The sequence below is a fragment of the Sardina pilchardus genome, chromosome 19, assembly GCF_963854185.1.
Source record: "Sardina pilchardus chromosome 19, fSarPil1.1, whole genome shotgun sequence".
In the NCBI taxonomy this organism is placed as follows: Eukaryota; Metazoa; Chordata; class Actinopteri; order Clupeiformes; family Clupeidae; genus Sardina; species Sardina pilchardus.
Window position 1 is genome coordinate 10,472,425 of NC_085012.1, and position 72,089 is coordinate 10,544,513.

General features: G+C 46.0%; 1 protein-coding gene across 2 annotated transcripts; it reads left to right on the forward strand.

The window, feature by feature from the left end:
- Positions 1 to 11,445: 11,445 nt before the first annotated feature.
- On the forward strand, positions 11,446 to 39,144 carry dipk2ab (divergent protein kinase domain 2Ab). Of its 2 annotated transcripts, none has more exons than XM_062521353.1 (4): positions 11,446 to 11,876; positions 18,071 to 18,982; positions 31,165 to 31,468; positions 36,614 to 39,144. In XM_062521353.1, exons 2-4 carry the CDS (start codon positions 18,329 to 18,331, stop codon positions 36,937 to 36,939), a joined length of 1,284 nt encoding a protein of 427 aa, XP_062377337.1. In that variant the 5' UTR covers positions 11,446 to 11,876; positions 18,071 to 18,328; the 3' UTR covers positions 36,940 to 39,144. The 2 variants fall into 2 exon arrangements, with proteins under 2 accessions (XP_062377337.1, XP_062377338.1); XM_062521354.1 differs by lacking the exon at positions 11,446 to 11,876 and adding an exon at positions 17,635 to 17,746.
- Positions 39,145 to 72,089: the final 32,945 nt, after the last annotated feature.

The following is a 72,089-nucleotide window of genomic DNA, read 5'->3' on the forward strand; positions in this document are numbered from 1 at the left end:
CTTAGGGTATAGCTTTTGTTCCTGAGAGCCATTTACAGTGTGTAATGTATATGGGATTGAATAACGGTTAAAGAGCGTTAAAGAGCGAAAATGCCAATGTCAGAAAATGTGGGCCTGTGTCAGCTTGGCTTTGTAAGACAACAAATGGTTTATGTTGATATTTACATTTATTAGGTCACATTATTAGACATGGAAGTAAATCATCAGACCACAGAATCACAAAATGTATTGCTGTTATTCTCTCTGTATGAGAGTTTATCTGTGCAAAGCTGGCGCCCCCCAGTGGGTGTTAATGGGAATGGCTTTCTTTTACTATATGCCTGTCACCTGAAGGCTTTTTTTCAGTCGCTCTGGTGCAATTCTCAGATCAGAATTGAAATTCTCCACACTGTTTGCTCAGTCTCCATATATGGGTTCCATACTGAATAGTCCTACCCCCTCCAAAAATGGCCCTTAATTCATTGCTTGAGTCATCACATGCAAATGTGTTGAACTGGCTGTCAGAAGTAGTTGCCATAGTCTGTCTAACATATACATATATGTGACCTGACAGACAGGGATGTCAGGATGAATATAAAGTTGTACAGTGGTGCACAACTCTGGCTAAGGGGAGTTTTACTGTACTGTATGTTGGTCATATTTCATTTGCACAGTGCTGTACTGTAATTTCCCAACCTTAAGCCGCGGCTTATTCTGTACATTGATTTTGTAAAATTTCTTCAGCTATAGGTTGATAAGAGGGGCAGTTAATATGGTATTACATGTAATATGGTTTTGTTTCTTTCAACTTGCATAAAACACTGTCCTGTGGCTTATACACAATGTGGCTAATGCACAGGATTTTTCTGTAAAAGACTAAAAGTCACAATGTCTGTCAACAGTAAAAACGTTTAAACATCCATTCACTTGCAACCGACCCCCTTCACACCCAATATTGTGCAACTTTGTAGTTTTGAGATATATACCACATATACAATCGTGATGCCTTGTGCCTTCACTCATTCAATAGAACATAGAACAAACAAGACAAAACTGTTTGACTGTCTTGACATGAACAATGGCATTAGGACTTTTGATTATTTTGATTGCACTGACAGTTTCATTGGTATCAGGGTTGTAGAGGTGAAATAGGAGGCGGATAAACGATGCATTCTGCGATCACAGTAAAGTGGACTGCCACGCGGTATTGTGTTTTTAAAATAGCATTCAGAACATGTTTGATGATAAACGGGTAATCCACTATGCGGTGCAGTTTGCACTAATTGTTTTTGAGAAATTCACTAACTTTATTAATGATGATTTGACAAAAGCACCAAAGCAATCAAGAAAAACTGTAAAATGCCCTTTGTTCTTACAGTAGATTGTACATAGCAGAGAGGGTTATGAGTTTCAGCAAAAAAACACAATTGAGGATTATGTTCAACATTGTTATCAAGACGGCATTGAAATGTTTTGAATATCACACATAACCTAAATATACAATCACCACAACCCAGGAATCAATTACAAACAGTTATCCTCCATGGGATGGGCTTTATATGATGACAGATAACGGTTAGCAGTGCATCAAACACTACCAATGGTTGGGCTGATGGCAACAGTGTTAAATGATCCGGATGTGTTATCTTTTTAATTGAGTAAACGAGTCCATTTAAAACCTTCATTTACATGAAAGATGTGTTTGCTGTACTTCTTTCACCTTAATGTAGCCTTCCAGTGTAAAAGTTTAATTTCACTTCTGGCTACACCCCTCGGAAATAAGCAGCGAATGAAGGGGCCCCACCAGGCCCATTCTCCATCTCAATTGCTCAAAGGCTTGCACCAAGGACCTATTGCGGCAAACAATAGGATAATGGATCAAAGACAAAAGGCTGTTTGTTTCCAATGTGAGCATGTCTGAAGTGCCTACTCAGTCACTTTTTTTTTTTTTCATTTTTATGAACATTCTCATACACATGCGCAAAATAAGAACTGCAATTATGTGTATGTTTATAGTAATGGTTCTTAGCAAAGTGACTTTCAATGCCATCAATAAACATTAAACTGTATAATAAGATTCAAACTGACACTTTATTGTGAAGTCATATGGCCTAAATAAAAATGCTTATTATTATTATTAGACTACATATAATTAACAGAATAACAACAATAACCATAAACAAATTCTTACTCTGTAAGGAAAATGTATTTGTTAGAAACAAGGTAAACAAATGAGTCTTTAAATGCCCTTTGAGGATCTGAAAACTATCACTAGAATGAAGAGCATTACATTTTGGTAATTCCGTTCGTCAACAATGAATCCCAGAGGAAAAGACTCCTGACTGTGACCTGCTTAGTGCTGATGGAAGGCAGGCATGGCAGACACAAACTGCAAACAATACCAGCATATCAAATTAACCTCAGCCTCACAATTTCCTTTATCAAATATGCGATATGCAAAAGGTCACATCATAACAAAAATAACAATTCAAATGCAGAAGTATAATCAAAAACAAATTTCCACAGAGTTAGGCTCTCATGGGAGAAGTGTGGCCACACACCAGCCAATGGAGAATGGACTGGACAGCTGTAATCTGGATAGTTATTACAGTGTGCAATTGGCCATTTGTGTAATTTCAATTTACTGACCTTTACCTCGTCGTTCAGGATACTGTGCCGCTCCAGCTGACTGGGAAATTAACCTCTCTCTCTCTCTCTCTCTCTCTCACACACACACACACACACACGCACACACACACACACACACACACAAAATCTCTCTGACTGGGGCCCAGGTCTGGTGTGGAAATAGACAACATCAACTATAATGGCTTGTACCATTTGGTTCTGATAGAGGCTTAACTGCATATACTGCGATATAAGCTTGTGTCTGGGTCACAGGACATTTTGTGTTATTTTCCCTTCTCTCGACAGCACCAGTCTACCCCCCCCCCCCCCACACACACACACCCCCCCCTCCCCAACCACACACACACACACACACACACACACACACACACACACATATCCAAATAGCTGTTTGGACAGCGGCAGTCATCATCGTTGCTCTTTGGTGACTCCGACAGCAAGAAGCGGCACAACACATGACGGGCGTTAGGGAGCTGATAGGAGAGGACACCTGGATCAGGGGGTCATTTGTAACAGAGACAGGCGCCTCTTTCAGGAATGACAGGTCCATGACAGGTTTGCAACAGCTTTGACACTGACCGAAGCGTTTTATGAAATCTGACAGACTGTGCGTGAACGGCGGTCCAAAGGCATGAAGCGGCTGACAGATGCCTGGCAACCTCATCTTTTGCAGTCTATCTGTCCCGAGTATTCTTTACTTTCATCTAACATGGCCTTTGGATGACATTGACTGTCTGTTTTACATTTGCCGTGAGTAGGTTTTGTTTTGTTGTCTTAACAATAAAAGTGCTTCTTGAACTGAAGTGTTTCACATGACTTCTTTCAGCTTTGTACTGTATTCATTTGCACAGTGGTGTGCATTTGTACCTGTGTGAAATCCTAAACAAATATTTTTACATGTTAAACAAACTATTGTACTTGGATGAAATAATTGCTACAGAAAATGTTAAAACTTGCAGTCATAGCTTGCCACTACATACAGTTAAGCACTTTTAGGCGTCTTGGTATTATTGCTGACAAAAATCCTGAAATAAGAAAACAGTGAGTTATACAATTACCACAAAGTGAAGGACAAAATAACTTGATCAGAGTCAGCTGTAAAACCTTCCAGTTAACCAGACTGCTCTTATCAGATGGGGTGCCCAAGTACATCAGTGGCAATGGTCAGAGCTCCAGATTTAACTGCACAGGCTCCACCAACAGATGTTCCTCCATACAAACACACATTCAAAACTCTGGCTCAGGCACTGTGGGATTCCTGCCGCAGTCCAGTCAAAACTGTACTGCTGAAATACCTGCCCATTTGTGAACCAAAGCAAAAAGTTTGAGAGGCCAGACAGGGAGGAATTTTATTTTCTTTACATTTATTCTTAAAACAATGCCGTTAGAATTGCTTCACATATTTTCAGTGGTTGACTGAAGATAATCCAAACGCGAGGACTGAATCTTGGAAGATGCAATCCATTTATTTCAATGTACCATGTAGCCTGCCTTGGGAGTTCAGAGAGAAAAATTGCTGTTTGGGCAAAATGGATAACATCACTGTGCTACTGTTCTGTTCCAAGCTAATTACTTTAGCCTGCTGCAATTATCCACATGGTATTTTTTTAACTGTATTCCAATTGCCTGACCAGCAGATCTTTATCTAATAGGAACAAATAGTGCAGGAGGTGAAGTATACACATTGCAGCGGGGTTTTATTTCCAAAAGCCACTTCAGTGCACAAAGTTCAGTGTGCTGCAAGACACTAATTGCCTCCTCAACTGAGCGGCACTAAATATAATCAGACCGCAAGTTTTAGTGCCATGCTCCCTAACGGCCGGCATCTAATGGACTTGGTAATGCAATGAAACCCTTATCTTTCTCCCGCTAGGGCCCCATATGCATCAGGCTTAATGACTCGAAGGCGGTCCCGAACACCCTCGCCTCACCTAATGGCCTCGGTAGTGGTCTCCATTGGATTGTTAATCAGACCTCGCCATTTATGGGCCAGAGAGGGCCAGGCTATTATGGACGGGGACTTGCGCTTACACCCATGAGAGCTTGCCAGGTTCACTGTGCCTCTCAACCCTTGATCCCCTAACCCCCCCCCTCCCTCCCCCTTCCCCTTCCCCACCCCTACACAAACACACACACACACACACACACACAAACACACACATACATTCTACACTCTCATGCCATCCATGTAGCCCCCCCCCACACACCTCTTCTCTCCCCAAAAAGGGTTGCTTTAGTGAGGCCAACTAACAGCGCAGAGTAATTGGATCTGTCTGCTGGTGTGGGTGAAAAGGGGCTGACCTGCACGCCTGCCCTTTGTAAAGGAGATGTAGAGAGAGGCCCGTGGTGGAGGGAGTGCAGGACACAAGACGAGCCAGAGATAACCCAGACAATGCCCCTCTTCTTTGTACAACACAAGCTCGGGGTGATCTAGCTGTCAAAGTCAAGCACGATGTCAAGGGATGTGTGAGGGATCATTAGCAGCTTCAGTACATTACAGCCCAAATTAAATCAAAGATGCACTCTTAAAACACATGTGTTGTCCCTATCTGGACACAGAGATGTTTGTTAAAACAACAACACAGATTGTGTTATTTTTCAACACATATTGTGTAACTAATAATAAAAAAAAGGAAACAACACAAAACTGTCTAGTCCCTATCTGGACGCAGAGATGTGTTAAAAACAATGCAATTTGTGTTTGACTTCAACACTCATTCAACACTCATTCATTTTACTTAAGAGTGTACAAGAAAAGGAAAGAACAGAACAGAACAGAACAGGACAGGGAAAGGCTAGTTGAGCTGCGTTTGGAGAATAGAAAGATGCTGAGATAACACCCTGGTCCAGAATATATGGTTTAGATAGCCTAAAGAAATCCGATGGCCAGATTATTTATAATGACAAGTGTGTACATTTGAAAATAATAGGTTAATGGCTTCAATAAAATATGTTTATATTTTTTAAAAAGTGCCTGCTAAATGTATAATGTAAAGTGATTTTAGGAAAAAGTAAGGAATTTCGAAACAGACAAGCAGACTGTCTAGTAATTGGTGAGTACAAGTACACCATTACTGTGTAATGATAATGATGGGGGTTAAATGTTGAAGTAAATGGGCAGTTGTCTGCTTTATTTTGACAACTGGGAGGTGCATCTGTTCCACAACAAAGTGTTACATCTCCCAGCAGACGGAGATGATTTTAAAGGTGAGGTATAAGCAAATGTGCATTACGCATGCATGCATGTTTATTCATCTTCTTAGCAGATACTTTTGTCCAAAACAACACACATATGATTTCAAACCAAGGACCAAACAAAACCCACCAGAGAGGTAGCTCATCCCTCTCTTCAGTATTCCCAGAGAAATTCCACACAGTGTGTTGTTTTTGTTTGGGGGACTGGGGGGTATTCCAAGTACGTGGTTTAGTAAAAAACCTGAGTAAGTTAACTCAGAGTAAGTGGCAAATCTCCTACAACAAGAGCCCTATGGCATCATTTTGTTATAAGGCAAGTGAAGCCATACAGCTCTTCCATTACCACTTACTCTGAGTTAACTTACTTGTCACTAAACCATGTACTTGAATACCACCCTGGCTGCCCCCACTTTGTTTGTTTCCAGTTTTCAGAGTCAGGTGGCCCATAGAGACACTGTTTTGTTTTAACAGTGATATCACAGCAAGGGATTATGGGGAGATGTTCGCTTACACAAATTGTAATGGGCTGGTTGCTGACAACACCATTATTAATATGTAGCTGATGTGAAACTTGATTTGATGACATCTCACTTACTCTGAAATCTCTTGCAAACTGTACACATGTAGACCCAGCTTTCAAGAGTAAATATCAATTGCCATGTAATTTGCCACGTGTCAAGTCATGTCATCCATAAGACAAAAGATGTGTCACATAGGCTACAGCTTGTTTTACGGTTATCCTGAAATTAACATTTTCTGTTGATATACAGAGCAGCCAATGTTTATTAGCAATGTCGAACACAGTGAAAGAGATAGATAATGCTGTAGCTATTTTCATAATTTTCTGTGTTAGGGGCTCCCATAAATAATAATATCTGTAGGAACAAATTGACATGTCAACACATACTGAGTAAAACCTGGCGCACAGCCATTACAAATTTTCTCAGTCACTTTGGTGCTTTTCTCAGATCAGAATGAAAATTCTCATAACTATTAGTTCAACCTCTACAACATTTAATAATTTGTGCACATCATAGTAGCAATCTCTCCTTCCTCTGAACAAATTGCAAATGCTTTTGGACAGTTATCAGTTGCTTTCATACAAGTCTCGGCTGTTTTATAACATTATCATTTGCAGCCAAAATGAACTATATGGATGCTGAATAGTCATTCCCAATAAAATGAATAGTCCTCATTTCATAATTTGAGTCATTACATACAAAGTTGTTGAACTAGTTATCAAATTCTGTCACAATGCTGTATGCAAAGAGCATATACCGTACAGTAAAGATGTGAAACGTATTCAATGTCTTAACTAACTACAGCAGCGTATACTGTTACTTTTCTGTAGTAGTGTATTGTGCTGTCTTGAGCATTTTCAGGTAGTGTCACTGAGATCTGACCTTTTTTGAATTGGAAAACACTTCGAGAACCGTCATAATGAAAACATGGCAAAGCCATTTGACTATCTTGTTCATAACGATGGTGTCAAGACTTCTCATTTTCATGGCACTGGCAGTTTCACTGACATAAAATACTTGCTCTTGAGGAATGGACTATCCATTTTCAGCAAGTGACACACTTTTGCAGGTTATCCACTAGGTTTTGCAGTTCGTACTGCTATGCAAATGTTAAATAGTGATGTGGGAAAAGCACCAAAGTAATATTTAGTTCCAGGCAGTGGTTCTTGGGTTTTGTATTTTGGCAGATAAATTACATTTCTCTCCTTAATTATTTGCTTATCAAAAGCTTTGCAATATCTCTACATTTGTTCAGTTGATTTAAAGTTTTTCTAGAAGTTTAAATATATTCTTTTTTTCCTTCATGTTTCTTCAATTCATTGCTTAACAGTCTTACCAAATACCTTTGCTACAACAACTGTTGAAATATCTCCTTCACTTCTTTCTACGGTCAAAAGGGACAGTGTCACAGTGAAGTACTCTTGATTGCCATCTGTGTATTGAGGTTGCCAACTATGCTGCCAGCTGTGTAGAGGTTCTCTCATGCCTTACTGCTAGTCAGTAATGCACCAACAGGTGGCACTGTTGGTCCCCTGTCTGCTTTTTAAATCTCCATGTCCAACACTGTTCTAAAGCAAACACATGTCTGTGCCATTAGGCAGTAACATCCTTTATGTGACTGTGTATCTAACAGATGGGCATTCACAAATCAGCATTCACTAATTAATTGTCAAACATTATATAGGAATGGGTCATACACTATTAGATGTCCAAGATCATGCACACCGTATGCCTTGTTACACCCATCTGGACAAATATTATGATCACCATTAGCCATTCTGCCGTAACTGAAGGGAACAGACTCCACTAGTTTCTCTGTCACAGGTTCCACCACATGTTTTTATAAACACCACTATGTATGTGTATGTACGTATGTATGTATGTATGCATGTATGTATGTATGTATGTATGTATGTATGTATGTATGTATGTATGTATTCTAAAAGGTTTTTCAAGTTGGCTCTGTCTCTGATTTGCCCATTGAATGTTTGAAAATGTGCATGAAAAATACAGGCTATCCTTTGTCTCCAATCTCTTGAAGACACCACCAGATTCCTAATAAGCATATGTAAACAAATTGATTAGTGACTACAGCACATAAATAGGCACTTCAGGCACCAAATAGTTAGGAACTTGAGCATGGTTAGGAACAGTAGCATGGACAATGCTGTAAGAATAATATGTCTTAGAATAGTTCTTTAACATTATGTAATAGAATGGCACTAACTCTGAAACGCTGACACTCTGGGAATCAGCCCAGGTAGCAACAATGTATGCAATGGCCCCTATAGGCCAGTAACTGATAACAGCAAAGGATAGAAACCTAAGTTGAAACTGTGAGCTGGAGGAACGCCTTCCACAGCAACCCATTGTGATTGCAAGAGGAACGCCTTCCCCAGCAACCCATTCATTCGCTTTTTCTGAGAGATTAAGATCTCTTCACGTTCAGGTCCTATCAATGTGTTGGTAATGCATTATAAAGAGAATATTCAAAAATGTTACTGAAAAATGCATTAGAAGACATAAAATGCAAGGTCAATGTTGGATACTTGCCAGATTGATGGACATCACTGGCTAAACTTTGTTTAGAAAACATAATATCCTCTTTGGCTGGATGACAAATGAGATTCTACAGAGAAGCAGTTAATATTTTATGCTCTTACCTTGCAGCAAAGTCACTTTCTACAGAATGACATACCACGTAAAGAATTATATTGTAATTAGGCTATTATAGTCCACTATTCTGCTCGTTCGTCGTAAATACAGTCTATGGCATTATATGTCACTGAGGACATAACATAATTAAAATTTAAAATGGAAATTAAAAACGTTGAAAAGGATTAGAAGTGCTAACCGGGAGTGTTACATTTGAGATCGTACAGTATGCTCTTGTGTGACATATCACCACTGAAGTATGAATTACTATGAAGACCTAACTATAAAGGGCAGTCTGTAGTTATTCACCTCCACGCTCCTCACAGGAATACGCACACACCTCACTCAGTAGCAGAACTCACAAAAGAGTCCCTCATTCACTGCCAGTAAATCATATCAGTAAAAGGGGAAAAAAGGGTAGGCTGTCTCTTTTTCAACATTGCTTTGTTCAGGCAAACAAACAGCCAGTCAACAATATCACTTGCTGTAATAATTGAGACATAGTATAGGACACGAGGGGGACGGTGTAAACACCAGGAACTTGTGAGAGGATCAATTAGAGATGAGAGAGCGACAAGAGCCCCGAAACTGGATGGTCCTTGGAGTGACCCTGATGGAGAGGACCCTGAGGAGGAGGCAATTTACTGCAGACCAATTTATCGCCGACCTCAAGCAGCGATCATCCGACCATCATCTTCCGACGCGACGAGAGACACGATGACCTTGTGTTCCTGGATCAAAACAACAATCCTAATATTTCATCTCAGATTTCTGTTAAAGACACAGTAAGAGACACTAACGTTTGCCATTAACTGCCTGAGAGTGAATGTGTAATGTGTACACACCATGCCGAAATCAATCAATATCTGATTATGACCTTTTCTTGGGGACTTCACAACACCAAGCTCTAGGGGCCTGGAAACATCATTCATGGTGATCCATGTGGAGATGTTGCTGAACACTGAGGTTATTATTTGTGTGCCAACCCATCAACTTCAATCATCAATGCACAAAACACGTCAGTCTCAATTTCAGTGGGTATGCACAAATGAAAAGAAACACATGGTTTTGATAGAATGCATCCTGTATCCACTGAATCCACTAAAAAGTATTATTTATAGTAAACAATATATCTTTTACTCTGACAACAGATGTTTAGCTCAAAGTTCAAAGTTCAAGTTCATTGTCATGTACTCATAAAAAGCATTTATAAGTAATGAAATTCTTGTTTGCTCATTTTACAGACAGATAAATGGCATGGTTAGTCTGTACATCGTTTCTTTGCCAGTAATACCACTAGGTGGCAGTAAATGAACACTTTGAGAAGAGAAGTGGATATTGAACAGTAATCACAGACATTCATTACACTGGCATATGGAGACACTGTCTGAAAATAAATCTAAGTGATGAACTAACTATAGCATTCTTTGGTTCTAAAACGAGCTGTTCTCCTCGTTTGCATTCAGAAAAACTTTTGTTTGAAAAGAAACATTTGAGCCCCAAAAACATGGACACACCGACCAACATTGAGCATGCAAGCTTCAAAGAGAGAGAAAGGGGAAAATGTTGGACACAGAAAATAGATGGAACAGAAGAAGCCACTGAGATTAAAGGATGAAGCAGGCTACTTTCCCCATTTCCACCATATGTCGAGTAAAATCAAATAAATTGAGTTGGGCTTGGAGAGGGACTGAATCAAATGTGCCTATCTTTCCAAGCAAACAGACCTATATAGCCTTAGGCATGCTACCTAATTAAACATTCAATGATGGTTCTCCTCTTCATTCCCTAGTTCCACAGATGTTACTATTTTTTTGCAAGCTGGTCTCCCCATTATTTGGGAGTGGGGCCAATTCTACCACTGCCACTCCTCATTCTGGCCCAGTTTCTTCCTGTAGGGACCTGGCTGCTTCCTCACAGTTGACAGTCTGTCAAGGAATGTTTTTTTTTTTTTTTAAGATGGTAGCTCAAAGTGACACCAACTTATCTAGTGGTTCCAGGAAGCCTACATTTAGTCTCTTCTTATAATGCCTTTTTTTGGCAGACATTCCATTACATATGGGAGAAATAAGATTATCTAGTCTATCAGGCTATTAGAAATATATTAGGCCCATTAGCCTACTATAGACTAATTGCACAGTCCTCTATATGATTCAGATTGTGTGGAGTGTAACTATTGTCGAAAAATAAAGGAAATCGAATAGATATGAAGCAGCACATATGGAAGAAATGACAACATAGTCCATTAAAATATCAACAGAGATATAGGCAACGTTCTCAGTCTGGGCAACTTCAGCGCGTAAAGAGTTATCAACAGTGGGCGGGTATGTCAGTAGACAACGCTGAAATTATTGCCTAGAAACCAATAACGTAAAGCGATGGGGGCGGTCGTAAATAGTAATCGTGTGGTGTTGAAAAAGTCGGAGTACAATCCGTTGTGGTGGCAAAGAGCAGTAAGCCTTTTCTGTCGGGATCAGAAAACCTTGATGTTCCCAAAGGTGCTACGCGAATCGGGACAAATTGAGCCATAGACTACTGATGCTGGGGATCGCGCATGTTATTACGAAAAAGGGACTATTGCATGCAGTCGGAAAGATCCGGACGACGAAGAGTTAAGATCCAACACCAGACTGTTTATTACTATGGCTAGGTGGCTAGCTAGTTTCTAGACGATATCGTAATGGAAAGACCACGCGAGTGTTCTTAATAAGGATGCATCATGTGCGTGGAATTTACATCTCATCGCATTGATCTCCCATTGGCAGCAACAAAGTAACTATTCCTCGCCTGGTTGACAGCTGCAACTTCGAAGAATGATACAAACTAAACGCTAAGAGGAACACTTCTTAAAGACACAGGGGGGAGAAAGTCTTACAGGTTCGTGTGCCGTTTTCTGATGTTGATTGCTATTCCCATATGCTGAACTTGACTAACTCAATAGTGCAATATAATGCAATGCAATATGTCACCAACAAAAGATCTTAGTGTACTGCTTTGAAGACGTGCGACTCGAGTATTAACCTAGATAACTCACCTATCCAGGATAACGCCGAGGAAGGAAGTAGGATGTCGTAACATGCCAAGTGCCAACAACTAGGCTTTATCCACCGGCTCTATGTTGTCAGTGTTTCGCGGAAACTGGGCGACATGCACCCATCAAAAGGTCCAAGCACAGCTCAGTAAATCGCCCACTTTTCTTGAGTTTGGATTTCTTATAGATCTTATAATTTCCCAGAACCTAATAGACTGTAAGCTACATCTTTAACCCTACTTGAGCTCACTCTCTGTAGCCTTGGCTACTATATGTCTGTGCAATGATGGCTCTCCTGAATGTTGTGACATTCTGATTGATTGATTGATCGATTGATTGATGCGTTTGACAGTCGAGAACAAACCAGGTCCTAGGATAACGTTACATAGCGATAGCCTGCATTGTCTATGATGCAGAACAGGTCGTGCGCAGAACTTGCAAAGCATTGGGTTTCATATTTCTTGGCACAATTTCCAGACGCTTGAAACAACGTAACAAGATTCTTCTGAACTGACCTCGAATTCAATTATGAATCTACCCAGTGTCAGTGTTTTTTTTTTTTTTGCGCATGAGACAAGAACAGTTGGTTATTGATTTTATATTGTGTTTGTGCGGTGAAACTTTTTACAGTTTATTTTCCTCTTTGACAGAACAACGCTTTTGTAGGGTTGCAATATCACTCGCTTTGATTCTGAGAATTGTACTGCGGGATATGATCTTTTATGATTTACAAAAGCAAGCTGCAAGCATATTGGTCACTGTATACAATGTGTTTTGAACTCTCCACTTTGACAATATGCCTTTATTACCAAGTATATATACTTTTCAGTAGTAGGCTGTCTAAATGGCACTAGAAGGTAAAGACATCCTATGGTGAAATCAGTATTGTACAGCACTTAATAGATTAGTGGAATATTGAGTCTGGTCCTGAATTGGACCTTTTTTTGGTTCAGGTCGGAGTAATGGGCAATGTTACTGTAATGACATCATGACAATGCAGTTTGCTCTAGTGTGGCTCGGGATGAGAGAAAACATTGCTTTATGTGTTCGCAGTCTTGGTTTGTAATGGCCTAGGGGCAGTCTTACTGTCTGTCAGTGCAACAGTTCCAAACAAGGCGCACATTGTGGTCAGTTCATTTGATGCCATTATTCTTGTCCTCAGTGTGCTGCTCAGAGCAGCTCTGTTTATTCATTAGCAGAGCATGCTACTGCTACTGCTACTGGAGTGAAAGATGCAGATTTGGAAGGACAGACAACCCTGGAGAACAAGAATTGTAGAGTACCCGGAAGATAAATTTAGCCTTTGGTTTTGCATGTACAAAATGTATGGGTCCCACAAAACAGAACCGCTTCCAGCCGTTTAAGGATGAATGGTGGAATGTAATTGAAGAGCTGCTTAATACGCATTATGGGTTCCTGCATATGTTAAGTAAAAATTCATGAGCGTATCACTTTCAAGGACTTTTATGTGTTTAATTTTTTATAACGATAGTTGAGATATCCAGTTTTCATTGGTTACTTAGCGCATAAGCCTGTCATATCTCATCCCCTCCTGTTATTTCACTGCCCGGACAGAGGTAATGGCATGTGGACTGTGGATTAATGTTTCTGTGATCAAACATTATTGACTCCTCACAATCAATAACCTTGGCAACTGCAGTCATTCATTCTCACCATTGCCTCACAATAAGTGAGGTTGTGGCTAGAGCAGAAACTGCTGTGTGAATTATTTGTGAATTGACCAGGCATTGTGTTCTGCCCCGTGCTTTCTCTGGATCCTTCACACAGACTCGAATATACACTCATACGATCCATTTTTTAAAAAGTCGCCGTCTGTCTCCAGTCTTCCCTTTCAGACTAGACTCCTTCTTGGCAGCGTGGTGGCGTCGGCACCTATTTCTCCTCCTGGTCGTGCCCTCATTCTGAGGAGACGAGAACTGTAGCCCGGCTGGCACTGTGGGCTTTGGCAGCGGTTCAGTTTTCACCGTGCTTCTGCACCAGATTACCTTAAGCAGAAGCACAAACACAGACCTATAGTCCGAATCCTTCCTCCATTCACAGGGATTGCGCAAGCTGTCAGCAATAGGACTTCTCTTGAGACGATTGAAGAATACAAAAAAAGAATAAAACATTGAACTCAATGGGTAAACACACACTAACCAGGGGAGTGAGCTACTGAACATTTGCTTTGGGATTTCTCGACTTGTGAGTATCTCCATAGCCTTACCGGCTTCATGTCTTTTCAACTCAAACGTTGCCTCAGTGTTTTTCTTCCTCCCCTTTGTATCTGTCTAATCCCCAGCCAAACCCGTAGCTCTCTTCACTGATTTCATCATTCATCTGTGCGTGATTGTGCATCCCTTTGATACTTCAGCCTGCTCCCTCAAACTCGGGTCTTAAACAGCCCATTGAAGGTTTGTGTGGTTTCAAGGAAGAGGGGAAATAGACATAAAAAGGCTAAAGAAGTGCCAAAAAAAGGCTCTGTGGCCGGCACCGCACCGCGGCGTGTGTCTCAGCGTCCGTGATAGTTGGGCGGTCTGCCGGTAAAAACCAGTGCCTGTTCTTGGACGAGCGTGGCGAACGCTCCCAAGCCCTGGGCATGGTTGGGGCTGCCCGCCCGCCTGCCCTGCCAGGCCTGCCCTGCCCGCCATGCTGCTTGAACTTTTGGGAGGAGTCGCCGCCACAGGGGTGAAACACTCCCGTAATTCAAAACACACGCGCCAAAGGCGGGGACGTAGCGGTTTTTGAAATAGAAAAACGACCACTTTTTCTTTTTCGCCTTTTTTCGAAATCTTTTATCTGTTTGCGGAGTGAGGAGTGAGGAGAGGCAGAGGGAGAAGAGTTGAATTTGAATACACCAGGCAAAAGAACATGTGCATCTGGATAAGGGTTTCTCAGGGAGCCCATTAGATCCAGCCTGCAGTGCTGATGCCTTGAGTTTGGCAGCCCAAGCAGTTGCTTTTGTTTGTCGCAAACAAATTCCTCTGGATCCACAGCCCAGTGTGAAAAGCTCACTCGTGCATTTAGGAGTGTTTGCCTCCGGCTGTTACAGGCGTGTATTATCCCTCTAACTCTAAAGGTCAAGAAAAGGGGGGATCAAGTGGATTCCTGCACGACTTAAAACACATTTTGGGTGTTTTAGCATGTTGAACTCACCCACAGCCACGGTACTTAAATGCGGCGTTGTTCTGCTCCACTGTTGTTTTTATTCGTATGTTGGTAATATTGCCAGCATTTTGCCTGAGAGGGTGTTTCATTGCCCCCTTTTCTCTCTGTGTTTATTGGATATTTCCAAAGCCAATTTGTAGTATTCTGCTGTGTGTGCGCGCCTAGTGAGTGTCTAGTGTGTTTGTGTTTGTGTGTGTGTGTGTGTGTGTGTGTGTGCGCGCGCCAGACAGTGCTAGTGATTAGTTTTGTCTGTTTATATGCTGTAGGTTGTTTCACAGCTAAAGGTGAATCGAGCGTCTCATCAGACACCTCTGTGTTCACCTTTTTGCCACCTTTGAACCAGATACCTCTCTTCCTGTTTTGCAAATGCCTTTGCCAGGTGAATATGTCACACTGCTTAACATTGATGACACTTGTGCAGATCTCATATCGTCTCGTCTTTCGGGATCTGCTATTGTTCACTAAACAATGCAGTTCTGGGTCTGACTAATAAAACTGTATTTGCTCCGAGTCTTATCAGGTTCAGTTTCTGGCCCAGTGATTGTACCTGTGTGCTTGTTATGAATAGACCTTGAGTCAGTCTTTTCAGAAATGTAATCAGCTTCCACGTGCTTGGACTACCACCTTGCTGCCTTGTTGATTGCTTTTTTTTTTCCGGGGTCCATTTTATTTGCGGGAGGAAGGCCTTGAAAGAAGTTCAGCCCATTGTTCATGTACCGTGCCTCGCACAATTGGGAATTCTTCCAGACGAAGTAACATTAACTCATCGGCTGCAGGAATTTAGACAATTAATTTGTCCCTGTTCAATTCACCGAGGTTTTGCAAATGAGGAACACCACCACGGGTTGACGTCCTTATACAGCAAGTCGGCTGAAATGAATTCCCTCTCGCTAAGTCCAGCCAGACAGGGGGCCATGTGAAATATGCTTCACTATAATTTCGAAAAGCTACTAATATTTAATGAGAAGTGCTGAACTAATGAGTGGAGAAATGTCTAGAGGGTGAAACTTCTCAATATCCTTTCAGTGGAGGTAATACGACTGCACACTGGCTATGGCTATGTAGTTTGCTCACTTCCTTTTCTCTGACTCTGTCGTTCGTTCCTCTCTTCCTGTTCCCTTAGGTGTCACTTGGGTGTTGAATGGGGTTGAACAAGCTTGTTTGGCTCTAACCAGAGACTGTTTTGAGAGCGGCGGTGTTGTAACGCACATGTTGTAATGAGCTTTAAATGAAAATGGGCTTTCTGCCCACTGAGGGATGCTGAGCTCCGAGCTCTGAGCTCTGAGAGCTGAGGTAGCGACACAGGCAAAGTGGACAAAGGGATCTGTACAAACACACAGAGGAGCTTTTGTCTTGAAAAGTTGCTCGTGGGCTTTGAATTTGATTCCAACTTCTTTTCTTTTCATCCACCGTTCCTCGTCATCTCTCTTCTTTTCCTGCTTCCCAAGGTCAGTCTCTATCTGTCTATCATCTTTGTCTTTTCTCTCTATTCTCTACTGTACTCTCTTTCTTTCTCTCCCTCTGCTCTCTTCCTCCTCCCGCACTCTGTCATGCTCTATCTCTTTTCTGTCAGCTATCTCACTATCATTGTACCATTTCTCTCTCTCTCCCTCCATCTCTACTGCTCTCTCTCTCTCTCTCTCTCTCTCTCTCTCTCTCTCTCTCTCTGCAAGTCCCACATCACTTCTTTGAGCGTGCATCTCTGATTCCCTACATGAACTACAGACACTTTGACGTGCGTCGCTTTATCAGGAGTGCATTCTCCCCAGACAGACACACACGCACACACGCACACGCACGCACACACACACACGCACACTGTTACCTCTACATCAGTGACAAGTAGTTCTCTCGCTCTCTCTCTCTTTTTTTCAAAGACTCGACTTCAAAGCTAGATTAGAACTTACCAGGGCAATTCTGATCAAAGGTTAAACAGCTGCTCAGTAGGGCCCCACTCACGCAAGCACAGTATGTATGTCTGAGCGTGTGTGTGTGTGCGCGCGTATGTGTGTGTGTGTGTGTGTGTCTGCGTGTGTGTGTGTCTGTGTGTGTGTGTGTGTGTGTGTGTGTGTGTGTGTGTGTGTGTCTTTGTGTGTGTGTGTGTGAAAATAGAATGAAGATGACTGGGTTTCCAGAGGAGCGCTCCTCCAGCACATGGACGCACTTCTGCTTTTCCTCCTCGTGATCGAGCTGATCTGATGGCTGTTCCGCATTGCCGCACATTGTTTGATTGATGACAGCACATTGATGACATTGTACATCGCCCTCAGTGACACTCCCCCCCCCCCCCCCCCTTTTGTCCCTCATTCACACTTTTGTTAAATTTATTAGCCCGTCACTTTTCTTATCAGGGGATCGTAAGAAGTTATTTTTCAGAGGGTGAAGGAAAAAGAAAAAGTGGACGACAGCGAGAGAGTCTAAGTGAGAAAGAGAGAAAGACAGAAAGAAAAGTGAGGAAAAAGAGGGAGAGGGAAAGAGTGCAAGCAACAAATGAGCCTTTGGTTGTTTTACTGTTTTGGCAGGGATCCATCTCGTTTCGGCTGAAAAGGTAATGAATTCTCTTAAATGACCGGAGCAATTCCAATTTGTGAGACGATTTGAAATGCCACAAAAAGTCTTTGTTTTATAGATGTGTGTACTTTGGCACGTAAGGTTCTGAGCTCAGGCAGGGAAATGGAAAGTGATCTTTTTTGCTGGTGAATTGCAACGGTCATATTCTCTGTTTCTGTTGAATACTGATCACTCTTTTCTCTGTTTTTCTCTCTGTCTCTCTCTCTGTCTCTCTCTTTCTCTGTCTCTCTCTCTCTCTCTCTCTCTCTCTCTCTCTCTCTCTCTCTCTCTCTCTCTCTCTCTCTCTCTCTCTCTCTCTCAGGCTGACAGCATGCCCAGCAGGGCCGCCCAGTCCCTATCGCGGGGGGACCTCGCCGCACCTCTCCTCCGGCTGCACCTCTAAGACGACCATGAATGGGCGGCGGGAAGCGACGACGACAACGGTGCGCCTCTAAGGCACCCCCTCACGCCGTCCCCGCGCTCTCTCTCTCTCCCCTCTCTGCCCCCTCCATCCCATCGGCACCCCCTCCTCCACCCACCACCGCTCCCTGACCCCTCCGTGACCTCCTCCGCCCCGACCATGCTGCGCTTCCTCCCCCTCAAGCTGGGCCGCGTGTACCGCTGTGCGAAGCTGCTGCTGGTGGTGGGCCTGTGCGTGGTGGTGCTGATGAACACCCAGAGCCTGTTCGCCTCCTTCCAGAAGAACGAGCTGACGGACCGGCGCTTCGTCAACCTCAACAAGTGCCCGGCCTGCTTCGGCACCAGCTGGTGCCGCAAGTTCATGAACGGGCAGGTGTCCTTCGAGGCGTGGGGCCGCCTCCGCTTCCTGGACGTCTTCAACGTCAAGAACGTGTTCTTCGCGCAGTACGGCGAGCCGCGCGAGGGCACGCGCCGCGTGGTGCTCAAGCGCCTGGGCTCCAGCCAGGAGCTGGCCGACATCGACCAGAAGATCTGCAAGCGGGCCACGGGCCGCCCGCGCTGCGACCTCGTCCAGGCCATGTACAAGACGGAGTTCGCGCGGCTCAACGGCGACGTGCGCCTCCTCACGCCGGACGTGGTCGAGGGCTGGTCCGACCTGGTCCACTGCCCGTCGCAGCGGCTGCTGGACCGCGTGGTCCGGCGCTACGCCGAGACCAAGGACTCCGGGAGCTTCCTGCTGAAGAACCTGAAGGACACGGAGAGGATGCAGCTGCTGATGACGCTGGCGTTCAACCCCGAGCCTCTGGTGCTGCAGGTACGTCGTTTGCCCTGTCACTCATCTCCTCCGTCTCCCGCCCTCCACAGAAATAAAAGCGCACTGTCTGTGATCTCTCGCCTGTGGTAATACAAGCTGATCATACTGTTTGCGCCTCGGCTGCCCTTGATGTTTCTTGCCGGCGGAGTAAAAAAAAATGTGTCAGTTTTAGGTGGGCTGCGGAGTGGTATTGAGAAAAGCAAGACTGCTCTAAAATTGCAGACATTAGACGTGTGCATATTGCACAGAGCATTTTTTTTTTTCTCTCTCTCCTCTTGGCTCAATGCATTTTGGTAGCTGCCACGAGGCTTGAGCTTAAAGCGGTCTTTTGTTCCTTTGTTTGCTCGTTTTGCCTGGGAAGGCTTTTCTTGGGGGTTGTCTCGTTCAAGTGAAAGCATTTGCCCCATAGATTTGTGTTTTCCTGCGTTTTGAATTATTCAGGCCTTGGTTAAGGCCGGGAAGGTCTCAGTGCTCAGACGGAGACTCCTGGCACTTGAGACTACATTGGGATGACCTACCAGAAGACCATATACTAACCAATTTTACATTGTTCGTTTTTTATTTTAATTGTTAAAAAATATTTATTTGGCCTTTTTAGGCCTTTAATCGGACAGGTCAGTAGAGAGCGTGACAAGATGGAGAGATGGTCCATTTTCACATTAAATGGGTCAATTGGTGTCAGGCAAAGCTGTCATCAGCGCGTTTCTTTTCATCTAAATATGAAGACAATCCTCACACGCTCCTCATTGTTGGTCATGTGGGCGTGATCATTTGTTGGGAGAAACATGATTGACAGTGTAAAAAAAACCTCACCAACGTGTATTTACTCATACTTCACATCAACAGCATTGCTCAACATCAGGTTCAGTGTAGTGACTGAAGACATAGTGTGCAATCATCTGTCGTTCAAGGCAATCCATCGCGCTGAAATGGATGTAATGGCTTTCAAAGGCCACTATCTACCTTGCCTTTTCTAGAATGATTTACAATTGGCCAATCAATTCCAATTTCATTGGGCATTGACTGGACGTACGTGCAGGACCAGGACAACAAAGGGGCAGGCGTGCGAGGGCACTCGATATCTGCGCTGACCTCCCGGCGTACAAAGGGGGACCTGACACCCCCTAGACATTTGGGCAGACAAAAGCGGGTTCATCCCTTCAGCGATGCCAATCTATAAAAGTTGATTAGCCGTTGTGTGTGTGGAGTGGGTCTTCCTCCATTTTTTGCTCTTTTGCTCTCTCTTTCTCTCTTTTCTCTCGGTCTCTCTCTTCTCTCTCTTCTCTCTCTCTCTCTCTCTTTTTCCTCACTTCATCTGACTGCTTCAGTCTAAAAATGGATATAGATGAAGCCATGAATCCATGTACTTGTGTTTGATCGCAGTCAGGAGGTCCTTATGAAATGCCTCCCATCTTCAGTGCTGCCCCATGCTGTGATACAGTACACACACACACACACACACACACACACACACACACACACACACACTGGGCCACAACACAGGAGTGGCATTTATCTTCATTTGCGTGTTAACCTGCTCTCATGAATACTTGATTGGACGTTGAACTCCTGAACCCTTACTGAACCCTCACTGGGGTCTGGGGAACTCCGTCACTCGCCTGGCCCCTCCTCCCAAAATAAAAGGGTGACCAAGGGGTTTGTGAGTAACTCTGCACTCTGGGAATAGCACCTGGAGCGGTGTGAGAGTGCCTTTGGCTGTTACAAGCCTGGAGTCTAGGAATGAAAGAAGAAGAGGAAAGAGAGAGAGAGAGAGAGAGAGAGAGAGAAGGGGAAAAAACTCATTTGGAACAGAGTGCAATAGAGGAGTGTGGGAAGGGAGGAAGAGGGGCGAAGTGGTAGCGGAGGGAAAGAAGGAGGAGGGGGAGAGTTTCCAGCGAGGCCATAAAGAATTAATGGTGACTGCGCAGACAGAGCATACAAAGATGGTGATGTTCCACAGAGCCCAGTTTCATAACTTGCCTGTCAGACACATTCTTCTTACAGGTCCTTCTCTGGGAGTCTGCTTTCCCAGGGCGCTGCGGCCTCTTTCCCACTGCCAAAGCCAAACGCTCTGCCAGTAGGTCTGCGCAGAGGGGAAAAAAATAAATGCTCTAAGTTTACCCACATCTATGCTCTCATTTTGACAATACAGATGTGAGCGTGCTTACTTGTCAGGGTTTTGGCCAAATGGAAATGGTTTGATTTAACACGGTGGCCTTGGTTGGTCATTGCTGTTTACTGTGCTTCTCTCGGCTCAGGAGCAGGGCAGGACTTGTATCTCATTCATGCATCTAATTCTCTCAGATGAGCTCGAGCCGTCCCTATTTTCAGCTTTTGATGCCTTCGGCAGTGCTCATCTCACAAGCTCATTTTTCCTTGTGCGAGAGGGGGGTGGGGGTGGGGGTGGAAACGGGCCCTCTTTGTTGTGAGAACACAATACGCTGGGTTGTTTTGCCGTGGTCCAAGTCCAACAACATGGCTTCTGTTACTCTCCAGTAGGGGAGAGGGTTGGGGTTGGTGGGTGGGGTTGGAGGGTGGGGTTGGTGGGGGTTGCACGGCGTCTCGCTTTCCCCACACTCGCTGTCACAAGGAACTTTATTCCTCTCAGGAGAGTGAATATTTTTAGTCCGGAGAAGCAATAAGGAAGTGCTGTGGAAATGTCCGTTTGCTCCTACAGAGCAGTGCGTCGAGAGCGCACAGCTTTGCTCATTCGCCAACTGCTGACCAGAGCAAAGCATGCTTGTTATTATTTTCACGCTGCGCTGTGCTGTGCTGTCGTTTACCACCCCCACCCTCTCCTCACACACACACACACACACACACACACTCACACTCACACTCACACTCTCACCACATCCCCTCGCCCTACTACTACATGTAATAATCTTTTATTGACTGGTTCCTATTGATTTCCTTCAAAAACAAGAAGAGAGAAACTATAGTGGAGGAAAAAACACAACCCTTCCCTTCTTCTCAACAGTTTCTCGGGCCTCATCGCCTCGTCGCTTTCTTAGTTCTCAAACTTGCAGGGGAGGAAGGAACACTGAGCTCCCTCTTTGCCTAATCCTCGTTGGCATGTCAGGTTCCTGTTCGACGGGGAGTGTGTGTGTGTGTGTGTGTGTGTGTGTGTGTGTGTGTGTGTGTGAGCCATGGGGATATTCAGGTCAGCCCTGTTGAGACGTGGCCTCTTCCACCCTTCCTTAGCGGTTAGCATGTGCCTAGGCAGGCGGCTGGTAGCTGTAGCGGTTAGAGTTAGCGTTAGCGGCGTCTGCGGAGGGAGAGTGTGGGCTCATCTGCTCGTTGAGCCTGACAAACAGGACCCGACAGGCGTGCAGGGCAAAGCCAGTCAAGGGTGCGCTTATCTGCCCCAGACTCCAAACTGCGTCTGTTAAGACAGCCCCCCCCCCAAAAACAGACACACACAGACACACAGACACACAGACACACACACACACACACACACACACACACACACACACACACACACACAACCTCTCGCTAGACACCCTGCCTAACCTGAAGTTCATGGCTTCTTGCTTCGAAAGCCTTCCTTGTGATCAGTCAGCTTAGTCAGCTGAAGAGGCAGGTGCTTGAAAGTTTTTCTTTCTTTCTTCCCTTTTCTTCTCTTCTCTTTTCTTTTCTTTTCTTTTCCTCCTCACCCAGATTTTTTTTTTAAAGAAAGGCTCCTGTTCATCACGGCCTTGAAAGTCAACTTGCAGTAAAGTCCGCTGCAAACAGCAGAGGCCTTCGAGTAAACATGGCGCTGATAAACGGCCCCGAATCCGTGTTTGCATTTTTAAACGGCTTGCCGCCTGGGCTGTTGACTTGGCATGCGTCGCGGTGTAATCAAATATCATGTTTATAATAATCTCATTTAGGGAACGCGCCGCGTAAAACCGCGTAAATCCTGCGCGTCTCGACTCACGGGGAATGTTGCGCCGAAGCTAAGCTCTGCTTTCAGGCTGACTGTTGTCGCACTCGGCGGTGTGATCGGTGTCCTTGGCTGTATTTGATGCGCACTTTTGGAGGGCTGGGTGGTGTGTGAGTGTGTGTGTGTGGGTGTGGATGGGTGGGTGGCTGGGGTTGTAGAATTAAACTTGCTCTTCTGTACTTAGCTGCTTTGTGTGGAGCCTGTGGTGATGAGGCTCTCACACATGATGGGAGGTTTGTGTTGAATGCTTAACCTAGCTTTGGTGCTCAGCCCTCAGTGTCCGTCATTATTGAGACCGGGCCTTTGTTTGTGGACTGAATCCTGTTAAGCACAAGACAGACAAAATGATCGGGGACCGCTCCTCTTTGGCCACCCTCTCCCATATGGTATAGCTGGTGGAGAGAGAGAGTGTGTGTGTGTGTGTGTGTGTGTGTGTGTGTGTGTGTGTGTGTGTCCACGTCTGGTGGATGATTCTCCCATTTGCGTTAACTGTGAATGGGCTTGGCCGCTTGGAAAGCCTAATCTGCTCCGTACACATGGACACATTCAGACCCACACACACACACACACACACACACACACACACACACACACACACACACACACACACACACACAGAGACAGCAGCAGCTGTGTTTGGTTAAGTAAATGCCCGTGGCTGTTCCCCAACCCCTCTGCTCACCACTGCTTCCCCCCTGTGCTCCCACCAGGCCACACACACACACACACACACACACACACACACACACACACACACACAGTGGGAGAGGGAGTCACACTCCCCACCTCACGCACTGAGAATGTATTTTTAAACCCCCTGTCCAACACAGTTACAGTCATTTTCAATCTCATCCACAGTCATAATAACAACCCAGTGTATTTCCTGTCAATTGCTCTGTTCTTGTTTTGCTGTAATGATTCCTCTCCCTTGTTTAGCCTTGAGAAACATGTGCAACTTCCAGTTCAATTTAAGCATTTACGCCAGAGCTTTTCAGCTTTCATGACGAGAACCAAACTCGAAGGTAGGGCCCCACAATGCTCTCGAAAGGTTGTCGATGCCAGGATTATGTACGAACTTCTGAGCTTCATTTCAGCACATACATTAAATTGACAGCTAGCGAACTGTGACTAGCGGTTAGCAAAGTGTGTTACGGAATAGAAACGTCGACTCCTATCAACCTCTCTGCATCCCTGCTCTCGTTGTCGTCGTCGACGCCACATATGCTGTTGATGTAACATTGGCATTAGATCATCGATAGCCGACCCGTTTAAAAGGGTACAGACACTGAAGTGTGCGGGCATTCTGTTGCACCCCGGGCACCCTGGCGGCACTTGGGGCGCAGCTCACGCTGTACGTGCCCCATGCCCGTGCCCATGCCCGCTTCTCAGCGACTCTGTGTAGCGTTGAAGAGGAGCGCCCCCCTAACCCATCTTCATCCTCGCTTCCGACTCTCACCCCGGGGTGCCCGCGGATGCGTCATTCCGCCGCTTACTGTGCTCAGCCTTTACATCCTTCCTTTCCTTCCCTCCCTCGTTTCTTCTCCCCCCCCCCCCCATCGTTTCTTCTCCTGTGTCCGCCCTGGGCTCCCCAGTTAAGACTACGTCTAGCGTGGATAAAACGCTGTGTGTGTGTGTGTGTCAGAGGAGGAGATGTCTTTAGAAGAGGTGAAGCCTTCCAGGGTGCCAAATTAGCGAGCCTCCCTATTGTGATGGAGGGCTCTCTGTGGACTGGCTGGGCTTTTAAACTTTAATGACCAGCAAAATGCCAGACGCGGATCTAGGTACTACCGCCCCCCCCCCCCACACACACACACACACACACACACACACACGTATCCAAGGTCATTGGCAGATGACAGAGGAAAGACCCATCAGGTCTGGTCTTATAAAAACTGGATTGATCTAGACCAGACCTCTCAAACGTTTCCAAATGCTCTGGTTTGCTTTGGCCCGTACGGTGTGTGGATTCAAGCGATCTGTAGCCTCCATTATTTTTAGAGGAGCCTCTAATTGGCTTGCTGGACTGTGTAATGTGTGTTTCACAGTCACTGCGTTGATTTTTTTCCTTCTTTTCCCTGCATCTCTTTCCTCATCCCTCTATCATTTTTTTTCATGCTTCACGTCACTCCCCACAATGCTGCATGTTGCCGTTTCCTCTCTCTTTCTCTCTCTCTCTCTCTCTCTCTCTCTCTCTCTCTCTCTCTCTCCCTCTATCTCTCCCTTTCTCCCTCTCTCACCCTGTGGAGTGGCAACCTTGTCTCAGGTTTTTTTTTTTCTTTTTTCCTTTTTTTCGTTAGCGCGTCTCTTCTCAGATCCTCTGACGCTAAGTGCTTGTCCAGACGCGTTCTGTTGTCGACCGGAGGGCCGGGCTGGGGGGAGAAAATGTGGAGAATTTCACCACGCCCTGCCAAGACGCTTTAAAGCGGGCTGGGGTTTGCGGGCACTGGGCGGGGCGGAGAGCGGAGAGCTGGGTGAAGTGCTGGCAGCGCTCGTGAAACAGACCCCCGGCTAGCTGCTAATTGCCATTGTCCAGAGCGATTCCGACTGTGATGTTTATTTATTTTAAGTGTTTTGTGGCTTGCTCTACTTTGTGCTGTTTTTAATCTTGTGGGTGAGCTCACGCGCACATGCACACACACGCACACATACACGCACACACACACACATTCACACAGTTTCATACACACACAAACACAAAAATGCACACACTCTCTCTCTCTCTCGCACGCACGCACGCACGCATGCACGCACTACACTGAATATAGAATCTCTCACACACTACTATAGTGCATGGAGACATCAGAGGACCCACTTGCCCTACTGCAGATGGACCACACAGAACACAGATGCCCATTTTAAACTGAGCTAACTATGCCTAGGGATCAAATCAGGTTCATTTGGCACCTGTATTGATCTCGGCTGCCTGGTCTCACTGCAGTTACTATGTGCACACACACACACACACACACACACACACACACACACACACACACACACACACGCTCACTCTCTCCCATGGGTGCATCTTTTGGAAGGGCAGACCTTGGTGAGCAGATGTCAGGGCGCAGGTGCACACTCCTGTGGATTTTGCCGCACTTGTTTCATCCTTGCCTCTGGAGGCCAGCCATTTGTCTGTGTGTGTGTGTGTGTGTGTGTGTTTGTGTGTGTGCGTCTGTTTGTGTGCGTCAGGGGGGGGGGGGGGGGGGGGGTGAAGGGTGTGTGTGTGTGTGTGTGTGTGGGTGGGTGTGTGTGTGTGTTCATTTCCAGCAGGCCCCTCTGGAGATGCAGCTCAGCATTTTTCCCTGTCAGACTGCACGAGGCCGCCGGATGGTTCTTATTCAATTAGAGCGGAGAAATGCTCGCGTTTTGTCTGCAGGAGCTCTGGCTCATTTGTCTTTGTCCAGTGGCTGTCAATCAGTCCTCCGCATTTGTTAGTGTGTGTTTGTGTATGTGTGTTTATCTGTGTGTGTGTGTCTGTGTGTATGTATGTGTCTGTTAGTCAGAGACAATTCTAACCCCTTGTTCAGTACATGAATATCCATTCGAGCACGATATCCTGGCAGTTTATGGACATGTGAACGCCTTGTTATGCGCGCTGTTCTCCGAGTAGTTAACCTCCTCACTCACACGTGCAGCTGTGGGGTGGGGGGCAGGGGGGGGGCATGGATGGATGGAGAGTTTGTGTCGCTGAAAAGGAGGCGACCGGGGAGACCAGAAGGGAAATGTTCCGTGATCGCTTCCTCCTGACACCCTCGGTAATGTTCCTGCCCCGGCTTCTGCGTCCTCAGCACTTTCGGAATACCGTATCCCCTCATGTTTTCAAGGAGAGGCCGGCAGCGGAGGGGAGAAAACTGCTAACGCCGGCCAGCCTCTCTCCTTCCCTTCGTCTGCAGCACAGCCCAGGATCAAGTGAAGAGTTAAAAAAATAAAAGAGCCTCTCTCACTTTTTTTTTTTCAAAGAGCCCCTACCCTTTAAATAAAGTGCAGTGGGTGTTATATGAGACTCGGGTTTCCAATTTATTTGGCCACTTCAACGCCTCATCGCCGGCGTTAATGACTTCTGCCGAGTCGGGTTTTTAAAGCGTGCCCAGGGAGGGTAGAGGGACTAGCCTCTCAGGGCGGTCCGTTTATTTGATGCCAGTGGAGAGCTCCTGTTCTCGCCTTTTTTTTTTTGCTTTGCTTTTTTTTTTTGCTTCTTTGTGAAGTTTCCATCAGTCAAACCCCACTTGTCGTAAAAAAAAAAAAAAAAGAAATGATCATTTGAGAAGTAGTTTTTCACCCCAGAAGACACTTTTTTCCTGAGTGTGACAAGGACGTTATGTGGCCTTGCTTCAAATTTGCCAGCTGTCTCAGGAACGCTGTTCAGGGCAATGTGAGGATGTATGGAAAGGCTGCGCCTGATTCCGCGCTAAATTTTGCAAAAACAAAGCGAACGTATCGGGTTCACATCTCGCGCTGCTTACCATAATTTTATGGCTGGTTAAATGTGGCAGAGTGCTGCGCCCTGGGCGGTTTCGTCGTCAGGAATTAGCCGCTTAGCTCGGCTTGGCAGATGTGTGCTGTGCTTGTGTTTAGCGGGTGTTGGCTCACGTTAGCCCGCGTCGGGGCCTGCTGACACACTGAGCAACTCGGACGGCCCTGCCTGCCGCGGCAGGCTTCAGCGAGGGAACATGACGGCGTCTTCACGAGCCTAAGCGAGGCCGACAGCGTCGGAGACTGGCCCTGGGGCCTCCGTTCGTTCGTCAGTCTGCCCGCTCGCTTGGCTCCTCGCTCGCTTGTGTTTTGCCTATCAGACAGGCAGCTGCCCGACCTCTCTCCCTGTCCTTCTCCAAACCTTTTTCTCTCTCTCTCTCTCTCTTTCTCTCTCCCTCTCTCTCTCTGTCTGTTTCTCTTCTACTGTCTCTCTCTCTCTCTCTCTCTCTCTCTCTCTCTCCCTCTCTCCCTCTCTCTCTCTCCCTCTCTCCCTCTCTCTCTCTCCCATACAGTGAAGGGCCCCCGCTCCACAGAGGATCTGCTCGGCCCCTAATGGGATTCGCTTTTAATCCTGCAGTGCTGCGCTTGTTTGGCTCAATCTGGCCTGGGCGCGAGCCAACGGGAGGAGGACGCTGCGCTGCTCTGCGCTGGCCTAATCTCACATGGCCGAGTGCTGTCGAGGGGCCGGGGAGCGCGCTCGCTGGAAGTGCGCAGTCGGTTTCTGAAGCCCGAGAGCGCAACCTTTCATCGACCGAAGAGCCGTTTCCTCCATTTTTACGGCTCCCCCAACTCTCCCCGTCTCCTTGTCAGTTATTGACTCGGCTTTGCCCGCTCTCGAGCCCGTTAGGCAGCTCCGTGGCTCTCCGCGTCGTTTTGCAATATTATTTTAATTAGCCATCGAATATATTCATTCGGCCAATTTCTGAGCCGACCTCTCAGGATGTCTATTTATGAACACGAACGTCCGTCAGAAGTCCGCTATATGGATTGTGTGAGTGAGTCAATGAGAGAGACTGACCGAGACAGAAGGACTGGTGGAGTCCCCAAATCAATATGATTTGCCATGTTTAGGACAGACACCAGACTTTGCTCCAGAAGGTGATGTCTATCACGTTTGCCGTCCTTGCTTCAGCAAACCTACCTTTGAACCCTTCGAATCAGTAAAGGCACTCTGAAGTTTGAGTATGACAACGAAAATTAACAAGAGATAGAGAGAGTGAGAGAGAGAAAGGGAGAGAGAGAGGGAGGGGTAGAAAATGGGAAGCTCATCCAGACAAAGAAAATGAGAGCAGAGAAGCAGGTGGAGGGAAATGGAGAAGCAGGTGGAGGGAAAGCAGGCGAGGAGAGCGAGAGAGCGAGAGAGCGAGCGAGAGCTGGAGGAGCGCGAAAGCTGGGCTACGAACAACATGCCCCAAACCACAAGCGTGACGTATGGGCAGCTGGTGTTAAGTGCCAGACATTTCATTTCACTTTGGAATTAATTTATGTAGCCGTTCATCATTTATTTATTCGTCAGCCTCTTTTCCTGAATGGATCTTCCATTTTCTACTGAATCCCCCCCAACCCCCCCACCTTAATTATTCATGCACAGGCCCATTAATTGTTAATCGCAGCCTGTACGTGTGATGAGGGGGGGCTGCTGGAATTGGTGGCTCGGTGGGTACTGTGAAGAGAAACATTCACACCTTATACCCACCTCTCTGTCTCTGTCTGTCTCTTTTTTTTCTTTCTTTCTTTCTCTCGCTCAAATTCAGATTCAAATTCAAAAGGAGCCTTATTAGCGTGACCATAACATTGTACAGTATTGGCAAAGCATTTGGGTCAAATACATCAAAAGGGGAAGGGAGGAGGGGGGAATCACACATGTAAAAAGGAATAATGATAATTGTACAATTATAAACTATGGCAATAGTTTTCTGTCTGTCTTATCACTTTCTCTCTTGGTCTGTCTCTCTCTTTCACTTGGCTATTCTCATTTGCGCTCTCCCTCTTGACACACACACACACACACACACACACACGCACACACACATACACACGCATAGGGTGAGAGATGGCTCTTTTTTTATACATGTCATTGACCCTCATTAAGAGGACAAAGTGAGAGCTAAGTGCTGGCAGGTGAGAACCGGGGTGAGCAGACTTGCGTGGGTGTGATTGGGTGGGTATTGGTGCTGTGCTGTGCTGTGCTGTGCTGTGCTGTGCTGTGCTGTGCTGTGCTGTGCTGTGCTGTGCTGTGCTGTGCTGTGCTGTGCTGTGCTGTGCTGTGCTGTGGTTAAATCAGCTGGAATGATGCAACAGCATCTCCACTGGCTCCAATCCCACTCAGCGTCCCTAACGCAAACAGACGGACGCCGTTAACTCCTTTATGGGGCCAAAAGCCCCGGGCCTGAGAACCTCGGTGCACACGTTCGTCTGTTTGTGACGTTGTGTTTACGATCCGGGGGTAGAAATGGATTTACTTTTGGCCTTCTGCAGCACGCTTACCATTCATGACAGCACAGCAGGTCCCTTCTGGCATTTGTGTGCACAGATGGATTTGATATTGATGAGGACTTTTTCTCTTACGACTACAAACTCACCATTTGCATTGATGACCACAAAACAGTGTGTGTGTGTGTGTTAGTGTGTGTGTGTTCGTGTGTGTGTGTGTTTTGTGTGTGTGTGTGTTTTGTGTGTGTGTGTGTTTTGTGTGTGCGTGTGTTTTGTGTGTGTGTGTGTTTATATGTGTATGTGCCCATAAATGCCTGTGATATCAGTGCCGTTGCCACAGCAAGCTGTCCCCAGGTCTGTCCCCACACGGCGAGCCACAGCTGCATGGCCGCGTGCTGATAATTAGTTTCAGTGAGGCGGCCGCTGTTCACACACACATTAGGCTTTTTAACGCGGCCGTTAAAAGAAAGGTGCCAACGTTCCTGAGGTGGCTCCTCACTCCGTCACGACCTACTCCCCCATCCGCTGGCCTTACTGTGGCTTTGTGGTTGTTTCTGTAAGGTGTGACTGGATGTGCAGGAAGTCAACGTCCTTAAAAGTAGAATACCCACGCACATCCTACAGGTCAATTTTGCCCGGGTGCAGGATCTTCAAGAGCGATAAAACAAAAAGATAAAAAAAAGTATCCGCACACCAGTTTGTAGCTCCCGGTGAGAATTAAAAACAAAAACTTTTTGAAAGTCAAAGTCCTGCCATATATTCTTTCTACCTGTGCACTTAACACAGGTGATATCACTAATGATCTGATCTACCAGGCTGCTAGTTAGGATTTAGATGGTTTACTAAATGGTTGGATCAAACGCTTGGCCAGCTGACTTTTACTTTCTGAACCCGGCATGTCCACCTCTGTGCGTGAAAGGCGGTGAACTGCGTAACGAGGGCGGCTGAAGCGCTCTCTGAGGAGAAATTACAAATGGTTTCATGTTGTCTGTAGCTATATGACACAAGGAGCGACTTGAGCTGTTTGCATTGGCAACACCGTGAGGAAGAGGGCGCGGTGTGTTTGGTGTCGCGGTCGCGGGAATGTGTGTGTGCGCGTGTCTGAGTGAGCTTCATGTATCAGATGCTATCTCGCCCCCCCGTACGCTCGACTTGCATTTCTCCTCCTCGGTCGCTCTTTATCACTCTCTGTTTCTTACAACTCGCATCAGTGTTTTGTGTGTGTGTGTGTGCTTGTTTTTGAGCTGTATGTCTTAGATGCTATCTCCTCAACCTCCTTGGTCAGCCGACTTACATCTCTCTCTCTCTCTCTCCCTCTCTCTCTCTCTCTCTCTCTCGCGTGCAGAGCTTCCCGTCGGACGAGGGCTGGCCGTTCGCCAAGTACCTGGGCGCGTGCGGGCGCATGGTGGCGGTGAACTACGTGGGCGAGGAGCTGTGGAGCTTCTACCACGCCCCGTGGGCGACGCGCGTGGACCTGGCGCGGCAGCTCATGGACATCGCCGAGCAGCTCACCAACAACGACTTTGACTTCGCCCTCTACCTGCTGGACGTCAGCTTCGACAACTTCGCCGTGGGCCCGCGCGACGGCAAGGTGATCGTGGTGGACGCCGAGAACGTCCTGGTGGCCGACAAGAGGCTCATCAGACAGAGTAAGCAGCACCCCGACTCACTGTCCTTGCTCACTCTTACAACGAATGTGTTTGTAAAACACTCTGTGTGTGTTGTCCCTATCTGAACACAGAGATATGTTAAAAAACAACACAATTTGTGTTAGTTTCAACACAAGTTGAGTTCCCTACTTCCCTAAACACATAAATGTGTCATTTCCAGCACAGCATTTTTGGTAGTGCTGCAGTTCTGGTCCTAATGTGTTTCACTATTGTATTATTGTATTTGTTTGTTTTTGACTCCACTGTTCATCTCTTAATGGGTGGGAAAGTCTGCCACTTCCAGCCCACTCATTGGACTCCGTAGACTTTCCCCCCACTGGATGACTTAAGTTTGTTTGGAATGGTCTACATCCTCTTATTATTTTCCTGCTCACACCATAATAATTCAGCCTAATCTCTATGCTTTAGTCAGTACACAATGTTTTGCATTCACAACTACAGAAGAGTATTAGTAGGCTAATATAATCAAATCCAGAGAAAATGTAACCCCTCCGGAAAGAACCGGCTGAAGTAAGAACTCTCCTCCCCACCCTTTGCTCTCATTGTCTTCCTTTTCTCGCCATTGTGGTCATTTCTTTATGAGTTATGTGGAATGCAATACCTAAATGTCAGGTGAGCCAAGAATAGAATGTAGTTACAATAGAATAGAATAGTGTAGTGATTATATTAGTGAATATAGTGATTTACTATCAAGACTATGAAAGGATACGAACAGGGCGAAGAGAACAATCCAGAGCTGTCATATCTATCGTAGCATAGCATCCCCTAAAGACACAACAAAAGAGAGCAGAAGCCAATTAAAACGGCAATCAGGCCTCATGCTAGATGAAAGGAGGAGTGTTTGAAAGAGGTTTACATGTGTAGGTAATCTCTCTGATACGCTTCACTGCCACACCTATTTTCCTCCATGTTTCTCCATCGCTCTCTAGCTCCTTTTCTCTCCATATCTCTCTCTCTCTCTCTCTCTCTCCTCCCTGTATCTCTCTCTTATTTTCTCCATCATTCATTATTCTTTTAAGCCGTACTGTGGGAGTTTTTTTTAAAGTATTTTAAGTGTGTTGTCATCAACATATCTTGGCGTTCACACATTTAAGGACTGGGCTGGATTGGGCCGTTGGGATTAGTTTTGCCCGTATTTGTTTAAAGCTGTTGTTTACTAGATCTGGAGCAAGACAAGGAGGGGTGTTTGTGTGTGACTCTGTCTTTTCCTGTGTGTGTGTGTGTGTGTGTGTGTGTGTGTGTGTGTGTGTGTCTGTGTCTGTGTGTGGGTGTGCGTATCTGTGTGTGGTTTCTTTTGTGCATTGGGATGTTTGCACAACTTTTCCCTGTCTCCGGAAACAATGTTCCATTCACTCGCGGACAACGTCGCTGTCAAAGTGATGCCTCGCAGGTCCCCCAGTCAGCCAGGCTAGCCGCGACTTTATCCTTTAGACCACGCGCTCGCCGCTGTCATAGCCACCACTCAGTCCGGGCAAAGCCCTCCAATAAATAACGTTTGTCGCAACACGGAAGGAGTTGTCATGGCGATGGGTCAGGGGAGGCCATTGTGACCGACTCTGCTCTGCGTGGGACCTCAGGCCTCTCTTTCTCTTTCTCTCTCTTTCCCTCTCTTTCTCTCTCTCTATCTATCGATCTCCCTTTCTTTCTTTTTTTTTCTTTTTTTCTTTCTGTCTTTCTTTTTTCCTCTCTTTCTCTCTCTCTCTCTGGTCACTGACAGTGGTGTGGTGTTTGGTGAAAGCCTAGCCCTATAGTCGGAGACGAGGCTTCACCGTGGACATTCGGACCTGACAGACACTGTTGGGGGGAGAGTGTGAACGGTGTGCTGGCCAGCGCACAAGGTCTGTCAGAGGTGAACGGCAGATGGACAGTGTGTGACACACACACACACACACGCACACACACACACGCACACACACACGCACACACACACACAGACACAGGAGCGTAAAGTGACAGCCCCCCTCCTGAAAGCTGGCTTGTCACCAAGCCAAGCGGCACACAGAGACTGGCTGTCACACCAGTCCACTAGAAGATGGAGCGAGTGGCTCCAAGGTCAAGCCTCTGCCTCGTACCCAGGGATCAGTCCTTCTCTCTCTCTTTCTCTTTCTCTCAGTCCCTCTCTTTCTCCTATCTCTCCCTTGCTTTTTCTCTCTTCCTTTTTCCCAGCCAGTATCTCTCCATCTCTGTCTCTGTCCCTCGCGCTCTCTCGATCTGTCTCTCTCAATCTCAGTCCCTCTCTTTCTCCTATCTCTCAATCTCTCCCTCGCTTTTTCTCTCTCTTCCGCTTTCTCAGCCAGTATCTCTCCATCTCTCCGTATCTCTCTCTCTCTCTCTCTCTCACTCGCTCCCATTCTCTCTCTATCGTTCTCCCTCTCTCTCTGGCTGTGCGTAGCCGGCCAGCACTCCAGCCGTGCCTCTACCGTGAGCTCTGGAGAGGATTTAACACCGGCCCGCCGTCTGGGAAAGGGCCTCTGATTAATGGTCGCGCTACGGCCGTGTCCTTCGAGCAAATGTGAGAGTAGAGGGCGTCCCATGCGGCGCAGTGCCGGCGGTTTAGGCAGGTGTTTTACCGGGGGGGGGGGGGGGAGGACAGCGAAGGCGCTACCGTGGCCCGCGGCACGCAGAGAGCTAAATCTACCGAATCTCATTCACAAGCACTCGCATATTTAGACAGCCTCTAAGCAAAGCTGAGGGAGGGATAAGAAGCCAGCCAGGCAAGTGCATTTTTTACATTTAAGATGCACACACACACACACACACACACACACACACACACACACACACACACACACACACACACACACACACACACACACACACACACACACACACACACACACACACACACACACACACACACACACACACACAGAGCAACACACGCACACACACAGAGCAACACACAGAGCAACACACGCACACGCACACATAGACACACTTACATACACACACACACACACACACACACACACACACACACACACACGCGACGCTGCCTAAATCAAACACACTGTGTTTTCCTTTGCCTCAAATGCATGAGCTCACCTGACTGGCTTGTGGGGCAGAAGGGCAGGCGAGGCAGAATTGGGAGACCTTCAAAGGAGCACGTGGAGCGAAATCGGAGCGAAATGAATCTCGTGCTTAACGGAGGATGGCCGGGGGGCGCGGGGGGGGTGTGTGCTTTCACGCCTGCCTCTCCCCTCCTTTTTTTTCGCGGGGGAAAGCGTGAGAGCAGGATGTTTGCCTAACCCAGCCAAGTGGGGCGAAGCTGCGTCGGAGGTGGTGGTGGTGGTGGTGGTGGGGGTGGTGGAGGCGGCGGTTGAATTCTGCGCTCGAGGAAGAAGGGTTCTGCTCGGCTGGTTCGGGGTAACACAGGCGTCTGCGGAGCCAGAGGCCAGTAAATATGAACAAGCCCTCACACTGCTCCGTCATCGGAGGGGTGGTCTGCTTCACCATGCAGCCGAGTGTGTGAGTGTGTGAGGCCGAGGGAGTATGAGTCTGTGTATGTGTATATGTATGCTGGAAAAAGAGAGAGCTAGAGAGACTCAAAAAGTGTGTGTGTGTGTGTGATGTATGTGTGTGTGGCCGAGGGAGTATGAGTCTGTGTATGTGTATATGTATGCTGCAAAAAGAGGGAGCTAGAGAGACTCAAAAAGTGTGTGTGTGTGTGTGTGTGTGTGATGTATGTGTGGGAGAGAGAGGGAACATGAGAGTGTGTATAGTTTATTCTGGGCAACATTAAATTAGGGTTAATGATCCTCTGTGAGCTGAGGTGTGCTGTGTGCTGCTGTTTTGCATGGCAAAGGCCTGCATATGCCTCTGAAATGCAGATCGTCTTGCTTTACAGTGCCCAGATGCAGGTGCAGGGAAATTGCTGTATTATTTTCCTCCGATTTTATTGCTTGCCAATGGGGGGTTTTTCTACTCACTATTATCTGCCTTGTGTGTGTGTGTGTGTGTGTGTGTGTGTGTGTGTGTGTGTGTGTGTGTGTGTGTGTGTGTGTGTGTGTGTGTGTGTGTGTGTGTGTGTGTGTGTGTGTGTGTGTGTGTGTGTGTGTGTGTGTGTGTGTGTGTGTGTGTGTCTGTGTCTGTAGAGAGAGAATCTGTATGTGGTATTGTGTATGTGTGTTTGTGCAGCTGTGCACACACATGATTGTTGGCTTTCTGTACATGACACACACACACACACACACACACTCAGCAAGTTCTAGACTGGTGTGCAGCAGCTGCTTTTGAAGCTCTGGTGCTGTAATTGACTTCTGCTCACCTTGCTGTCCCCTGAGCACAGGCAGTCTACTTAGCTGGAGGAATTGAAGTGTGTGTGTGTGTGTGTGTGTGTGTGTGTGTGTGTGTGTGTGTGTGTGTGTGTGTGTGTGTGTGTGTGTGTGTGTGTGTGTGTGTGTGTGTGTGTGTGTGTGTGTGTGTGTGTGTGTGTGTGTGTGTGTGTGTGTGTGTGTGTGTGTGTGTGTGTGTGTGTGTGTGTGTGTGTGTGTGTGTGTGTGTGTGTGTGTGTGTGTGTGTGTGTGTGTGTGTATGTATATATGTGTATGTGTATCCTCACTGAGACTTTAAGATGCTTGAGTTAGATTAAGCTGTTCATGAGAAGATGGAAATATGGAGGTCTTTGTGGAAAAATATAAACATAATATAAAACAATTCTCCCACAGATAAGATATGAAAATGCTGCTTCCTTCACTTAAGAATGTAATGTGCAATGTCTGCCTACTCCGTGTACTCCATAAAAGCATGGCTCTATTAGTCTGATTGGCCTGGGCCGCTATAAATAGCCTTGCTGGGATGCTGGGAAGAGTTGTGCAGAGATGAGTTCCTCTCATTCATTCAAATAGGAAAAGCATCCCCGCAAACCCCAGTGGTAATGACGTGCGGGAACCCTGGCCATCCATGGCGGCTGAAATTGAGACCTGTCTGAATGCAGCCCGGTTCCTGGAGCTGCTCTCTTTTTGTGCTGTTTTTCATCCATCATCAATCACTCACTTTTGTTTACTCACTTTCCTGACCGCAATGTTCTCTTCTTCTGCCCTCCCCCTCCCTCTCTCTCTCTCTCTCTCTCTCTCTCTCTCTCTCTCTCTGACTCTGTCTCTCTCTCTCTCTCTGCATCTGCAGATAAACCAGAGAACTATGACGTGATGTACGAGAGCAGGTTTGAGGAGTGCGACAAGGAGGCCTGCCTCTCCTTCTCCAAGGACGCGCTTTGCACGCGCGTCACCGCCGACCACAACTACTACGCCATCTGCCAGAACCTGTTGTCGCGCTACGCCACGTGGCGCGGCAGCACGGGGGGACTCCTGCACGACCCCCCGCCTCAGGTGACCGGACAGCTGGAGACGCTCTTGGACGAGTGTGCGAACCCCAAAAAGCGCTACGGCCGCTTTCAGGCAGCCAAGGAGCTGCGCGAGTACCTCACTCAGCTCGCCGGTCCAAATAGGTAATAAAAGGCCTTTAGCGTTAGCGAGCTAGGCTAAGCTAAGCCCTTATGTTGGTTTATGGGCTGCGCCCAGATACCGTCCTTTCACGAGCTGACCTTCATGACCTCCTGTTTGACATCATTTCCTCTTTCTTCGCATGGCAGCATCATTTTGTTGTAATTTTTTTTTTTGTAAGTACTCATGAATTCCTTTTTTTAACTCCATTTTTTTGGTGTTACCGGAATCATCTGATGCAAAAAAAAAAAAACACACACACATAACTCTGTTAAGATGAACGGAAAGCAGGGAAAGGTACAACCCTGTTTACATCCAGCACACCCATCCCGGATCTTACAATCACATTCCCTCCAGAGAAGGTGCCGTCAATGGACAGGTGGGGCGCCAGGTGTCGGGTCCCGTGTGGTGGCGTGACCTGGTTTTCGCCTGGTCCTTCGAGGCGGATTCCTCTGCATCGCAGCTTACTGTTACCAGCCCTCAGACTCTTACTTGACAGACCCCAGCTGAGTTTGAATCCGTGTCCGATTTTCACTCTTCGCAGGGCGTTGAGCCTGGTTCAGACTCACGTTACGCGCAAGACGAGATGCGTTGCTGTTTTTTTCCCAAGCAACAACGTCTGGGCCTCCCCCATCTGAACTCCCTCAGTGAGGCACCTCCGTCAGCTCCTCACAGCAGGGAGCGCTACGAGAAGGGGAGTCGGGGAGCGAGTGTGTGTTTGTCAGTGAGAATCTGCCTCTTACATCTGAAAAAAGTCTTAGTTTCTTTCACCTGTCATGGAGAATCACTTGATATTTTCTGTTAGTTAGTTTGTTTATTCAGCTCCCTTGTAATTTGGCAATCAGCATTGATTTTTTTTTAATTATTATTTGGTTGTGTTCCTGTCTTTGTGGGGAAAGGCTGAGATGGTTTTTGAGATACTTGTACATAGGAAAAAATAAGAGATGAAAAAGGGACTTGTGGCGTCCACATGTTGCAAATGTTTTGCATATACCAAAGAGTCGGGATATATGTACCACTCAGTCGTGACCTTAGAAGCAGTGCTGCCCCCCCCCCCCCTTCTTGTGCCACCCCAGTCAAAACAGCTTCACTCTGCAGCACTATGTATATGGAACCTCATTTTGGAGGCTTGTAAATTATTTTTTTAATTTTTAAATTGGGCTCGATCCAACATGACTCCAAACCATCCAGTGCTATCAAGTCACAGAGGTAATAAAATCCATTAATTGCCTGCTAATGATAATTAATGTCCCTTCTCTCCACTCACGCATTTCAACTAACATTAAGTGACACTGAAAAGGGAATGTGTTTTTGTGTAAAAAAGGCGAGAGTTCCAGAATGGGGTTCTTCAACCCTTGAATATCTGAGCTACGTTTTAATTTCACAGCTCCCAAATTGAATTAATCAAACATTCATCAAATGGCCCCCCACACACTCGAGTTCCATTTGAAGTTTGAGCCACCGAGCTTTCAAGCTGCCAGACCTGAATTTCTTAATGATTTAGCACATTAGGTTGGATTTTGCACTTGGTGAACCAATGAATTAATTCAAATTTGTGCGAGTGTGTGTGTCTGCGTGCGTGCGTGTGTGTGTGGGAGTGTGTGCGTGCGAGTGTGCATTTTGATAGCGAGCTAAAAAGGGTTTCACACCCTCAGAGCATCGGCACCGTTCATGACCTGCTTGTGTTCGGTGGAAGGTGTTGACAGTGGAGCATTAGAAAAGCCTCTAGATAGCCAGATAATCATTTGCACCTAAACACGTGAACGCTTCAAAATGAAATTAGATTCTCCAACACCAATGGGCAAACTTGGTTTTTATTGCTTTTTCTCCCTCTTTTTACCGATTGCAGGGAGAGCTCAGATCTTCTTTGTTTGGAAAAGCAATAAGTGTAAGTTTGGTCATTATTTCTTTTTTTTTACGCCCCAACCCAAGGATATATTTTTCTTTGAGTTTTTTTTTTATTATTATTTGACTGATGTCAAAGTTCCCTAAGAGGAAGGAGACAGGGGCCTCCTCTGGAGAGGTGAGCTGGAGGTGGGGGTTGTACGTGCGTGAACAACTGTCTGCTTTTGTACTGTACATTTTTTTTTGTTTTTGTTTTTCATTTGAGTATTATATCAGCAGTGTCTGATTTTACTGTGCCTTTCATTCAAAAGTTGTCTATACAACTTTTTAGTGGGTTTAAATATTAAAATAAATGACTATATATATACACACTTACCTCACGTGTTTTGACTTTTCTGTCGAAAGGGACTGCCATTTGGGAACTTTTATCAGGGTATTCTCATAAGGTATCTTGGAAAGTGCATCACAGTCTAAAATGTCAATGGGCCGATTTTATTCTTCTCTTGTTTAATGTGTACTGTACGCTGAGGATGAAGAGATCCCGGAGGGACCCAAGTGCCCTGTACCTCATGCTCCGTCTGTCGTTCATCCGCTGTACATTTCTATCGGCGCAGTCGCTCTCGTCCAGCACTCGCTCTGTGTGTCTTTGTGATTCATTTGTCTGTTTCGGGCTCGTGGTTTTTTCCTTCGCCTGCTGTCTTTCTTCACTCTGACAGACAGGGCGCCCTGGTGCTGGGAGGCCTCAGTTAGGACACGTCCCCCCCCCCCCCCCTGCAAATGAGTCCCTGGCCGCTCGCTAAAGGAGTCTGACTGATTCCCACCATTAGAGGGGAAAACTATTAACATGCAATTAGTTCCCATAAATGAGCCTTTGAGTCTGAGTAAAAGGTTACTTGATACATGTGTATTTATGATCGTGTGTGTGTCTGTGTGTGTATGTGTGTGTGCGCATCTGTGAGTGTTGCATCACAAGAGGTGCTCTGTTCCTGCGAGCCTGCCCGCATATCTTACATGAAAGCCCAAGGCGGAACTGGGAACTACTCAACCAAACCCCACGGCTAAATTACAGGTCTCTTCTGTAAGGTCTGTGAGTGTGCGTGTCTGTGTGTCCAAGTTGAGAGAGAAACTATGTTTTTCCCCTCCATGTAATTGTATGTGTCTCTAGTGACACACCCAGTGGTTTTGCATTGTATATTGGCACCCAATTCCCTCTCATAACCACACACATACATACACTCAGTCTCTCTCTTACACACACGTATGTAGTGAGTCTCTCTCTCTCTCTCTCTCTCTCTCTCTCTCTCTCTCTCTCTCTCTCTCTCTCTCTCATATACACACACACACACACACACACACACACACACAGAGTCACACACAGTCCCCTGCCTTGTATTTTTGCAGGCTTGATTAATACCTATGGTGTGGGCGCAGTTGGAAATGGCAGAGAAACCGAATCGGACTCCCGAGGCCTCCCTGCTTCCTCTCATTTAAATAAACATGAACCACGCCATGGCCCTGACAGCAGACCGCCTAATCATAGCATCCACTGCAGGGGGAGGACGGCGGCCATTTTGTCCTTGACAGACACGACCCCGGTTTGGAATAATATTTTTGAGATCCCTTTAGCCCCCATGGACTTGAGAGACAACTTAAGATGATCCTGTTTTCGCTCGCTCGCTCTCTCTCTCTTATTGAAAAACAATATCTTTTCAACAGTGCCTTAGCTTCTGTTGTCAGCAAGCAGAAAACGCTGACATCCCAACTGGAAGAAAGAAAGAAGGAGAAGGGGGGAAAAATATCTAAATTCTTGCCTTCCTGGGTCATGTTGGCGTCTCAGCCATGCAGATTTCTTGCTTAATGACTTCAGGGGGAGCAGGGGGGGCTAGTCTGCATTACCAAGCAGCTCAGCGGTAATTGTTCTGTCCCTCACTTGATATTTTCCCCCTCGGTCTGCATCGGCCGATCCTGTTTAAAATTCCACCTTTGAAATCCAACACGCCCATGGCCTTATCACGCCAGGGAGGCTGGTAGGAGGGAGGTGGATAATGCTAGAGCATCGTAAAGCCACCGCACTCTGTGTGTTTGTGGGTTAGGATAATGCAGAGTAGTAGGCTTTGCTATGGAATGGCTCTGCCAAGGCATATGGTTGGCATGGATATCTTACTGAGACTATTTAAAGGCATAACTGTATGGGGTTCATCAATGAATTTGGGACAAAGAGAGAAGGGAAGATAAATGAGAGTCCATAAGAACTCCCTGACACACAGACACACACACACACACACACACACACACACACACACACACAGAGAGAGACACCAGTTCCCCATTTCCCTGTTAACTTGCTAAAGGAAAGTCTATTTCATGGGCTGTCAGCCTGGTGGAGAGCAGTGGGCCTGTTTTTAGAAACGCCATAGCTCATATTTTCACAGGGAAGTAAATCTGGCTGACCGATGCCTTTCTCTTCGGACGATAAATAACGGGGTGCAGCCGCTCGTATCCTCTTGGCCTGCTCTTGGCTTTGGCCTTTCTGGGGCAGAGGTGGGGGGGTGGTAGCAGCAGCGAGGGTGGGGGGAGCATGACCGAGGCTGGGGTCACAGTTGCAGTCCTCCACTGGACTGAAGGTGTAGAGGTGATCGTGAAGGGCGTCACAGCGCGACTCCAATACAAACAGAGAAAATGGCTGCCACCGAAAAATTACTGCCTCGATCACCCTGGGGGCCAAGGTCAGAGCAGGCATGCAGCCTGCCCTCCAGAAGCCGCCAAGGAAATAGAAGTCACAGCCAACGACAGTCACCAGTCCTCAGTGTCCGGAGAGAGGTTAATTCTTTTATAGTGTTATTATAGCTTTGCCTTTTCCTACCCTAATCAAGCCCTTGACCACCGTGGCAATAACAAGCTGCTGTAATTTATCAGAGCAATCCAGCTGATTGGAGAACATGGGTGGTGCTTTAGAAGAGGTCTTACTAGGTGTTAACCAAATGTCAAATTAGCATATTAGCTTCCAGTAGATAATGTATGCAACACTAGTCACATTACCATTTTTGCAACATCTTAAGCCGTCAAGGATCAAGTTCAAGCTGGGTTCTGTAAAGCACCTTGAGACATAATGTTATGACACTATATAAATACAGCTGAATTGCAGTTGCGGAAACTAGAGGCTAATGAAGAGGTAAGACTCAGTTCATTTTATATACAGTATATGGCAAAGCCAAATCTCTCCTTAGTTATCATCCTCCCAATCTCTACTCCATGGAATCCTGACTCCCCATTGGCTCAGCTCCATTCCCAGTCCCCCCCCCCCCCCCAATTTGCCCCTTTCACCCCGGATTTACTCTCACTCTCTCCCAGTCCCAACCCCCCAACAAACACGTCCCAAACAACCCCCCTCCAGTCCCCGGGGGGTGGTTCATCTGGGGAAGTCAGACGCGGTATACAGAGTGCTTACCCAGTAGGGGGTTGGTGGGTGGTTGGGTGGTTGGGTGAGTGGGTGGGTGGTGCTAGTCGGGAGGGGGGCTGCATAAGCAGCAACACCACCACTTAAACCCACATTATCATTCATCCCAGAGGGGACAGAGAGGCGGGCGGACAGATGATTCCAACTACCCCCCTCCACCACCACCTCCTCCTTCTCCTCTTTCTCCCCTCTCCCTATAGGCACATTTAGCATGCACCCTGGTTCACGATTAAAAATATACTATTCATTCTACACGTTAGTTATTAGATACACATACACACACAGCATTTGCAGCATACAGTTTGACTGTTGGAAAAGGGAGCAGGGAAAGCGCATTGATTACAGCCGAATGCCCTGTGGTTATGCAAGCCAAGGGTGATCGGACACAACGTTTAATTATATTTGTGCCACAGCTTGCCAGCGAATTGTGTGGCTCTGTTGCAATCTACCACCTCCACACTCATCCCCGTTTAACGAGCCTGCCGGCAGCCTTGTAAGCGAAGGCGGTGGAGCATGGAACCAGCATTCCAATTCCCAGAGAACACATGCGGCCATGACATGTACACACACACACTAGCACACGCACAAGGCATACTGGGACACGAGCGTCTGAAAATGTCTGAAAGGTTGAAGGCGCCTCTTTCCTGCCAAAGAGCAGCAGAGACCGTAATTGGCAGCGCACAGAAAAACACTTCTACTGAGGGAGCCAGAGCGATCCAGGTCGAGTACTATGTTGTGAGACGGGAGGCTGTCCTTTAGACACCAGAACATTGTTGCTTTCTTTGCCTCAGTCTGAGTGGATTTTGTTCTGAGGATCAATAACATCTTCTCCAGCTCTCAGCATGGAGCAGACGAGCTCAGGGGTGGTGAGGAGCTACTGGGGGCGTGTGAGGAGAGATCGAGACACTGGAGGTAGGTGAGAGGGAGGGGGTACACCATGCGGGAGAGAGGGGCTGGAGGTCGGAGGGTGGTGGGGTCGCCGAGGTGGCCTCATGCTGGGAGCAAAATGCTGACACTGAGCTCCCTCAACCCCCAAAACCCCCACCTACCCCCTGGCCTGTGAATCACCCTTCAAATGTCTCTCTGCAGTTTTTAAAATCTGTGACACACTGGCTTTTTCCAGCTTTGTCAGACAGTCAACCACAGGAACACACACATACACACACACTCCAATAATACACAGAGGCTCTGTGAAGCTTCTTACGGTTCTTTTTTGTGAAGATATATTTACTCTGGCATGACCCCAATTGGCATGCACAGTGTGTGTGTGTGTGTGTGTGTGTGTGTGTGTGTGTGTTTGAACGTACCGCTAAAATATTTTCACATCTGCCCCTCGTCCACTACACAGCGACACATCCACCGCCACCTCCCCCACCACCCCTCTGAGAAACCAACCGCATGCACAGCAGAAATGGCAGAAGCAGGGGACACATTAGCCGTTAGCACTGTGGGCTTTCTGCTTTAGTGACACCTCAGTGGCCTGAACGATCAGGGCGATCAGCGCGAAAGCCTCCTGTTTGTAGCTCTCTCTTTTGAGGAGGCCGATAAAAGCTTTCACTGTAAGTGTGAGACAGAGAGCGGCGGAGGACTTGGTTTGGTGTACTACTGTTAGAGGTGACAGGTGCAGTGGGAGTTAAACAAAGTGCCGCAGTTTGCTACCAAAAGCCCTTGGGCCCTTTCCCCCCCTCATGTCTTGTGGCAAAGATCCAACCCTTTCTGTAAGTGAACAGCATGACCTGCACGGCATTGTGAGCAGTTGCACACAGCAGCCGAGAGCCACCTGTAAAGGAGTGGTGAGGGGATGCGGTGTGGAAGACGATGATGTGCTACGATAGACGGCGAGCCCTTATGGGAGACCAGTCTCTTTACTGTCCCCTCAGGGGTGCTAACATTCCTAACAGAATCAGGTTAGCATGTGAGCGTTCAGGTTAGCCTGCGTCTAGTGCGGTCTGACATTGTGTTTCCCTTAGCGGCTAGCAACCTGACATCTTTTTTTTTTTTTTCACACCTCGGTGTGGGTGCATATTAACTCTCTCTGTCTGCCCAGACGTCTTCTGTGGTCTTAGGCAGGCTGGGTGAGTGGGTGGGTGGGAGGATGGTGAGCCTCCCCTCCCCCTAAAGTCGGCCGCCAACTATTGAGTGGATGGAATGAGTCGTGCTGTGAGAAAGCCTCTAAATAAGGGATGACGGCCTGGTTGCTTCTCCTGCTGCTGCAGCCCGAGTGCAAGTGTCCTCAGTCTGCTGCAGCAATCCGTATGTACATGCGTGGAGACATCATGTTTTTTTTAAGTGTACTGCTGCCAAACGATAAGAAACACAAACTCTGTCTCTTCTTCCTCTCTCTCTCTCTCTCTCTCTTTTTTCCCCCCACTGGTTTTCTTTTTCTTTCTGTCTGTTTCTCTCTCTTTGTCTCTCTCTCTTTCTCTCCGACTGTCGTTTTGCTCATTCTTCTTGGATTGGATTCACGCAGGAAGCGTATTTTTAACTTCAAGAGACGCAGCCTGCGCCGGCGCCGTGGTTTTAAGCTTTTCATGGATAATCTTATCAACGCTCTGGGGTGCGATCCATGTGGGGTTTTTCACAAATGGTTTTTAAATGCCCGAAACGTCACCCACAGCAACGCAGCGCCACTCAGATCTCCTGATTCCTGGTATGGCAAGGGAGACAGCGCTAGGGTCTATGTGTGTGTGAGTGTATGTGTGTGTGTGTGTGTGTGTGTGTGTGTGTGTGTGTGTGTGTGTGTGTGTGTGTGTGTGTGTGTGTGTGTGTATGTGGGCGGACCTGGTGGACGGTCGGAAAAAGAGGATGCGAGCGGATTAGACGAGGCGAGGTGCTCCAGAGATCACAGGAACAAAGGGATTAGCTGGGAGGGAGATATGGGTCACACCCAGTCGGGGAGGAGGCCAGCCTGCAACGGGCCCTGGGGTGGAACGAGGGACGAGGGACGGAGGCCTGGTGGTGGGGGATGGGCCCCTTTCTTTCTGTCTGTAACCAACTCTGATAGCAGCGGGGTCGGGAGAGGCCAGTGCACGCAAGGGTCAAGCTCAGGAGGCCGCGAGGGGTCGTGGCCCTGCACTGACACCATCTGTGTCCAGCGTGGGCCTCTTGTGCTTTCTCCCAGGGGCAAATGGAGTAGCTTGAGCTGGGAAATGAGGTGGAGGTGGAGGAGCACTGCCCAGGCGTTTGACTTTCTCCAGAGTTTTCTCGTGTGGAGATCGGCGACAAAACAGCTCGAGTGTCCCTCTCAGTTGACCCCCCCGAACTCTGGCAGCAAAGGTCAAAGGTCAGGAAGCCAAAGGCTGGATTTCAGAGGAGCAATAGCTCTGCATGGGAAGAGGCCTAAAACTTTAAAATTAGCATTCAGCTGCCCCCCTCCACCCTACACAAACCCGTTATTAAGCCTGTGTCCAGTACTTATAACTACGACAAGTCAAGCCCACAGCACTAAGCACACTGTCCTCCTTGCATCTGAGAGCTGCTTTTGATCAGCAAGTTTTTGATCTCTAGGAACTGGTCCTGTTAGTGCTTTGACATAAAAAAAAAAACACACAAAGACACACACACACACACACACGCACACACCAGGTCAGAACAGCATTGTGCATAATGATATAGCTTACATGTACGGGGCTGCACCGGAGCAGGAGACAGGAAGCACTCAAGCCCCCACTTAGCCTGATAGGATCAACTCTAAACAGAGCCCTACACTTGACCCACATGTCTCTCCAATACACATCTACTCACCCACTCAGCTGCGTGGATACATCAGGCCCAAGTGGATGGACTCGCCTGGACACTGGAACACCTCGGAATTTTTCCAACGGGTTCTACTTGTTTATGTTACGGAAGTCCTCTATTTCAGTCACACAGCAGCATCTTAGAGGGACAGGCCATGATGGCGCCTGAGAATAATGATTATCAGTTCAAATAGCACGCCGTAGTGCCATTATATTTATTTCTTTATTACTATTCTTTTTTATTTATCCTTTATTTTACCAGGTGATATCCCCAATCAAATCTCTTTTACAAGAGAGCCCTTTAGGGGCAAATTCCAACACCAAGGAGCAGCATAACTAAAAGTAATCTCTCCCGATTCAGTTGTTCTACGTGGAATATTTAGAGCCATTATATGGTCTGTAATTGCTTGGTATGGATGTGGTATCAAAAGGGGTAATGCTAAATAGTTCTGCTAAAGACATTTCTTATTATTCCATTATCAGTGTAAGATCACTGTGCCCAATCTTGCGTTGTAAGCCCCAAGGGTCAGAGTTTGCTAAAGCGGATTACCCATAATGCTGGAGCAGATTAAACACCATGCGCACCGCTGTATTTAAACCTGTCTCCTCTTACTGATCATTGTACGAGTGTGATCTCACACATAAACACTCAAACACACACACACACACACACACACACACACACACATATATATACAGAGAGAAAGAGACTCCTCACACAACTAAATATGTACACACAGACAATATTTATGGGTTAATATAACTAAAACAGTCACAAACATAGTAACACACACACACACCATCATGACCAAACATCCCTTCAAGGAATGCAAGCTCACACAAACACACACACACACACACACACACACACACACCATCATGACCAAACATCCCTTCAAGGAATGCAAGCACACACACACACACACACACACACACCCACACACATACACACACACACACACACACACACACACACACACACACACACACACACACACACACACACACACACACACACACACACACACACACACACAAATAGCTGTAGGGTGATAAAACAAAAGGGGAGCCACACGGTCCTCCACACGCAGGTCTCAGGCGCATAGAGCTGGGTTGCGCTGAGGGTTCCAGATAAGGCTCCAAGTTTAAGTGGTCTTCCCCTCGTTTTCCTCAAGAGCTCCTGGCATGTCGTTCCCCACGCTCCTTAATCCCCCCTCTTGAGTGCATGCCCAGCTACAGAGGATGATAACATATATAGAGAGAGAGAAAGAGAGAGAGAGAGAGGGAGAGAGCGGTGTTCAATCCCTGCAATATTTAAAACAAATGTCACGGACATCTGATCTGTTCCCTCTGCCTGATGCAGCACCGAACGCGGAAGTGTTTGTTGAGAGCACGCCAGCGCTGAGCCAATATTAATTCCTCTGCTCCTGTGGCCTTACGGCAAGAGGATGGAAAGGGTAGGGGGTGTGTGGTGTGTGTGTGTGTGGGGGGGGGGAGTGGATTTGGACAAGGCGAGGCGAGGGGCCCCCTGACACTTGCCAAGCGCAGATATGGAACAGCCTCCGGGGCTCACACAATAAACATGTGGAAGAGACTATAAAATTGGCCGGGTTCTCCCTGTGAGTTTATATTTGTCTTAGGCTGCCATGACACAAGGCCTGGAAATAGCTCACACATGCTCAGCTCAAAAGCTTGTTAAGAGAACTACAGTAGGTTACAGTAGTAAAAGACATCTATAGACTGTATTTCTACACTTTACTACTACACTGAGTTGAGTATACGTCTTTGAAAAGCTCTTGATGGTAACATTACGAGACGCTGAGAAACTCTAATGTCCCATTGCAACCAAAACAAACCACGATTACACTCCTTAAACTATTGATGTCTTTTAACATCAGTTTGGATATAACAGATTATAACAGATAAGTCCTTTGAATCTAGAATCTTCCACCAGAGTCTCGGCCTTCCTCAAGACATGTGGAGATCTGAGAGTGAATCGTGAGCACCAGGGGAAGTGTTGATCTCTGCGTCCTTCTTATCTGTCTCTGACCGGCTCTGATGTTCCCCCCACCGTCAGGGTTTCCAGGGCGACGCAGACCTGGAGGAGTCGGTAGTTTAGCGGGTCAGATGACGGTGGGCTTTCTCACGCCGGGATTTCAAAGTGTGATCACGCCCGCGTGAGATAGCACTGACTCCAGCCGCTTCCTGTGAAAAATGGTGACATCTGGGGCACTTCCTCCAAGGATGTAAACTCCCGTACGGAGATCTGTGACCCAAAGATAGACACACGTCTGAAAATGTGGCCTTAGGAGAGAGACAGGAAGGTTTAAAAGTGGAAAAAGTAATGCATCAGTCACATCCACGGGGCCAGATTTAGAAAAGCATCATTACAAGAGTCTGTCATTATCCGTTCAAAAGTCATTCTCTTCAGAAGTTTTACTTTTCCCTCTCAGATCACACACTATGTATCCCACATTATGGAAATCTAACCCTAACTAACATTTCATGGGGATCATATTAGAGCTGAAAAGGACTAGTTAGATATGAACATATCCAAGCTGGTTCCTTGTCTATTCCTTTGGCATGAAGACAGTATCTTTTCTCAGTCTGTCAGTTGCCATGCACTATGAACAATTAAGTACAAGACTATGTATCACATTCCACACATTCTCCCAAAAGGCAAACGTGGGAGGAGGGACACTTTCACAGCTTTTTGAACAGAAGTTAACACACTCTCTTGTGTGTGTGTGTGTGTGTGTGTGTGTGTGTGTGTCGGGGGTGGTAAAGGGGTCGTAGGCCCAGTGCAATTGGAGTTGAAATGAACACAATCGTCTTCTCTCGTCTTCTCCTGGTGCTGGAAATCAGGAAAAGTGATTTCAAAGCAGCGTGTGATGGAAAAAACGCCCGAAGGTGTCAGTTAGAGCTGTTTTAATTTGTTCTTGACTGTAGCCTCCTCTCCCACTGGTGTGTGCATTCTAATTGGAATCGGTACAAGTGTATGCCATTCTCAGTTGAGATTTCACGCTTGTTCTGGGTGATGATTTGTGACTAGTTTCCGCAAAGGATATTACACCAGTTTAGTGACGGAGAGCCCACACGCAGACACGGTCTCGTCATCTCAACCACGGCTGCTTCTACTGAAATTACTTCCTACTTCAGTCAGTGTCACTCACTCCACTCTGAAGGTGTGAGCCATTTTGAAGCGATCAGGAGATTTCATGCAACTTTCATCATACAAATAAGTTCTGTAGCAGTCACACCGAATCACAAGCCTAAGGGAGTGAAAATCCTTTGCATCTCAACCAGACAAAATTTGAATTTGTAATTGGGCAGATTTTGTTTGGCATGCGTTATTTAGCTCTCATAACCACTCTTGCTTGGTTGTTATTTATAGTGATTCATAACTCAGGGTGAAATGAGAGCTCGGCCTGGGAAAGAACCCAGGCAGTCGCTAGAGGGTTTGGAGGCATAGTATTGGTTCTGCTTGTCAGGAGAAAGTGGATTATGTTGATGTTAGTTTTATTATTATTTTTTTTCCCCCATTGGGAGACTGAACTTAGGCGCTGTGGATCTGGATGTGAAGATAATAGTAATAAAAAGAAAACAACGTGTCAGATTGCACCCCTCCCCCTCCACCACCACACACACACACACACACGCACGCATACACACACACACACATACACACACACACACGCTTACTCATTCCCAAAGAGCCCTAATGAGTTTAATGAGAAGGGCTGTGTGGAAAAGACCTCGTTGTACCTCCTAGACGCAGCAGGGAGTCTAGAGCTCAATGGGGAGAGACGAGACTGTATGGAGGGAGGAGGAGAAGAGGAGAAGAGGAGGAGGAGGAGGAGGAGGAGGAATCTCCCTTTTCATCCCAGTGATGTTCTCGATTCCTCAAAGAGATGCATGAAATAAACAACACCATCCAACACACACACACACACACACACACACACACACACACACACACACACACACACACACACACACACACACACACACACACACACACACACACACGCTGACACACAAACTGAAGTGTTTGTAAACGTATAATTATATTCACAAACCCACGTCATTCTGATGGGGGCCCCTAGTAAATAACTCTTCACCATCAACACACTGGACAGATGTTGAACTGAGTGCTGTGGATTTGGCCTTCATCTAATTGGCTCCCCTGTCCTGTCCAGATGCATCAGCTGATGAGAGATGGCGTGATGTAAGTGGCATTTCCAAAAAGCTTTAATTTATCGCTCCGCTCCGATTCGTAATAACAGAGATGCCCGTCCAGCGGATCAGGTTTGCTGTCCAAACAAAACCGTAATGTAATTAACGTCCCTTCACCTCCTACCATTCAAAGCCATTAGAATGACTGTCAAACAAACCCGGGCCATGCTAATACACAAATGGGTATTAGTGAGTGGGAGCTGGGTGCCAGGCCTCTCTGGTCTAACCAAAACCAGGCCACTGTGAGTCATGAGCACTATTTGTAGAAGGTCTCAACATCCTCCTTCAGTGTGTGTGTGTGTGTGTGTGTGTGTGTGTGTGTGCGCGTGTTTGTGTTTGTGTGTGCGCGCGCATGTGTGTTTGTTTGTGATTGTGTTTGTGTGTGTGTTTGTGGTTATGTGCATACAGTATGTGTGTTTATGTGTCGGGGGTGTTTGAGAAAGCATAGTTGAGTGAGCGTGGCAGTATTTTCCTTCTGAATTATGACTCATTTGTGTTTCCACTTGACACTGCCGAGCAAAAGAGCTCAGCTCTCTGGTTCCTGGCTGAAGCGTTAGAAAGCAGCGCCGGGCTGCCAGGACCTCTCTGCCAAGGCTCCGAGGTGGCTGGCCTGGAAGAGCACGCAACGGATGGATGGATGGATGGATGGATGGAGGGAGGGAGGGAGGGAGGGATGGATAGAGGAATGGATAGATGATGGATGGATGGATGGATGATGCATACCACTGGTTGGTGTTCAACCCCACCACCACCACCACCGTGTCTATTGGGGTTGTATACGTTGAGGATCCATGAGAGAGGGCAAGCCACAGGGTCAGAGGGAGGAGGGGGCGACAGATGGATGCCACTGTAAGTCACCACCAGACTTCCTCACCCCAATCAGTGGAGCAGAAGGGGGGAGATAGGGCAGGCGGGATAAGAAGCTTACAGTAGAGGCGGCTGGGATGTGGAAGATTTCCAAGAGATGCAGGGAGAGAGAGAGAGAGAGAGAGAGAGAGAGAGAGAGAGAGAGAGAGAGAGAGGGGGGGGGGGATAAATAATGGGGAAGAGAGAGGGAGAGAGATGAATAAGAAGTGAAAACCAGCAACCCTCTATCCCCCCATCCCTCCCTCCCTCCCTCCACCCACTGCTAGCCCCATCATCATCATCAACCCCCTACCCCTGAAGGGCTCCATAATCCAACAGTATGGGAGATGTGCCTGTGTGACACCTCAATCTGACAAGATGCATTAAAAAAGAACGAGGGAGGAAAGGGGGAAGGAGGGAGGGAGAGTATGTGGAAGAAAGTGAAATATTTGGTTGCTGTCAAAGACAGATGGAGGGAAAGAAAGAAAGAAAGACCAAAATAGGACGATGATGCACAGTGGATGTGACAAAGGAGATTATTTCAGAAAGCAGCCGCAGCAACAATATGGTGCCACAGGCCCTGTAACCTACACAGCTAGTATGGCTGTCTGGAATCCAATAATGGCCTACTTTCCCCTATAACAATCAATGTTTGCTGTAAAGATTATTCTGGCTATGAGATCTCATGCATTTTTGGCATGAGTTTCCTTTTGCATAGATTCCAAACAGATGATAACTGGCCCTTTATGAGCTACTTAGGCAGCTGTTGTTTTAGAGACTCTGAAACGGTAGTTTGTTTAATCAGAAAATTACATAATTTCCATTATTGTAGTAATTACTAGTAATTGATACAGTCTTTGATTCTGGCGACAGGTTGGCTGATATTTGAGCTGAATATTTAAGTTCAAAACCAATTCCAACAAAATTTCACCCATCTATTCCGTGTCAATGAAACTAAGCACTGATTGCTTGGGAGTCTTTATAGCTCTGTATATACAAAGCACTGTAGTTTTGTCTTGAGCGTGCACACTTAAAAGATCACAAGTGGACCTTAAGGAGCAATTCACTGTGTTTGAAAAACGTGTATTGATTGGAATAGAATTGCAGACTGTGCCTTTAGCCTAATCAACCAGGCTAAGCATAGCAAGGCGATTATCTAAAGCACAATGTTGGAAAAACAGGAGAATAGAGTTGTGTTCTGATCTATTTTGTTTAATATCTCACTTCACTCCATCTTTATGCCTCCTTCTCTCTTCCCCCATTATTTATCCCCCCCACTCTCTCTCTCTCTCTCTCTCTCTCTTTCTCTCTCTCTCTCTGGTTCTCTCAATACAAATGCGTTTCTATCCCTGTCAGCACTGACACATAGCCTTGTTTGAACAGCACCTCCGACCGAGGGTTGTCCCAGCCATGGTGGGCTATGAGGATGTTTGAGGGCCCAGGGTGGTCCGTGCTAACCGTGTGTAGGGTTTTGGAGCTCAGTGCCAACTGGTTGCTGCTTGCTGTAGGCCACTAATGATTCCTGCTGGGCCAAGACAGGATGTGGGCAAATTGAGATGGATGGGATTTTTTCCATTGCTGCTTTTTTTCCCCTTCTTCTTTGTGGCCAAATAGAGAAAGCACTTTTTTAATCTCTCTTTCCCTCTCCCTCTCCCTCTCTGTGTGGGTGTGTGTTTGTTTTGAGGGAAGTGTAATAATAATGTTAAACAAATACCTAGATTAAGATAGAAGCATGACACTGCATTTTTTGAGCCATCAGGGACGTGGTGTGTCAGATCTCTCTTCGTGATCGCATGGATATTTTACAGAAACTAAAGGCAGTTAACACACTCTCAGTGATCTCCCTCTCCTTCTCTCTCTCTCTCTCCCTCTCCTTCTCTCTCTCTCTCTCTCTCTCTCCCACCCTCTCTCTCTCTTCTGGTCTGTTTGAAATTGGGTGTAAATACACAGGAGCAAAAAAAAAACTTCAAAGATGTGAAATCAGCAGGAGTGCTTACAGTGCAATTACTTCTTTCTCTACGGCTCAGAACCAGGGGGACGAAAGACTTTGGATCGGAACATAATTGTGGAGTCAATAGACCAATTTCAACAATTTAGAGATAGTTTACTCAGCTTGCTTGCACTTTTATCGAGAAACAAAACACTCTTGTCAAACCAGGAAAACAGGGGGAAAAAAACCCAAAATAATATGGAACAGATAGAAGAAAGACTCAAATGGGTAGTCACTGTGGAGACAACTAAAGTGGCCGTTCATGCAAATACAGTAGTGTCTGTTCATAGGGAGTACATCCTTATTCTTAGCCGGTATGAAGAGGAAGTGTGTGGTTCACCCACATAGCCCGGAGAACCACGGCTGTTTATTCCTGATAAATCTCCTCTCCTCCTTCCAGCAACATTTTATATTAATAACGAAAGACGGAGGGAAAATACTTGTGAGAAATTCTCAAATTAAGTTGCTGAATATTTGATTTCATTCTCTGGGTCTATGTGGGGCAATCCAATTTATTACGATTACGCGTGAGCCTGAACTGTTGCATTTCATCTCTTTCATTATGGAGCACCCAATTACAGTTGTTAGGTCAATTTTCAGTCTCTCTGATCCTATCTACGTCTTTCAGTTCTGACAGTGTGGAAAGAGAGAGAGAGAGAGAGAGAGAGAGAGAGAGAGAGAGAGGGGGGGGGGGAGAGATGGGGGATGGAGAGAGAGAGAGAGAGGAAAGAAAACAGACAAACTCAGGACTTTGGATGATGAAACTAGGTTTTATCAGGTGAAAGGTAAAAAACAGTATCAAGTCCAACAAGAGGTTGGAAAAGTTTGCCGAGAAGAGAGAGGGAAGTCAAGAGAAGGGCGAGAAGGGCCGGAGAGACAGACAGACAGACACAGACGATGGACCTCCATGGCTATTGACCACTTAGCGCTGGAGCAGCGGTGGTGTAGTCAGACGTCAATGCTGACCGGGTTGCTTTAGAAGCTTTGCCCGGTAATTTGTTCGTCTGCTTGGATATTTAGCTCGGCGCTTGCATTGATTCGTCATTTCAATCGCCCTCTCCTCAACCTCCTCATCCCCTTTCAGAGTTTTCTCTGCTAATTACCCTTCAGACAAGGTGAGGGAGGAGAAGCCAGGCCTCCTATGTAATTATAGAAAAAGGCCTCTATTTTTTTGTCTCAGCAACTTAACAGGACCTTGGTATTTCAGGGGCAATATGCAGGCCTTCGTCTGGCATTTCACAGCACAATACAGTATGTGAAAACTAATTTCACTCATTACTGTTGTGTCAGTGTCTGCTTGATTAACCTGTGTGCATGTGTGTGCGCACACGTGTGTGTGTGTGTGTGTGTGTGTGTGTGTGTGTGTGTGTGTGTGTGTGTGTGTGTGGAATGGCACAGCTCCTCGGGGTGAGAATTGCGTTGGCCATCAAAGGTTTAAACGTATATTGAACAGGGCAGAACAGTGACAGTGTAGTACATATTATGAGAAGTAAAATATTCAGAGAGAGAGAGAGAGGCCAAGAGGTCAAAGACAAGAGAGAAAGACCTCCAGCCAGCTGTGGACCAGATGAAATCAAGAGCCTTATCTCAAAGAGCAACCCTGCTTCATCCCAAAGGCCATCTGAATATGCACAACCCTCCCACCTGGCTTGCAGATCATTGGTAATCTGGTGTAAAGACATCGGTATGAGATTCACATACCAGAGATGGGGGACTCGAGTCTAGTGACTTGACTCGAGTCAGACTTAAGTCGCCAGATTGAGGACTTGTGACTTGCTTGATCAACAGTGAGAAAAGACTTGACTTGACTTGGACTTGCTACTCATGACTTGAGACTTGACTTAGACTTGCATGCAATGACTCGACAAGTCATTGCTGTCTTGGTTAATTGGTGAATAATAATAATAAAAATTATTTTCGATTGGATATTTCCTGTTGCATGTGGGCGAACCTGGCAACCTCTCTACAAGGTGCTAGGTGACGCGCCCGCCATATACAGTAGAGCGGTCGGGGTTTAGAAGATGGAAGCTGTTACCAGTTCCCAAAATCATAACATTTGGATTTAAAGACTATTCAATTCAACAAAAGAAACGATTCGCCGAGTGCAAGGTATGCAGCGCAAAAATATCCGACACATCCAGCACCACGTCAAATTTTATCCACCATTTCCGACTACACAAAGAAAAGTAAGAAATGTCTCCAGCTAATTTTACATTATTTTTTAATCTAACGTTAGCTGGCAGCTAACATCCCATCTCTATCAGTCAAACGTGACAAGAGCTTACCGTTTGTATCACATTACGTTTTATCATGTTGACTTAGTTTCACATTGATCCCGCCTATCAAATAACAGACAATTTGACTGAAATACCGTAGGCTATCTGAAAATCACTCAGAGTGCGCAAACCTCCTCCAAGCGAACACATCACCTCCTCTTGCATCCATCCATAACTTTTTGAGTTATCTTGCGAACAAACAAACATATAGGCCTACAGACAAACCAACAAACCCGATAAAAACATAACCTCATTGGTGGAGATAAAAACTTCGAAACGGTCTTTGTCCCGACGCACATAATTGTTGACATTCTCGATAATGTCGAGGGGAAGCTGAGACAAATCATGCATGACTGCAAGTAGGCTACTTCTCTGTACTCTCACCATGGACGTTAGGAAATACATTCTTAAAAATGGAGTGGGAGCATACAGTAAATGCATTGAATATGAGGCTATGTTGCACTAACTGGTTTTCAGTTTTGTGCTATCATTGAATGGTGATTTATGTGAGCCCTTTGCACTGAAATTCATACTTTTCACTCATGTGGCTGTAAAATAGTTGTATTTGTCGTTAGGGAATGTATAGGCCTATAAAAAATGCATTTGAGCATGACAAAAATGAAATGTGTATACTGTATGTTACAGTAGGCCTATATACATTTAATTCTTATTCAGAATTATTTTGTAGCTTCTCTCATGTCAGATGTGCGAAAGTGCGCAGCCACATTTGGCCCTCTGATGGTGATGATAAAAAATTGTGGCCCTCTTAGTCATGAAAGCTGCCCATCCCTGGTCTACCACATCAATGTAGCTGTTAGTTTGTTAGCGCTAGCTGCTTTTATTTTTGTTAAATCATAAAGTATAACAGCCAAACAACATGCACAAACCCTATTACTGTAAATGTATGTATAAGTATATGAGAGATGTATGACATAAATGAGAAATGGGCCACTTTCAAGAGTAAATCGTAGTAGCCTAACATAGAAGTGCCTCCATTTCATTTCCGTATGGTATTTATTAATGGAATATTATGCAATGAAAACATGAGCTGCTGTTCCCATGATAAACTACCGTGTTGAGTAATTTGGTACACCTGGCCCTGTAGTCGTTCCTAGTAATTCTAATCCTCCTAGTGAGCATTTATAACTATTCTTTAGCCTTATATCCCCTTCTTCTATTTGTTAGCCCTTTTGTGCAAAGGAGGGCTACATAAAACTTAGGCTGCCATCTCTTCAAGTTTTAAGACGGTTGTCTTCCAGCTTATGACTTGACTTGTGACTTGCTTGACCTAAGCTATGACTTGACTTGACTTGACTCGACCTAAGCTATGACTTGACTTGACTTGACTCGACCCTCACAAAAACGACTTGGGACTTGCTTGAGACTTGAAGGTTAAGACTTGAGACTTGCTTGAGACTTGCATATGTGTGACTTACTCCCATCTCTGTCACATACAGACTACAGTGTAGTTCTTAGTCTTCAACTATATGCAGATACATTAGATGATAATGAAATCACAGCACTGCTGTCCATATTACAAGTATTAGCTCAAGACCAAACATGAATGTGTCATATTCAAGGCATACATTTACAAGATTTGTGTGTGTGTGTGTGTGTGTGTGTGTGTGTGTGTGTGTGTGTGTGTGAGAGAGAGAGAGTGTGTGTGTGTATGTAAAATGTAAGATGTAAAAAGGACCAAGAGGTCTAACAAAGCGTCCCTGTGTTATTGTGTAGCTGCATGTATGAGAGTGGACTCATTATGTATTTATAAGCATAGCTTGATGGATATCATGTCATCTTGTCAAGATAAATGTGACAGCATAACTCTAATGGCATGTGGCTGTTTTACATTTCATCGTGCCTTGGGTTTTTTTGTATGAAGAGAGTTTGAGGGAGTTTGTCAAGTGAAAGTGAAAAAAAAAAAAATGAAAAAAGTTCCCACAAACTTGCTGTGTCTTTTAGAAAGTGTTTATCTCGACAAATATTTCACAGCATATGTCTCAATTTATCATTGTGTATGGATGGATCATTCCTTATCTGCAACATTACCAGCAGTGCGCAACAACAGTGAAACAGCCTGGAGCATCATATTAGATATAGCATTGGCTGTTTATTTCTCTCCTTGTGTGAGTAGAGAAAGCCCACGCAGTCCCGGTCGCTTGCACGTCCTCTAATACAGATGCAGTATATGATCGAGACCTGTGCCATTGTTGTTTGTTTATTTGCGTACACCACAAACCATTGTCTCATTAATAAGGTGTCACCTTTCCTGAGAGGTGATCATGGTAAGGCAGTCATTCACTTTAAGCCTTGTTTGCACAAAGGTGACTTGATATTCATGGGAATTATAATTTTCTAAAAGATCTAGGGATGAAATTCACATATGGAAGTTGAAGATAACCCATATATGGAACATATATAAGTTCCTTTGATTAGGAGTAAATTAGTGTTCACTTTTTCATTGGCACCCAGACACACTCCTTCACAAGAGCTTCATTTGTTTCCAAAACACATCACTGATATCAATGCAAATCCTCTTCAAGCCTCTCTACTTTATCTCTCCTCAACACCAATCCGAGGCCTAAGCCCATTTGTTTGATGTTCCATTCATTTACTTGGGAAACGGTACCTCTGCGACTCTTAAAACATCACTAGGATCCCTCTCCTCCCTGTGAAGTCTCGTCACCAAACCTCAGAGGCCTCTTCACGTTCGCCATCAAAGCTGAAACACTCTTTTTTTTGTATCACATGACCTCAACAAAGTAATTGCCACCACCATCTTGTCTCATTGCAGCTCACTGATATTTCACATCAATTGAATGTACTGCCAAAGACGTCGTCGTTTTGTTTTTTTTGACACCAGGACTCTTTTGAGCTGTTATCAGAAGCCCTGGTGTCCTGTTTTGTAATAAAATGTTTAGGTTGCTCAGTGGCTAGTGATTGTTGTTACAGCGCCGTGCCGAGCTCTGTTGTTTGTAAATAGCTGTGTAAATGTTCAATCACGATCAGGGAACAGGGCTGTGCAGTTTACATCACAATACACAGTATGCATAAACATTGGGGCTTTATAAATAATTTGTAGAATAATGCTCATCGGAGGGTTTATTACTGATTAATTTCACAATCTGAGTGTCTCTGGGGCCTGAAAGAAGAGATCACAGAATTAATTTTTCAGACAGGAGACATGAATTATGAGACTGGCATTTCTGGAGGCTGAGAACGCATCACACACACAAAGAGGCATGAATAGACAGCCACTAGCACATGTAGACAAACAGATACCACACGCATATGCACACACACACACACACACACACAGGACCCCGTGAGAACGGAGCTGTTTATTTCAGGGTATTAGTCATGTCTCAGGATTTACGTGTTTGTCATGAAAAATAATTACCACACAGCGAAGCCCTGGTTTTTTTTGTTTGTTTGTTTGTTTGTTTGTTTCCCAAAGTTTGTCTGACTTCGCGCTGTGAGACGATCTGTGTATCTGCCTCTCTCAGCGGTCTCATCACATATGGGACATCCTAGCAGACTAGCCCCACAGTTTCACTGTTGTAAGGGGATGCTGCTTGATACTGCAGCCTAACAGTGTGTACCAGTGAGGCGGAAAAGCAAAGCAACCGTAGTCCATTCCACAAGAGACTTATCAATACGTCGTTGAGTTCCCACCAGAGGATTTGTTAAAGTGGTCAGGTTTAAGTCTAGACAGAGCAGTAGACAGAGTCTCCCATTCTCAAGTGGAATTAGTCAGATTTGTCCATGGGAGACGTCCTTAACTGTAGTGTCTGTCTCCCACCGTACACTCTGTCGCTCTTGGTAATAACCACAATGCCTGAACTCTTTGAGTGAAGAGCTTTTCACATTTGCATGGCCTGCTGAGACCCTGAATTTCAGGCCTTGCAAATATGGAGCAGAATTGCAAGAACAACTTGGGATTTTACAGAGGCTCATGTTGACAGGCCAGTATATGAAAGGTTCATTCAAATTTATTTTGGTTATTGTATAAAAAGTAGTATTTTGTAACATCCAACTGAGGTCCTCCTACATACACTTTGGCTTTATCTCCGTAACAATGCAATCAGAATCAATCAATCTGGCAAATATACTGTATATATATATATTACAATAATACATTTATGTGGTATTATCCACCGATTTAAAGCTTTAATATTGCTTGATCATATTTTAGTTTAGGATTATGGTTCTAATGGGCCAGCTTTGGATTCATAGTTTTGGATTATGGTTTTAATGGGCCAGCTAACATAAAAGCGCTGCTTCAGGGGAATGGCGGGGAGCCGTCCTTGCTCTGGAGATGCCAGGAGTTCCGGGGGTGAATAGAGCATCATATCAGTGTGTTGTGGTGTCTGGCCGAAGACACTGCAACTGACCCAGTGGCCCCTGTGCTTGGTCCAACAAAAGAAAATGTCTGCACACCGGAATAGCTCCCAAAAATGTAATTATGAGAAACTGCAGACATTCTCTTTTGTTTCATAAGATATTTTGTCCTGAACATGGCCTAAAGATAGGTCTGATATAAATGCAACCACACCACCAGACTGCACAAGGTCCAACAGAAAATAACATCCACCTGTACAATATTTTTGTTCAACAAAACGTATAAATCCACAAACTGAATCTCCTGAATTGCTTTCTGTACACGAAACATGCTCTCTTCAGTGTTTTGTGGACAAACTGCTTTATGTATTCCGTGGACAAAAGGCATCCCAATGTTATGATTTCGTCATGAATTTCAACAACTTTTAGCACAAGAGGTGTAAGCTGGGTGAACCCTGCCTGAACGGCAGCTCAGGCTGGAAACCTGCACATCTATCTCCCCTGTTCCCTGCCAGAACCTTTGGCTCCAATTAGAAACTAGCTTATACAAAAGACGCACCGGATCATTGGTCTGATTGGTTGAAGGATTACCCAAGTGTATGGAGTCATTTTAACAATGTCAATTGATTAGGCCTCTTGTGCAGTAGAAACAAAGCGCAGCCTCCCCATACTAATGTTCAATCTTAAAAGATTGAGCTTATAGTATGGTGATAGCCAGACTACACAAGAGGCATTCTGTCCACAAAATAAGGCATGTTACACTTGGAGCCTCATATACTGAGCCTCATTCCAGGTCAGAACATTGCGCTAGCTTAGCTACGCGGCAGCCATTGTGCTAGCTTAGCCATGCTGATGTAGCCTACTCAAACAGGAGGTTATGGCAGACATTGGCCTAATTACAAATACTAAAAAACAACCAAGTAATCAGTGACACTCGTGATAATGATTGCAAGTAGGATACTACTTTACATTAGTTTTTTCATCCCCTTATCTTACCACATAGACAGATGGCATAAATATAAGCTGAACGAGACATTGCAGCTGAGCTCACCCTCAGATGGATATTTTGAGGCTTGCTTTATGCTGGCTGCAGCCCTGTATCACTGCTGTTTGGATCAACACAAGATTGGTCAATCACAGGCCGGTGATTGACAGCTTAATTATATCCTTAGCCTCTCTGCGCATGTTGTTGAATGCCTCACCACAGGCAAGGGACTAATGAAGGCTAACAGTCTTTATGCTAGCTGTAGCTCCCTGCCTACCCAGTGCGAGCATGGCAGGATGTTGGCATCATGCTCAAGCTTTTGCAGTAGGCTACACCATGTCCTGATTTTTAAAAAGATTTTGGAAGGGTTGTCCTTTTTTCACTCGAAAGACAGCCCTTCAAGTTGCCAAGTCAACTGATGCAACCTAAAGTCTTGCCAGACAGCTTTTCCTTCCCTCTCGGAAGCTTTTGGACATACTTTATTTGAAAATACTCACTACTCTTTCACATCACAGTGTATATGTAAGCATCATCTGTGTCTACTACATACTACTAGTGTCTACTGCATTAATCAACACATCACGCATACAGTGATTTTCACAGTTCAGTTGATTGAATTTGGCTGGAGTTCTGTGCACTGATCTCTTGCCAGAGTAGGGCCAGATCATGTCAAGCCCCTGAATCCTGATCTGATCCTCCTTCATCAGCTCCCTGTCCCCTCCTCTGCCACCTTACACCCCTCTAAGCTGCCCCTCTGCCCCCCTTGAGCCTCCATCAGTGACCCGGCCAGCTGGATCCCTCACGCTACCATCATCTGGGGGATTCCACAAATCTCTCCAGCTTCCTCTGAGCGAGGATGCGTATTTGTGTGTGTGTGTGTGTGTGTGTATGTACGTACGTGTATGAGTGAGTGTGTGTGTTTGTGTCCATGTGTCCGTGTGTGTTTGTGTGTGTGTCCATACTAGTGTGTGTCTGTGTGTCTGTGTCTGTCTTTGAGTCCGTGTGTGAGTGTGTCCATACGTGTGTGTGTGTGTGTGTGTTTTCCTCCCCTAATTAGGCTGTGCGGAGCATCCAGCTGGAGCATCCATGGCTCAGCAGCCAGGGGAGCCCCAGCTCAACCCTACCTCCCAAGCCCCCCCCCCTCCTCCTCCTCTCCCCACACACACACACACTCTCCCCCCTCTCTTCCCCTGCCTCCCCCACACCCCTCCACCCCCATATCCCATCCTCATCCTCCCGTGGCGGTCTCTTTATGAGGGATGACAGGGCTGAGAGCAGGAAGCCTCTGCCATTCTCTTTGTAGCGCCGTGCACTCCCTGCGCTGTGCCCGCCACCACGCATCTGCTCTGAAATGCTAATGCCAGTCCCATTAGAAACGTCAACCTGCCACAGATCTGTGTTCTTATTTATGATAATATATACACATGGAAATATCACAGTGGCAAGCGGCAAATAAAATGAGAGAAATGCTTTAAGAGGGAGTTGCGGGGGGGAGGGGGGTGTTGGTTGGGGAATGAAAATTGAGAGAATGTCGGTGCATTTTGAATGATGGAAAAAAAAAGAAATGGAACAAAACTGAGCATTGGGATGGATTATCTAGACAACTCGCAGTTTAGCGATGCATCTCCAAGTCAAGGGGAAAAAAACAGTTTGGAGACAATTACGTCCAACACTTTGAGCTTTCGCGCAAACAAAAGAGATTAGCATATTTCCATCCTCTTGCATGACGACAACAATCCAGTCCTCTGCCAAGGTAAGGGGGCTTACTGCTACCGCTAAACGTATTAACTTAATTACAACAAACCAGCCGCATATATATACATATACATACCTCCCACGAAGACTTAAAATATCAACCCGGATTTAAGTCCACAAAGCCAGATAACGAGATGGACCCCATAACTACTTAGCCGTTTAATCTAGTGAGGCCTTGGAATACAAGTGGTGCATAAAATGAGGTTTGAAAATGAGGGTCTCGCGGATAATCTGATGTGGGTGGGTGCCGACGATCCCCCCTCCATATCCCCTCTACAGAGAGCAGCAGTAATGAAACACCATAATCAAACCTGATCCTGAAAGGGAGGCCCTGCCTTTCTCGACCCTCTTCCAAAAGGAGGTGAAGAGGAGAGAATGAGACAGGAAGAGGTAGAGAGAGAGAGAGGGAGAGAGGGAGGGAGGGAGGGAGAGAGGGGGGAGAGGCTTTTGGATCTGTGCTGGTGAATACTGAACAGGCAGCATATAAAAACATGGGTATTAATAAAAAAAAATAGGCTCAAAGACACCTGTGTCTCAAAGGAACACCAACTGGCTACGTCTCATATAATTTCAGCCCATAGCTGTCAGCATCAAGCATTGACAATCGGGGAGATTTCCTGGGCTTCTCACCCAAAATATGAAAACATTTCAACATTCATCTTTCTGTTGCTATCCCTCTGATAACAGCAAGAATTCAGACTACAAAACCTCTGTACTAATTAAACAACGTGTGAAGCTAGGTATAACTTCACTTATTGATTGGCTTCAAATCTCACAACAACAACTTTCACAACAACCATGACGTCATCTTAAATAGGCTAACATCACTGATCGCCTTCAAGCAAAACATGCTGTGAAAACCTGTTTGGATGGAAGCGCAATGGGGTAGCAACAGTATAGAGACTGACGGGTCCGATGATAGGCCTAATGTTATGAGAGTATTAAAATATATTATATCATTAATATTATTAATAAGATATATTGTTAAAATATTAAAATGGGGAGAGAGCGGGACAAAAGTTAGAATACGTGAGCAACCCGAGGGTTGACAGGTATGTTTCAGCCATATAAGCTATGAGATGGTCACTCTCCTCTGTCCCAATGACCTGGTTTTTGTTATACCCAGTGGGAAATAAGATGATGGAGGAGAACCTGGTTATAGAAAGCCAGGTCTTGAAGGTTGTGCACGTATCTGAAGTCTGTGGTGAGTTACAGCAGAAGTGCTTCTGACATTGGACAAAGACAAATGCATTTCACAGAGCATGTTTTGAAAACATATCTGAAATTAAGTATGTAGATGTTTTGAAAACGTGAACATGCCGACAGTGAGTGGCACAGCCATGTTGGTATCGCGATGTGATACTGTAGCTTGGTTGTTTTTGTGATCCCAACATGCTACTAAAACAAAGCTGCAAACAAAACAGTGCCGTCAAACAGATCATCTGTAACTTTCGCAGAATATAAATCATTCACAGCTCGACCACAATGACAGACACATCTTTCATCTCAAATGTGGGGCAAGGTATGAACGAGATATCCCCCCCCCTTCTTTTATTCAGCATTTGCTCTATTTATACCCACCACCCACCGGTTTAACACATTCCCTTGTTTCTTGACTGAAAAGACAGGAAAGCTCAGTACAATACAAAAGTTTAAAGCGGGGAGGTTACCATGACTACAGAGAAGTACTAATTGGATTAAATGTTTCCTTTTGCCGCGAGACAACGATCATGTTCACACAATTTGCTCATTTTTGCCTTGACACCCTCCCCTGTCATGCACAGAAAATGTTATATTTAAAACTGTCAAAAAAAGTAAAATGTTTTGGTTAATGAACATCCTGCGTACATCATTTTTTACTACAAAACCCATTATTCTCATCAAAGTCTTACTGATTTCAGGATAATTTGAGATTGTCATAAGCAGTGCAGCTGAGCCTTCAGTGTTTCAAGGGAAGGAATTGTCTAATTGAGGCAGCTTTTTTTCTGTCTGAACTGTGTGATATTTAGTAGCATCCTCTAATGAAATCTCATGGTCTGTCTGGTACATTTCCACATGCTGTATGAGAACTGTTGAAATCTATCAGTTGCAATCTGGGTTACAGTCTGCAATCTGGGTTACAGTCTGTGGTTGATTGGTCATCTGTTCTACTTCTGTCTATTTAAACACTGTCTGACAATGTCCTGAAACATGGATTGAATAAGACAGTCAATAGTCACTCTGTATTGTTCACTCTGCATAATACTTCTGTGAAGATGCCATCTTCATTTGGGAACATGCCACTAATCATTTGATTCTCTACTACTGGTGGTGCATTCAAATGGTATAAGGTAGGTCTTATCCATAGGGTTTTGAATGCAGCTCTCACTCACTGTGCACACAAAACAAAAACATTTCTCATTTGTAGCATTAGCTGTTCACTCGGACTCTGCCATATAGAGCTTTGATTATTGTCAGTGTGGAAATAAATGTTGAAGTAATGGAGCAAAGCCTATTGGAAGTAGGCTTCTCTCTCATTTTGTCTGACAGCTAATTATAAATAAACGTTTCACTCTGGAGAGAGGTGAGAGGAAGCCTATGGTGGGTCGCAATTTCATTTTGATAATAATCTTCTCTCAGCCATTCTCTTAGGATTTCTGACAGGAGCTGAGGCTAGAGGTGAGAATTAACCTTTAAATCGTTTTAATTCAGATGTGTAACAGTGACACTCATCAAGATGGCAGTGTAGGCTATAGACCGTTTCAAGAGTTCCTTTATCAGTGTCAAGTTGTTCCCACAAGGTTTCCACAAGGTTTCCACAAGGTTTCCATGTTATCTTAATGCAGAGGATGTAGTTTGAATAGAATATTCAAGCATTGTTTTTGTTTTTCTTGTTGAATAAGGTCTGTATGGATGTACTGTAGCTCATGAAACCTCCATGTCACAGGCTCGGCTTTGTACCTCCATCCAACACAAGCCCACCATTTTCTAAGACTGGACGCTGGAGTGATGGCTAATTGACCGGAGGACGGATGGCTGGACGGTGGCCCCCTCCCTCCCTACTCTGTGCTTATGGCATGTCGGCCGCGTCCCAGTGTGGATGGCTGGTATGGAGTGGCAGCTGTGTCGAGCTGTCTGTCGGCGGCTCCCTGGCGCACTGGCGTGTTGGCACGCTCTCACCATGCCAAATTCCCCAGTCTGGCACCGCGTCCGCCCCCTCTGTCTGTCCCAGACTTCCATGCCCCACTGGCTTTAGAGTGCCAGAGGAGCACTCGTCCGCCTGTCGCTCTGTTCTAAGGCAGCTGCGTGTCATCAGCTGGAAGTCTGTGTGTGCATGTGTATGTGCGCGCGCGTGCGTGTGTGTGTGTGTGTGTGTATATGCGTATGCGTGTGTATGCTTATGCGTGTGTGTGTGTGTGTGTGTGTGTGTGTGTGTGTGTATGTATGTGTGTGTGTACATATGTGTCTGTATGTATGTGTGTGTGTGTGTGTGTATGTATGTAAGTGTGTGTATGTGTGTGAGTGTGTGATTGGGGGGGGGGGGCAGCTGTGGCAAGGCGCTCGCTCAAGCTCTGGCACGAAACAAACGAGCGGGCCGATCTGCAGACATCCTCCCTTGACAGCTGGACACAAAGCGGAGTGTCACCATCGTGACAGCGCCAGGAGAAGACGACGAATACGACGACATACGCACGAGGAAGGATTTGGGAGGCAGGGCTGAGAGAGAGAGAGAGAGAGAGAGAGAGAGAGAGAGAGAGAGAGAGAGAGAGAGAGAGAGAGAGAGAGAGAGAGAGAGAGAGAGAGAGAGAGACGAGGGGTTACGCGATAACATGTATAATTATTATTCGTGAGGAATCACTTGCGCTTTGCAAATGACACATAGCTGTCTTATCAGCGTTGGGGGCGGAGAGGAGAGATGAGGGTGCAGTGATTCTGCTGCTCCTCTGCTGCTGGAGGTGTCTCTGGAGGGGGAGAGGCAAGGCAGGCTGCCTGGCTGGCTCAGTGGAAGTCTGGGCATGTGGTGCCTCTACTCTGCCTTGAAACAGGGGTGGTGACCTGTGTGTTTGCCCCGGCTGGATTTCCTGGATATTTCCTTCCTTTATTGAACTCCCCCCGCGCGCTGCCACCGCTGCCCCCGCCGCCCTCACCCCCTCACCCCCTCACCGACTCCACCGCCACCCTCCCTGTGTGTCTCGGTAGAAAAAGAAATCGCTGGGCATTGACCGGAGCTTTTTGAGCGAGCGGAGCGGAATTATATAACATACTTAAATTTCAGTCTTCTCATATCCCCATCCACTTCAATGAGAAAACTCATATCTCAGCGAACAAGGAGGCCTCTGTTCATGGCGAGTAATCCCCCTGCTTCCCTGCGCCGTAGTCTGGCTTGCCTCCACCACCTCTGGCCCCAGGATGCCAAATCAAAGCGAAACAGCCGCCACCGGCATATGAGAAAGAAAGGAGACCGAAAAAAAAGCCATCTGGTCATTCATGCAATTAGGCAGTAACTAGTGGAGTGGCTGTACACACCTGTAGAAAGTCCTGTAGAAAAGGCCCAATCACATGCCCGCATATAGGCCTTCTTTATAAATGGGATAATAGTCATAGCGAACATTTCCGAACAAGCGAACAAGTATTCAATAGTATTCAATAATGCTTGTAATGAATATTCAATAAGCGTAATTTAATAATCAAACAGATCAAAATTGACATAGACCTAATATTGACAGCTGTTTGATAGGGGTAAAGCCAAGTTTTATTCCGGAGCTAGACTGAGTGCTGGTCTGTGTATGGGAAGATGGAGGGGAGTATGGCTTGAGCAGCAAGAGCTGATAAATTCTTGTTTTAATGATATCTTTTTGTATTTCTTATCCTAATAACGTCAAACTCGACACTCGATTTAGGACTGGAATTAATAGACGGATATATAACGACAGGACCAAATTAGCTTTCTCTATCGTTCTTTCAAACTGTGCCTTTTTTTATCTGCCGTAGACTAATTTGTGTGCTAATTTGTATAAAAGCAAAACAAACAAAAAAAAGGAAAAACCCTATCGTGTCATTTGCATTTCAGTGTTTATCGGTTTGTTTTTGTAAAGGGGTGGTAGAAAAAAAAGGGTGTAAAGTTGTCAGGTATTAAATGAGATTTCCTAATGGAAGGTTTGCAGAGTGTGTGAGACACTGAGGAGGCATCTGTGTGTGTGTGTGTGTGGGGGGGGGGGGGTGCAGAAAAGTGGGAGAAAAACAGAGGGAAGGAAACCAGCAGCATTCTGTGGTAATCTTTCAGTTTAATGCACCTGAATCTCAATCGTCATGCAGGGAGACATTAATTTTGGAGATGTGAGCCGCTCCGCCTGTGGAAAGTCGCAAGAACAAATTAGACTAAAAGCTTTTAACAAGTGGAGCTCAAGGTGATGCGCAGGGAGGGGATTCATCCCATCTATCCCCTTCTCTCTTTGCATCTAGTTTGTGTGGGGGAAAAAAAAATACTAAAATCAAATATTGTAGCACGGACACAAAAGGCAAAGAGGAGAGCGAGAGCGTTGAGTGAAGAGGAGAATGCAGAGGAGAGCGCTGACTCATCTCATCTCTGAATGCGTGTCGTGTACACGATGGCACACATATCCATGTGGCGCGTAGTTTTACTTAATAAGGTGTTCAATAAGAACGGGTGACAGGTATTCAGTGGCAGTATGAATAAGCTGCCATTTTTTTTGTTGCTATAATAACATAACAAACTCCTGTCTCTTGCAGACGCTTTCATTAAGCTTTACTCCTTGTTTATGGTTATTGTTGTTTTTGTTTATGTCTTCCTGTCACATATGAATTGTGTGCTTATCGGGCGTGCTTAATGACGTGCATCATGAACCCTAAGGGAGGCCTAGAAGAAATCAGAGACTGGCAACTTTTATACATCATTATTGGGATGGATTTGCATTATTGATCACTGGGGTGTCTGCTAAAGACACAAGCAATGAGGCAGTAAAGAAAGATAAACATCAGGACAACAGCTCCAATCCATCACCAACGTACTACTGGAGCCACGCTTGCATGGGAGGCTTGTAAAACGAAGGCGGACATAAACCAGGCAACCTGATGCTCAGAGAGACGGACTGGGAACAAGAGTGGAGAATTGTGTGGGGGTTGGAAGAAATGTCTATGTCAAGCTCAAGGGCTTTACGTCATTCAGAGAATACATTTTCATTCCAGAAGGCCAAAGCATTTTGTACTATTTCATTGATCCAGTCATTCATTGTTGAATGGGCGGAAAGCTGTGAATGAGAGCTTATTCAGTAATTCTATGAAAAGTCTTTATATTCCTTGATTCATTAAGTCATTCATTCATTCATTCATTCATCCTACCATCCATTTGTCCATTCTCTGCATAGGGGCTAGGACACTAGATGTGAGAGGAGGGACCTGTAGAGATCGTGGGGCTAATATGTCAGTCAAGGTTTAAGTCCTATGGTTTCATGCCTTGAGGGCCGAACACAAAGTGAAGCTACCAGCTAAAGACCAGCAGGAAGAGAGGAACAGTGAGAGACCGATAGAACGATAGCGAGAGATAAAGAGAAGAAAAAAAAGAGGAAAAGATTCACCTCGCATTCCCCCCGACAGACGTGTGTCTCCAGCAGCTTTACATGCGCCCTCTTCCTGCCCTCATCAATTTCTCACATTTGGGGGAGGCAGCGGAAAGAGAGAGAGAGAGAGAGAGAGAGAGAGAGAGAGAGAGAGAGAGGAGACAGTGGTGGAGGAGGAGGAAGAGGAGAAGGAGCAGGAGGAGGAGGAGAGGGGTGCACAGTCAGACCCCTCGCTGAGATGACAGATTCGCCTCTTCCACGTGGCTTAGGATGCACTTAAACCATTACGGCGCTGTTGATCCTCAAAAAAGCCTCGCTGTCAGACACAGTCAGAGGGCATCGGCGCTGCCGTTCCACACCACGCACTGTTCACCTCCAGTGGAGCACAGCAAATGAAAGGGAGAGAGAGAGAGAGGTTTGCATTAAAAGACATTGAGAGATGAGAAGAGAGAGAGAGAGCGAGAGAGAGAGAGAGAGAGGGAGGGGAAATGTTGAGCAGTGGAGGCTGTTGTTTTAATAGACATGTTTAAGCTCTGCTGGGTTCATCTGCAGGCTTATGGAGAGCTGGGAGTGGGCAAAGGGCCACTCGTTTTTTTAGGGTTTTTTTGTTTTTTTACATTCTCCATCTCATTCCCTCGACGTGTCAGTGTGAGGCGGTCAGTGTGGGAAGTGCAAAGTTCCTCCTAGGCCAGGCGGCAGGATGGGGGGGGGGGGGGGGGGGGGGGGGAATAGGATGGGGGGGTATGATTATGAAGAGCTGTGACAAACTCAGAGGAGGCAATTAATCTGCCGCGGGCTGATGAGGTGGGGTCACGTCTGCTGGGGACCTAATTAAAACACATGGCAAAGCTGTGGTCTGGTTTCAACGTGATACACACACACACACACACACACACACACACACTCACACTCACACTCTCTCAGACACATGCATCTGCACAAAGCCGCATGCATATGAATGCTACATACTTCATGCATGCACACATGCACATGTGAACACAAACAGAAAGACTGATGACAAAGAGAACACATATTCCTGATTCAAGCGTATAAGACATCTTTGGTAAAAGGGACTCTCAAAGTCAGAACAAACACGGTGACACCCTCAGTCAGAGGCGCTTGGATTAAAATAGGTCATCTCCTGCAGAGATGAACAGAGGAAAGGCAAAGAAGAAGACCCTCTTTAAATCAGACACTCATTCGCGTCCTCCTCCGCTACCCTGCGCTGAAGCGGCGTAGTCATTTACAGGTGTGACCGAGCTCAAGCACTAGGCTCCATTACACACTTGTTACATGGCAAGGCCGCTTGTTAAGGAGATTTAATTAACGTAATCCCTGCGCAAGATAGAGATACGGTACCCAAGTGAGTACTGACACCAGCTGGGCTAGGCTGAAGCTGTTTTGACGATGTTATTAACATCTGCTTTGCTTTTAATTAAGGCATTCTTCTCTGTCAAGGTGCATTCGTGCACTTTGAGCAAGTGAAAAATTGCCATTGTTTTTTTTTTTTCTGTTGATATGTGTACAGTGTCTTTCTTTTCTTTAAGATGAAGGGATGCTCCTTTTTTTCCTCTTCCTGATCCTCCTCTTCTTCCCTGTCTGCTCCTTCAGTCTCTGTCATTAGCTTGTGTGCTGAGGAGTAGTGAGGCTTTGTGTGTAGAGAGCGGATTCATATGATGATTGGTTAAGGTGTGCCTGACACTGGGGTCCCATCTTGCACCTTCTGTTGTCCTTGTAGGTTTTTTTTTCTTTTCTTTTCTCAGTATTTTCCCATTTTCTCTCTCACACAGACCTCCCCACCCCACTCAGACAATGCAAACCAACACCCCCCCTCCTCTGTCCCACTTTCCTTTTCTGTTTTTCCATGACAACCCCCCCCCCACACACACACACACACACACACACACACACACACACACTTTCTCTCCCACTCTGTCTTGTCTTTCGCTCTGTTTCTGCTCTCTCCTTCGTTTCCACCCACTCTACTCTTCCTCTCCTCCTCCTCCTCCTCTTCCTCCTCCTCCTCCTCCTCCTCCTCCTCCACCTCGGCTGCCAGTACCAGCGCACTCCTCCCACTGCAGCTCTGATGAAGTCCTCGGTAGGATTTACTGCCCGGATGCTGTGTGTGTGTGTGTGTGTGTGTGTGGCTGTGTGGCATAGCTTGACATTTATGCGTCGTTTTGCTTGATCAAACAGGCGTGTAAGCAGCTCCGTGAGGCCATCAGTCACGAGCCGGGGCCCATGTTAGCGAGAGCGTCAGCCCTGAGATGAAGGCAGTCAGTCACACGACAGACACGGGGGCTCCGGGAGAAACAGGACACCAGCACGCACGCACAGGAGCCTGGAGAAGTATCACTCCACAACCAACGGAACAAAGACTATATGGCCGCTTCTTCCCATGTCTGTGTCTTTGTCATGCTCTTTCTCTCTCGCTCTTTTTCAGCCTCAACACTGAATTGCTATTCAAATTTTTATCCGTATCTATTATTAAACAGTGTGTGCTTCTCTTGATATGCAAATCTATATTCCCCCGACGTAACTTCTTTGCGCACATACAATTACAAGCCTATACACATTCCCCCCAGGTAATACTTGGCATGAATCCTCCGTCATTATGAAGACGTCAACATGTAATGGCTGATGGCTGATAACATACCCCAGTACCTGTAATGAGAGTTCATGTTCACTTATTTTATATTGCAAAGCAATCGTTATTTACGATTTACGAAGAGTCGCAATAATATAACATAGCAGAGTAGTCTTATTATGTGTTAATACGGTGTTATAACATATGTTATTACATCATTGTTAATTATATTTTATGAACAGGCATAAATTTCCGATGACAACAGGTGGTATGCAACAGTCCACAGGCCCCATTTTGTGGCGTGCTGTTGGAGAGCACAAGTGCTTCCAACTTGCCGAGTCTCCCGATGCATGCTGAGAGAGTTGTGGCGAGTTCTTGCAGCCCTGAGGGCAGAACTGGAAGCTGTACACTCTCTGCGCGGTGTATTTCTCTTTATCTCTCGCAATATATCTCTCTTAATCTCTCGCTCTCAACACAACAAACTCTCTCTCTCTCCCTCCCTCCCTCCCTCCCTCCCTCTCTTAGTTTTTCTCCCTCCACCCCCTGC

Coding starts and splice junctions, on each gene's coding strand:
- dipk2ab (XM_062521353.1), top strand. CDS start 18,329: ATGCTGCGCTTCCTCCCCCTCAAGCTGGGCCGCGTGTACCGCTGTGCG. Junction 18,983..31,164: donor CCGAGCCTCTGGTGCTGCAG/GTACGTCGTTTG, acceptor TCTCGCGTGCAG/AGCTTCCCGTCGGACGAGGG. Junction 31,469..36,613: donor CAAGAGGCTCATCAGACAGA/GTAAGCAGCACC, acceptor CTGCATCTGCAG/ATAAACCAGAGAACTATGAC.